Source organism: Lygodium microphyllum, chromosome 4, assembly GCF_053477565.2.
Source record: "Lygodium microphyllum isolate KBCC chromosome 4, Lygodium_microphyllum_v1.1.10, whole genome shotgun sequence".
Taxonomy (NCBI): domain Eukaryota; kingdom Viridiplantae; phylum Streptophyta; class Polypodiopsida; order Schizaeales; family Lygodiaceae; genus Lygodium; species Lygodium microphyllum.
In genome coordinates, this window is record NC_141138.1 from 67418516 (window position 1) to 67490604 (window position 72089).

Here is a 72089-nt window from a genome sequence, read left to right on the forward strand (position 1 = left end):
AATTTGAAGCATGGGGGTTTACCTCAATTTTTCTTTATTTATATGTTAAAGTGTGTGTTTTAGGACTGTTTCTACGAAAAATTATCATGAAATATCCCTAGATTTGCGCAAGCAATCTAAATTTGAACGGTAGGGGGTATAGGACTAAAATGGAAAGACATTTGATTAAGTTTATAGTTTCTTTGCATATCTTAGCATATAGGTTGTGGTTCTTATAAGTTTTAAGATGTTCAATAGCACAGGTTAGCCGTGTTGTTCCTGAACAATGCCACACGACGTTAGTAGAAAGAAATCATGAAAAGACTATTTTTGCACACTTTACATATGCAATCTAAATATGATATCAACAAAAGATAAAATTCATGGATGTATTGCAATCGTACATCCAAGTGACGGCTAATGTTGAGAGTGTAAAATTTCCCTTTACTATAGTATAGCTTGATATCTTGGAAAAATCGATTAAGTGAGGGATATATACAGTCTCCTAGATCATGATAGTTTATAAGTTTGTGTTCTATGTGTAAGACATTGCATCCTGGGGCCAATCTTAGGGGTATAGGAGAGCCGTAAAGGAGCCACAACATTCTAGAGAGGGAAGCTCTTTGTGAATGCAAATTGAGATGTTGATCACTTGTATGTTTGGGTACTCCCTCTATTGGAGTTGGAAAGGAAAACTATTGGACTGCAACTGCTACAAACACATTATTTATTTAGAGTAGTGTATAGCCATCCGACACTCTCTTGGCCACGAGGCCATGAGGGCAATTTGGTGAGCATACGGATAATGAGAATAATACCAAAAGTTTATCATTTGTACGTTGCCAAGAACCTAGCGCATTGCATAACCCAAATGCCATAACATGATATGCAAAGGTACCAAATACAATGATAAATGTCATTTTCAACTTGTCTTCCTTTGCAATAGCCATTTGGTTATATCCAGCAAAGTAGTCCATAAATGAATAGATATATCTACCTGCTAAAGTGATCTAGAATCTGGTCAATAAATGTTAGCGGATAGTAATATTTGACCATTTATTTATTGAGCTTCCTACCATTTGATTATTCTTCTTTTTCATGATAACTACCGGCGACACCATTCTGTGTGTTGTACACTGATGAAGCATTATGTCGATATGATAGCAGAATAGTATAGACAATTAGATGTAGATGTTAATTTCCTAAAGAAGTAGCAAAACTTGATAGAAAGTTGATGTCCTGAAGATGGTGGTCCATCAAGATTTAGTTATAAGTGGTGTGACGGTGAACACTTTTCAAGAAATTGCCCTAATGTCAAATGCAACATATGTGGAAAGTTTGGTCATCTAGCTAGTACTTGCTAGAGTAAGATTAGCTCCCTTTAGCAAGGGCAACCAGATCCAATAAATCATTATGCACAAGGAAATAACCTTTAGCACAATGAGGGACCAAAACAAATATTGCAAGGAGGAAAAGCTATCATAGAGAAGCTACCTAGTAGTAGTGGTGTCAGCCCTATCAAAGTTGTGTGTAGTAACACCACTGAGGCTTCCAATTTGTGAGTCATTACAAGAGGACAAAAGGTTAAAAAAGGTGATAGGGATAATGTAAAACCTGTTGAGATAAACCCCTAAACAAGATGATAAGGGGATGCAAGTCCTTAACCTTGATGTAGAAGTCAGTCCTATAAAAGCTATTGATGGCAAAGGTGACCCCGATAAGATACTGCCAAGGAAGAAGGTAAAAGCTAAGAAAGAGGCACCAAAGCCTATTCAGTGAACAAGAGAAAGAATGGTCTAGCGAGAGAAGAGAGCCATTGCCAATTATCATGAATTTGATTTAGTGATTCTTTGCAAGGTAAAACCTAATGTGAATCTTCTCTAATTGATCAAGTTATCTCCAAGAGTGCATAAATAGTTCCAGAATATTTTTTGCATTGGATGTATCATTGAGCCATTAGAAATAGCTTGAGTGGGAGATGATTTGTTCGAACATACTAAAAAGCATTGTCTTAGGATAGCAACATACATTGATGATATATTAGTGAAACATGCCATTGTGGACATGGGATCCTCCATTAACATTATGAGTTCAAAATTGATAGAAATGCTGGGACTAGAAATCCAAAAATATGCCTCCACAATTCTCCAAATGGCTGATGATAGTTTAAGGCAACTTGAGGGTTGCACTACTAAATTCCACGTGACTATTGCTAATGTGGAATGCATTGTGGAAAGAGTTACCATGTTTGCAGGGTGGCCAAGCTATCAAGTATTGTTAGGAAGGCCATGGATTTTGCAATCCACTGTCAAGTTGATATACTCGCTAGTTGTCTTTTGGCAGATGTGCTAAACATGTAATAATGGATGCATATCCTAAATGTTCTCAAAGTGATAGAGTGTCTTTATCTTTGTAAAAATTAGATACATCAAAGGATCTATCTGGTAGTGAGACTTCATCAAGTGACAAATCAAAAGAGGGGTCCACTACAAAGGATGTCTAACAAGTGACTCTAAATGAGCTGATAGAAGCTCAAGATAGAATAAGAGACGCATATGTGTTTGAGATGGACCTCGGTACATTGGATGATCCACGACCAATTCAATTAAGGTCTATGCTTAGTTTGGAAGAAATGAAGGACTACATGTCCTTGATCCAAGAATTTTGTGGCATTTTTGCTTGGTGAGTTGAGGGGTATTCCTTCTAGTCTGAATGTTCATACCATTCCCTTGAAGGAAGGTAGCTGCCTTGTGTGACAAAAAGTGAGGTGAATGCCTTTTGAGCTAAGGGACGGACTATTTGAGGAACTAGAAAAAAATGCATAAGACTAGCTTGATATTTCATGTACAACATACAGAATGGTGTCGCCGGTAGTTATCATGAAAAAGAAGAACAATCAAATGGTAGGAAGCTCAATAAATAGATGGTCAAAGATTACTATCCACTGACATTCATTGACTAGATTTTGGATCAGTTTAGCAGGTAGAGATATCTATTCATTTATGGACTACTTTGCTGGATATAACCAAATGACTATTGCAAAGGAAGACAAGTTGAAAATGACATTTATCATTGTATTTGGTACCTTTCCAAATCATGTTATGGCATTTGGGTTATGCAATGCACTAGGTTCTTAACAACATACAAATGATAAGACTTTTGGTGATATTTTTTCACAGAAGTTGAAAATCTTTATTAATGAATTGGGGGTAGCCACCACGAGGGTGAGATAGTATCTGATTATTTTAGGAAAATTTTTTGAGCATTGTAGATAGTTTTGCATTGCTCTTAATCCAAGAAAGTGTCTTTGGAGTGCCCTCTAGATTGCTATTAGGCCATGTGGCGGGACCTAAAATGGGCTAGACACTGGCTTTAAGGCACTAGTCGGAACTCTACTACACACCTTGAACCACCCCATACGGCCTCGTGGTGGCCAAGAGCATCTAAGGGATATACTCCTCTAACCTCTAATACAAGAGTTTTGCATTTATATGATTTGTAATCCAATGGATAATCCTTTCCCACACTCCTTTAGAGGGAGTCCCTAAACATATCGGTGTCATATACCACGTAAGCCAGATACAAAGGGAGTGCCCCTTGGTGGTTGATTGTCGCGGCCCCACCACGACTCTCCTACATATCGAGGATTGGTCTCAAGATACGTCGTGAACACATGAAGCACATTCAATACCTAATCCACTCTTTTAATTGATAGATCTAGGAGATAATGAATAATCCTCATTAAATATTCCCGAAGAACCAAACCACTAACCTTACAGCTTAGGGTACCTCACACTCAGCGTAGGTCATCACTCATAAAAACAATTGCCATGTATCTAGGATGATACCATATGGTGCATGCAATACAATTGTGTATGAGTACCATTCTCAAACAAGTTTATTCATTAATAATCAACATTGTGAAAATGGCAAAACATATCTTTTCATGTCTTTTTTCTAATCTGTGATTGATGCGTTGCTACTTAGGGCTGGTACTGAGCATTCTCGTGTATCATAAAACATCACAATTAAGTATACTTTAAGCACTCAACAACACCCTTCTCCCTACCGTTTAAAGTTATGTATTCGGTGATAGGTTTAAGGCGTATTTTTCATGTGTTTTTCTTTCACGAAAGCAATAAAAACCCACTTTAATATAGAGATAAGGATGAGTTGAGGCTAAACCTCATGCTTCAGCTCTACGCTACATCAAAAAATATAAATCTTATTTTTTCCTTTTTTTGGATGCAAAAAAACCTATTTTTGCATTTTTTTTTCTTATTTTTTACTATTTTTTATGGATAATTTATTATATTTACTGATTCAGATTGATTGATCTTATTGAGAATTATTTTCCTATCATATCTCAACCCTTAAGAACAACATATACATGGCAAAATCTCAAAACTACATAATTTTCCTTAAACTACAATGTTGTGGGTTTTGTGTGTTTACAAATAAATCATTAGAGAGCTGATTATTCTTATTTTTTGAACATTACTAATAAATCAGAGTATTGGAAATCAAATACAATCATTTCTAACCATTTTCAACCAAACTTTATCATAAAACAATGAATCTATGACTTACTCATGAAGTCACACCTTATGGCATACGTATCTCATAGAGACTCACTGACACTTCCAATAGCCGCTGACATTCTTTCCAACCATGATCTATGCCTCTTTGTGCTCTTATATCATCACATGATCAAAATCTCACATCTTAGTCCACCCCCTTTTCTCATACATTAATCCATGGAAACACACAACAAGAGGAGAGAGGAGAGAGGAGAGAGAAGAGAGGAGAGAGAAATACTAAAATCGGATCTCTTCATTAGTGCATCACTTTTTGAATTTTTTTTAAATGAATGGCAAAGAAATCCTTCATCTTGCTACCTTCCTCATTCCTCCTAGACTCCATCGATTAAAAATTTGATTAAAAGTGCAAATTCGGGGGCGCTGAAAAAAATGGCACTTCCCCCCCCAAATCACATAGCTATTTTATAATGCCAAACCTTGCAAGGATTAAATAGGGGGTCAAATGGATTCCTATCGACGAAGCAAGACTTGCGTTCTATTTTTGGCATCACTCTATCTAGGAAAACTCCAACTCATTGATCCGCATCTGTTTTATTTTTCATGAAAATTTGTTCTTTTATGCCCCGGCACCTTTTGCGCTTCAAAATGGGCTCTAAAATTTTCTCTCATTGGCGACCATAGGATAGGGCAACTCAGCCCATCGAATCCTACAGACTTATCTACACAAACAACAAGCATAAAAAGCATCAAGTTGCTACAGAACAAAACACACAACAAAGCACAAAAATGGATCTCACCCTACCCCCTTACAAAATCAAGACATGAAAATCCATAAGGGATAGGCCTAGCATTATCTTATAGAAATCCAGAGCGAGTCGCTAACCAACTGCTCCAACATAGACTGGGTAAACAGAACCAGCAAAGAGGTCTGCCTAGGTGGTGACCTGAACTACCTTCCTAACTTAAGACAACTAGACCAAGACCTCCTACTAGGTGAGGACTCCTATAGCCTGGTCATCATATATTTTCTTTTAACACATTTTTTTTTCAAGGTTTCCATACTCAATCGTGTAAAACGAAGGGAGGTGAGCGTAGAGTGACCCTAGGAGAATAGGCATTAGCCTCAAGTCCGAACTAACCTAAGAACCTTGGCAAGCTCTCGCATGGTGATACTTCAATCTTTTCTTGTTCCACTCACTTTTTATTTTTGCTCCAACTTTCCTTATTTCTTTATTTTGGCTAGATGCTAATTTAAGGAAGACAAGGCATCTGACTCGTCCCCATGAACTTGCCAGGCCTTTGCAAGGTGATAATCGGCCACTTCTAAGAGTTTTCTTTCTTTTCTTTTCTATTTTAGGGGTTAGAAACCCTTTTTACATACCTTTGTATTATTAGATTTCAAATATATTCAAAATTTTCTCTTCTACTTCGACAGGCTTCTCTAACTGCCTCACACTAGTAGGGACTCCTAGAACAGCTGCCTAGCAGGCAAGCAAAATAGGGTCACTAGGACTGCCTTCGAAAGACAGGTCTTCAATGCTTGACAATGTCATTACAAGAGGTAGACAACTACTCAAACCTCCCCCAAATATACTAAACTAACCCTAGGACTTTATGCCTTGATTGCCGATCCCCAACAAAAGAACAATTCTCCCCAATTACATAAACAAGTATAATAGAAAAGAAAAGTACTCGTAAAGAAAGAACATCACCCGGACTGGATCACAAGAAGCTTTCGCACAAAAAGAGGCTCCCTCTAGGTCCTTCATTAGACCTTTTTAATACAATCACTAAAATAGAAAACTATTAAATGTACCCACACCAAATAAACACACGGTCCTCTTGGCCTAACAAGATATAGCATTCCAAAACAAGTAAACTGGCCTAACGAGATATAGCATTCCAAAACAAGTAAATTGGCATAACGAGATATATCATATCAATATGGGCTATTCCCTTTTGTATGCTTTTGGCTGAACGAATGACCTCATTGGCCTCAAGTGTCTTATCATTCAAATAGACAAGTTGTTTGAGCTTCCCAAAGGCCTCTCCTACAGAGAGATCCGTGGATTTTGGCTCATTTGACCCTTCCCTGTTTGGATTTTTGAATGTGTCATTGTTACCACCCAAACTAGATAGGGCTTCAATCCTAGGCCCATTACATCGATGTATCCAGAGCGGTGCATATAGATGTATCATTATGGCCTTTGGTCTCATCCACTTGGGAATTGACCATGGTATATCCACTTGGAACTCTTTGCTTTTCATCTAACACAATAGCCACACTTTTAGGGATTTTGGACCTTCAAACCCATCTCCTTTTAACCTTTGCATGGGTCGATTGGAGGCCACCAGTCCTTCTATTTCTATGTTCTTTCATGATGACCGATCTATCTTAGCTCACTTGCCATCTATCATTTCCTCTAAATCAGATCCTCTTACTAGATTCAAGTCTAGGTGGATCTTTACCATTGTAAACCTTACGTTACCTATCACCTTAGCTCTCAATAGTTAAGATAGCCTCCACATGGTAGCATATATAAGCTATGTTTTGGGGCATCATCTCATTGCCTTAGACCATTGTGGGGTTGCTTAACCACCCTGCTTCCCCCATTAAGTCTACACCAATTTCCATCTAGCTAATGGCTTTGGAACATGGGATTGGTTGCACTAGGAGGCTAGGGTTCTTGGGCCTTAGGGTCTTTATAGATAATGCCAAGATCCCTAGTGTACTTGTCATTTGCACCTCCAACATGACTAACATTCAACAAATGTCACCAATCCTAATGAATTTCAAGGATGCAGGGAAAACTCCAATAGCTCTCCCAACACCTCTAAACATATCTCTCATAATCATCTACTTGAACCTTTGCCTCCTTCAGTGACTTAGGATTTCTCATCCTAACTTGTAACTATGTATTTATTTCCAAGCCATTGACAAAGAGTTCAACAAGCACATATTTTGATAATTATCTGACTTTCCTTGGCCAAAGCTTTAGAATGTCATCAAAGGCTCTCGTGTACTCTTTAACGACAGAGGTATATAACTCTTGCCAAATCTGTATAAGTTGTCCCAATACCTAAGTCATGGGAATTTTCTTCTCATATTCATCTAAAAATCTATCACATAATTCCTCAAATGATTTGATTGACCCTCTTGGGAGGCTCCAATACCATTTCCTAGCCTCTCCCTTTAGGGTACTCGAGAACACAAGCATCCAATGTAGATCATCAAACCCACTTTCAAGGCAAGTTAGGCCATATTATTTCAAGTGTAGTGTCGAATCCTCATCTAACAGCCCATGAAACACCAGGAGATCCCTATAAGGAGGAGGGCATTTAGTTCTCTTCTTTGGGATCAACATTGGGTCATCAAAATCTTTGTATTCCTCTTGACATAATACCAGTGTATTAGGGTCTCTAATCTCTTCCATTTCTAGCCCTAACAGTGTGGAAGAGTCACTAGTTCCTTGGACTTCCCTGTTTGCCAACTCACAAAGCGGTCTAGGGAGTCCTATGAATTTTAGCATATCATTCAGATCCTTTCTCAAAGGATCTTCCATACCTTGTCCATTCAAAGGCCATTCCATAATGGATTTATCTAGGGGCTTTTTCTCTTCATCTAAAGCACATTTATCAACATGATTTAGAGCTTACGGGTTAGGTCTTTTGGGAAATTGCTTTCCCTTAATAATTAAGACTTTCAATGTCCTTGTGAGGTCTAATATCTGAGTATGGTGACCCACCAGATGGGACGTTTCAGCCACAACTAAATTCCATTGTATGTCGGTACTTTTCCATGGTGTTATGGATTTAGCATGATCTTTGGTTGATGCCATGACTACCATGAGTTCCAACATGTTTGTTACATATCCTCTAGGTTGATGGATGGTTGCACACACTGGTTCTTGAATAGATACTGCACTGAGGCAAACCTTGTCCCATTCCATTATACTAGAGGATAGACTGCCAACTAGGTGCTTACTTTCCACATTACATAAATCATCTCTCATAGAGGATTCAATCTCTACATAATTAATTAGGTCCATTAGGAGATTTTGAATAGGGCAAACCAAGTGTTTGAGACCCTGGGCAAGTCCCATTTTACAAATACTTTAGCACACCCCTAATGGGTGAGATGATCAATTTTAAGTCCCTTTTCAGCCAAGGTTTGAGAACCACTATTTATTAGTGGCTCCTAGCAAACTACCATCTATCAGGACCTAAAACAGGCATGACACTAACTCTAAGGCACTAGTTGGGCCTCTACTGCACACCTCAAACCACCCCACATGGCCTCGTGGCCAGGATTGTCTAAGGGATATACTCCTCTAAACTCTAATACAGAAGTTTTGCATTTGTATGATTTGTAATCCAATGGATAATCCTTCCCCACACTCCTTAGAGGAAGTCCCTAAACATATCGGTGTCATATACCACGTAAGCACATACAAAGAAAGCACCCCTCGATTGATTATCGCAGCCCCACCACAGCTCTCCTACACCTTGGGGATTGGCCCCAAGATGCACCGTGAATACACGAAGCACATTTGATACATAATCCACTCTTTTAATTGATCAATAGACTAGGAGATAATGAATATTCCTCACTAAATATTCCCCAAGAACCGAACCACTAACCCTACAGCTTAGGATACCTCACACTCAATGTAAGTCACCGCTCATAAAAACAATTGCTATGCATCCAGGATGATACCATATGGTGTATGCAATGCAATTGTGTAACTACCGTTCTCAAACAAGTTTATTCATTAACAATCAGCATTGTGAAAGTGCAAAAACATATATTTTTATGTCTTTTTTCCAATCTGTGATTGTTGCCTTGCTTAGGGCTAGTACCAAGCTTTATTGTGCTACTTAACCCTCTTAATTTTGGAAAACAACGTACCCTATATGCCATGCATCATAAAACATCATAATTTAGAGTACTTTAAGCACTCAAAAATCCCCTTCTCCCTCAAAGAAGTTACTATATGTATATCCTCTACATCACGTGTGTTCAAGTCCTATTTATAAATATCCTTATCTGTGAATTTTTCCTGAATAAAACATAACCCTTCTCTATTCAATCAGTAAATAACCCATTTATATTACGCCCTTCTATATGTAAAAATTTTATAAACATGGTATTTAAAAAATACCTTAATTTGAACCTATGTAATGCACATATATATTCATGAGTAACTTACCCAAGCCTTCTCCCTATATTGTTTAAAGTTATGCATTTGGTGATAGGTTTAAGGTGTATTTTTAATGTGTTTTTCTTTCATGAATGCAATAAAAACCAACTTTTACATAGAGATAGGTTCAACTAAGGCTAAATCGTGTGCTTTAGCTCCACCATACATTCATAAACACAAATCTTATTTTTTACTATTTTTTGGATGTTAAAAATCTATTTTTTGCTATTTTCTTATCTTTTACTATTTATTTATGGATAATTATGGTATTTTTAAATTTAGATTGATTGATCTTGATAAGAATGATTTTCCTATCATATTTCAACCCATAGGAACTGCGTACGCACGACAAAACCCCAAAACCACATAATTTTCCTTAAACCTAATGTTGTGGATTTTGTGTGTTTACAAATAAATTATTAGGGACTCATTATTCTTGATTTTTTTGAATATTGCTAATAAATCAAAGCATTGGCAACCGAATACAATCATTTCTAACCATTTCCAACCAAAAATAATGAAATCTATGACTTACTCATGAAATCGCACCACGTTCATATCTTGTAATTGGAAGCCCGCTGACACTTTCCAATAGCCGTTGATGATCCTTCAAACCTTATTCTATGCTTCTTTGTGCTCCCACATCATTGCACAATCAAAATCTCTCATCTCAGCTCGCCCCCTTCTCTTATATATTAATCCATGGAAACACACAACAAGAGGAGAGAGGAGAGAGGAAAGAGAAAGACTAAAATCAGATCTCTTCATTCATTGCATCATTTTTTGATTTATTTTTTTCGATGGATGGCTAAGAAATCCTTCATCTTGGTGCCTTATTCATTTCTCTTGACTCCACCGGTCAAGAATTTGATTTAAAAATGCAAATTTGGGGTGTTGAAAAAACGGCACCCCCCTCCCCCCATGTTCATGACTATTCATATTTCCTTCATTACTAATCTTATTAAGCTTAACCACAATAACTAGTTCAAAAATTTTCATGTTCATACTTGGCATAAGTGGTTTTCCCTCGAATGGAGGCTCGAAAAAACTCAAATTTGTGAACAGATTGGACGGTTAGCTTTGTGACATCGAAATCTATGAACCTGCCCTCCATCATACACTTTTTGGCTCTCATATCACAACTGCTTTATAATTCCAAATCTTGTAGGGATTAAATGGGGGGTCAAATGGACTCCGATCAATGAACCAAGACTTTCATTGGGTTCCTGGCATTAAACTCCATCTCATCGATCTGCAACCATTTTATTTTGCATAAGAAATTGGTCTTTTATGCATCTCATGCACCTTTTGCGCTTCAAAACGACCTCTAAAATCCACTCTCATGTGGTTAGCTCGACAAATATTATGACCGATCTTGAAAAGATAAAGGTTATTGTCACTATGAGTCTGCCATGTACTCCTAAAGAAGTGCATAGCTTTCTATCATCAGTGAGATACCATCAAAGATTTATCAATGCACTAATAGAGAGGACATTGCCATTGATGAATCTATTATCCTTTAACTGTCTGTTTGTTTGGAGTGACCCATGTCAAGTATCCTTTGAGGATGTAAAACAGGAACTAGTGAAAGTGTCAAAGTCCTGAAACCACCCAAAAGAGATGAGGTCTTTTATATATTTTTAGCAGCCACAATGCATTGCATTAGCTACTGCTACTGTTTAGCCTATATTTCAGAGAAGTGGTATCATCCAATTGCATTTGCTAGCTATAAATTGGGGATATCTGAGATTAATTATACCAACATGGAGAAGTTTGCCTTGGGATGGTATTTGCAATAAAGAAATTTAGGCATGCATCCTCTATAAAAAGGTGGTATTCTATATGAAGGCAAAGAGGTTGAGGCTATTGATGAATAAGTTGCAACCGCCTAACCATCTAGCGAAATGGATGATCACCTTGCAAGAGTTTGACTATGAAATTAGGAGTAAGCCACCAAATTTGCAGGGCATTATTGAATGTATTGTGAGATTTGGGGAGCCGATGGTGGCTGAAGAAGGTAGTGACCTCAGTGGTCTATTCAAAATTGACATGGCCTCCATCCCATCCTAGTATGCCGCTATAGCGCACTATCTATCTACAAGAGAGACTCGAGCTGCTTTATCAAAGTTTGAAAAGACAAGAATTAGGCAATAAGCATTGAAAATTTCCTTGATTGTAGGAACACTATTCCAGCAAGGGATTGATGATGTTTATCGCCGATGTGTCCTACCTGATGAGGTCATGTTTATCTTGGAGGAGTGCCATGACTCTGCTTGTGGAGGGCACTTTGTTGGATAGTTGACTGCACAGAGAGCTTTGAGAGCTAGATATTAGTGGATGTCCATTTTCCAAGATGCTTTTGTGTATGTCAAGAGATGTGATACATGTCAAAGACATGACAATAGGGAGAACAAGAAGCACCCACTGACTTTTATCATGGCTATACCACCATTCGAGAAGTGGGGCATCGATTTCGTTGGACCTATACATCCTTCATCGATTATGAGCTGTTATATCGTTGTGGTGATAGGCTACTTTAAAAAGTGGTCTACAGCTCAAGCTACAATGGACAATGCCAAGGAACAACTAGTTTTATCGTGGAACAAATTGTCTGTCGTTTCGGTCCACTAAAAGAGTTAGTGTCTGATCGTGGAACACACTTTCTAAATAAGGTCATAGAAGCCTTGACGAAAGCTCTCACAATTAAACACAATAGAACTACCCCATATAATAACCAAGCAAATGGACAAGTAGTGAATACTAACAAACAGCTTGTGGGGATTTTATCCAATACAGTATCCGAGGGTAAGCGTGATTGGGATAAGAAACTTCATGTGGCTATCTAGGCTTAAAACATGACATTCAAGAGAGAAACATGCCACACCCCATTCAAGTTAGTATATGGGGAGGAGTGTGTCTTATCCTTGGAAATATAATTACCCACTGTGAGGTTTGCTCTAAATCATTCATTGGGTGAGGTAGAAGCATTGCAAGACAAGTTCACTTTCCTTGAGTATCTTGATGAAATACAATTGTAGGCTCCATTACATCAAGAGGTAGGGAAGAAGAGGATGAAAGCACTCCATGACCTTTGAGCTAAAGGATATAAATTTGTGAAGGGTTGTTGGTACAATATTATGATGCTCATTGCAAACTATTTCCTAGCAAGTTAGAACCCAAATGGGATGGACCATATAAGATTGTTCATATAGGAAAGAATGGTTATACATCCATCCCTTTTAGCAAATTTGCAAGGGGTAGAGTTTAAAAATAAAGAAAACTTTAATAAGTTAAATCCATGCTATGTATAGGGGGTGACATCGAACTTGGTACATTTGTAGGTCTTCCAGGATCTAGCTTAAACTACAGTAGAGGTGCCAAGGCATTCAGATGGGCATAATCATTCCTTATCTTGAACAATTGTATTTAGAGCAACGTTACCACCAAGGTCAAGTGATTTGGTGGAGTAAAGGTTATTATATTACTGAGTGGAAAGATGGATCTTTTACATGGGATATTAAGGTCTACTACCACCATTGTCGTAGAGTTCTTGTTAGCCTCCCTATTGAGTTTGATGAGGGAGGAGGAATTGTGTCTATTATACATCCTCTCTCTCAACTCGACTTTGACTATCATACGTACAAATAGGTGATTGGTATGGTGTGGCCTATCAATGAATAATGGGTCTATACTTTGCATTTTGGCAGAGCTTCTTGAGGACTTGCTAAACATGCGAGTGCTAGGGTGGTCATTAAAGATCCTTGATGTATAATTCTTATGAAAATGGGAGTTTATTTATGCACTATTTTCACTAATAATATGGCAGAATATAAGGCTTTAATCACAGGGTTGAATATAGCATGACATGGTGGTACCCACCATTTATTAGTGAAAGGCCACTCGCAACTAGTGGTCAATCAATTGAATGAAAACTATAGTGTGAGGGATCACATTTTGCGGATATACCATCGTGTAGCCTTGGATATGTTGCATATTGTTGAGACTTGCCACCTGATTCCCCGATAGTGGAATCTCTTTACCGATTCCTTGGCCAATTGTGCTTTTTTTAAAGACATTTTTTTCAACTATGGTCCTAAGAGGCTCTTACAATTGTCTTTAGAAATTAGCCCAGGACTGCTATGGGGATTTCTTATTGACACATCCTATTTTGGCCACTAATGGCTAGTTTGGGTTATGAGTTAGGTAGCAATTAAGCACCTTCCTATTTTGTCATGGACACATAGGATCGTTCAATGTCATATTCGTCAGACACCCCTTGCCATTTATGTAGGGGGTTTGGCCAATAGTTTGATGCACTTAGGTGAGGGCCTAAGCAACCCATATCCTTGGTCCAGTTTTGTGTTTCAATAGAGTTATGTGGGGACGAAGGGTTTGTTTTCAATAGTAAGTTGTTGAATGGTGTGGTTTTTGGTTTATTTCATTAGGCCAAGAGGACCATTTCTATTGAATTTAATGCTTGATTCTCATTAGGCCAAGAGGGTCATTTGATTGTCTAGTGCAAGTGCAGTTAATGGGTTTTATTTTAATGTTGCATCAAACAAATTTGATGGAGTACCCGGAGCGAGCCTCTTGTTGTGTAGAAGCTTCTTGTAGTCAAGTCCAGGACATATCCTTCCTTTATGAGTTCTTTTCCTTTACGTTGAATGGCTATGTGTATGTGGGAAATTTTCTTCTTTTGGGGACCAGTAGTCAAGGCATGAAGTCTCAAGGTTAGGTTAGGTGTCTCTAGGAGGTGTAAGTATTTTTTTGCCTCATGTAAAGACATTGTCGAGAACTCTAAGAGCTATTTTAGAGGGTTGTCTTAGTGACATTGTTTTGCTAGCTTGCTAGGCAGCTGTGTCTAGTAGTCCATATTAGTGTGAGGTAGTTACAGAAGCCTACTGAGATAAAAAGAAGAAAAATCATGAGTATGTTTGGAAAAAAAACCAAAAGTAAAAATAATAAATATACAGAGGTGTGTAAAAGGGGGTTCTAACCCCTAAACTAGAAAAGCAAAAGAAGAAAAAAATCAAAGAGCAAACAAATATTGCCTTGCGATAACTTGGTAGATTCTTGGGGAACGAGTATGCCTTGTCTTCCTGGGGATACATCTAGCCAAAAAAATAGATAAGAAAGGTTGGAGTGAAAATAAAAGTGAGTGAAAGAAAAAAGAATTTAGTGTCACCTTGCAAGGGCTTGGTAGGTTCTTGGGTACTGAGTCGAGACCTGAGGCAGATGCCTTGTTCCCCTTGGGTCACAATACACTCAACTCCCTCCTTTTTACATGCTCGAGTATCAAGTCTAGAAGCATAAAAAAGGGGTAAATTAAAAATATCTAAAAATGAAAGACCAAGCTATAGGATTCCTCACCTAGTAGGTGTTCCTGGTCCACTTATTCTAGGTCTGATACGTAGGTTTGACCACCACTTAGAATGACTCCTTTGACAATTCTTTTCAGCATATATGTGTTGGAGTAGTTGGTTAGCAACTAGCTCCAGATTTGTGTTAAGTTATAATTGGCCTATCCCTTGTGGATCTTCACACCTTGATTTGGTTAGGGGATACAATGAGAGCTATTCTTGTGCTTTGTTGAGTGGCAGCTTGATGCTCTTTATTATTGTTATTTATGCATATCAGTTTATGGATTTTCAATGGGTTGAGTTGCCCTATCTCGTGGTCACCAATGAGAGCTAGATTTTAAGGCCCATGAGTGCAAAAGTGAACTAGGAGGTATAAAAGAGCAAATTTTCATCGAAAATAAAACAAGCATATATCAAGAAGTGAGAGTTTTCCTAGATGCATTTCGGCAATAGGAACTCCAACGCAAGTATTCCTTTGTGGATCGGAGTTTTGACCCCCCATTTAATCTCTGCAAGGTTTCACATTATAAAGCAACTATTGGATTTGGGAGCCAAAAAGTGTGTGATGGAGGCCAAGCTAATAGATTTCAATGCCATGAAGCCAGAGGCTCGAGAGTTTGTTCGTGATTTGTTAGCTTGTTTGGCCCTCCATCTAGACTGGAGGCACTTCCAGGAAGTTGAACATGAAAAAACTAGACTGATCCACTTTTAATAAGCTAGAGTCTTAACAAAAAAACGTTTTTTCTTACGTTAAAGGAGAAGGGACACAATTTCTTTTGTGCCTCTCTCAAATCCATTGATTTCTTGATTTTGCAATTGTTAGATATCAGAGGAATTGTTTGGGGGTTGAGATAGAGAATTTATTTACTCTGTATTATTACTATACTACAGGCAAAATGGTGCACTTAATCAAAATCTCTAATTTCAGTCTTTCTCTCTCCTCTCTACACCTTGTTCCTATGGCTCAATCTATGTGAGAGGGGTAGGTTGAGGCGATGGATTTTGGATGCGTAATGATGCTAAAGTGTTATGAAGCATAAATCAAAGGTTGAGAATGCGTCAACAGCCATGGAATGCATTAATGCTCATTTTTGTCGTTTTATGATGAATCTTCTATGCATAATTTAGGAAGTAGTTTCAAATGATTGAATATTATTTCTAGTGCTTGAAAAATCCAATTCTCAGTTGGTTCTTGGTGTTTGCATAGTAAAAAATAAAATTTGAGAAAACCCACAATGCGAGAATTGCAAGATTTTGAAAAAATTAAGAGTTTATGTGTTTTCATGGTTCTTCTAGTGTTCACATAGAATCATATGAAGTGTAATGTTGTATCTTGGTTCATGCAAGCTCTACATGTCTGAAAATAAAAAAATAATTAATAAATAATAAGATAAATAAAAAATAAATTTTACATGGAGAAAAATAGATTTTATGTGTCATAAAATTACAAAAAAATAAATGTATTTTTGAGTGTATGGTGGGGCTACGACATGATTTTTAGCCTTAACCCATCCCCATTTTTATGTTCAAGTACATATTTATTGCTTTTTATATACAAGAAACACATAAAAATCCTCTTTACACCTACCAACAAATGCAAAACCATAAACAGTAGGGAGAAAGGGTTGTGGGGAGTTAAGAATCCATTGAAATATATTTTTATGCATATCTTGACATATAGGATCATTCATTTTAATTGTTTAAAAAAGGGCAACAACATGAATTTACTTTGATACTGCCTTAGCACAACGACATACTGCATTAGAGTGAAGTCATGAAAAGAATTGCTTGTGCGCAATCCACACTGTTTGATCTATAAGTTTACATGTTTGTGACTTAAGGGCATTCACCTTTGCATTGCATTACATATATATGGTACTAGAAAAACAAATCTTGGATGCATTGCACTTGATTGCTATAATCGTTGACCCGCGTTGAGCGTAAGGAGTTCCATACTGTAGGATAGTACATTCATTCCCTTTGGGATGTGATTTGGTAGGGATTGAATTATCTCCTAGAATGAATATAAAGAGAGGACTATGTTTTGCATGTGCTTTATGTTGAAATGACGCATTTGGGCTAATCCCTAGGGTATAGGAGAGCCATAGTGGGGCCACAACAATCGGCTAGGGGGTGCTCCTTGTATATGTGATATGAGATGCTAGACACTGATCTGTTTGGGAACTCCAATTGCTTGGAGTTGGGAAGGGATTCGTTGGACTATGAGAAAGTAGTATTTTTTACAAAGGCAGAGGGACTTAGAGGGTTGAGGAATAAGTTGCAGCCACCTAACCATTTAGCAAAGTAGTTAATCACTTTGCAGGAGCTTGATTATGAGATTAGGAATAAGCCACCGAAGCTATAGGGTATTGTAGAACATATTGTGGATTTCAATGAGCCAAAGGAAATTTTGGTTGAAGGAAGTGATATTGAAGGCCTCTTCAAGATCAATGTAGCTTCCATTCCTTCCTGGTATGCATCTATAACACATTATTTATCTAGGGGAGCATTTGGGGATGCTTTATCGAATTGAAAAAGAGAAAGATTAAGCACAAGAACTACACTTTTCAATTATAGTATGGGTGTTTTGTATCAGAGAGGAGTAGGTGACATTTATTGCCGTTGTGTAGTACCCGATGAGGTACCATTCGTTCTTAAGGAGTGCCATGATTCATCATGTAGGGGACATTTTGTTGGATGGCTTAGCACCACCCAAAAAGCTCTTCGTGTTGGATATTGGTGGCCATTTATTTTTCAGGATGCTTTTAGTCATGTTGAGCATTGTGATGTCTGTCAAAGACATGATGCAAGGGAGAATCGTAAGTGACCTCTAAACCCTATTTTGGTTACATTATCCTTTAAGAAATGGGGTATTGACTTTGTGGGACCAATATACCCTTCATCAACTATGTGAAAGCAATATATTATTGTAGCAACAGACTACTTTACAAAGTGGTCTGAAGCTCAAGCAACGGTGGAGGATAATGCTAAGGAGACGATTAGTTTCATCATGGAGCAAATTGTTTGCTATTTTGGTCCACTGAAGAAGATAGTACCTGATCGAGGGACACACTTCTTGAATAAGATTATGACTGAAGATTTGAAGATTAAGCACAATGAAACTACCCTGTATAGTCCTCAAGCCAATGGCCAAGTTGAGAGTACAAATAAACAGCTAGTGGGAATCTTATCCAAGATAGTATCGGAAAGTAAGCACAATTTTGATAAGAATTTGTATGTAGCAATGTGAGCTTACAACACGACATTCAAGAGAGCCACAGGTCACACCCCATTCAAGCTAGTGTATGGGGAAGAGTGTGTTTTTCCATTGCAAATAGAGCTTTCAACTGTGGGATTTGCTCTCAATTATTCATTGGGAGAAGTAGAAGTGTTACATGAAAGATATACTTCTCTGGCACATCTTAATGAAATTCCATTGCAGGCTTTACTATATCAAGAAGTAGAGAAGAAGAGGATGAAAGCCCTTCATGACCTTTGGGCTAAGAAATATAAATTTGTGAAAGGTCAATTGGTGCTATATTATGATGCTCATCGTGAGCTATTTCTTGGTAAATTGGAACCTAAATGGGATGGACCATACAAAATTGTACGTTTAGGAAAGAATGGCTCTACATCCCTTTTACCAGATTTTCAGGGGGTTGAGTTTAAGAATAAAGTTAATTTTAATAAGCTAAAGCCTTACTATGTGTAAGGGACGACCTTAATCTCAGTGCCTATGCAAGTCCTTCTTGATTTAGCTTTAACTTTCAGTAGGTGTGCCAAGACGATTGGATGGGACGAATCATTCCCTATCTTGAGCATCCATATCTAGAGCAACATTACCACCTAGGTCGAGTGATCTGGTGGAGTAAAGGTTATCAACTTATTGAGTGGCAAGACACGTCTTTCACATGGGAAATTATGATCTACTGCCACCATTGTCATAGAATTCTAACTAGCATTCCTATCAATTTTAGCAAGGAAGGAGAGATTAAACATGTTAGACATCCTCTCTCTCAACTTGAATTTGATTATCATAAGTAGTACGAGTGAGTTGATTAGTATGGTGTGGCCTATCGCCACTGAAGACTGGGTCTATACTTTGTATTTTGACAAAGCTTCTAGAAGAGGGCCTGCTAAACGTGTGAGCATTGGTGTGATAATCAAAGATCCCCAATGTCAATTTGTTATGAAGATGGGAGTGACCCTCTTTTACTAATAATATGGCAAAATACAAGGCCTTGATCATGGGGCTGAATGTAGCGTGATGTGGTGGTATCCACCAATTATTGGTGAAAGGTGACTCACAGTTAATAATCAATCAGCTAAATGGGACCTATAGTGTACAGGATCCTATCTTATGGATGTACCGTCGTACAGCCTTGGATATGTTGCACATTTTTTACATTGTGACTCGTCAGCTAGTTCCTCAATAGTGGAATCGCTAATTTGGATTCCCTAGCCAACTATGCTTTCATTGAATATGTATTTTTCAATTGTGGTCCAAGGGAGCCTTTACAATTACCTTCTAACATTGGCCTAGGACTACTTTGGGCGCATCTTGCTAACGCATCCTATTTTGGTCGCTGATGGTTAGTTTGGGTTATGAGTCAGGTAGCAATTGAGCACCTTCCTATTTTATCATGGATGCATCGGATTGTGTATCGTCATATTTGTCGGACACCCCTTGATATTTATGCAGGGGGTGGTGCGTAGATCGGTCGCAGTATGCTCACGTAGTGAATCCCGGAAGGTCCCCAAGAACAATGAACTCTACCTTTTTGCACAAAAAACAATGTAAAAGCATGAACGACAAGAGCAAGAGACCAATTGGGTTCAATCTCCCCCCATGCCTTGTGTGAGCGCTTCACAAAGCATGTATTTTATGTATATTTCCATCTTCATGCTCAATAATAGCCCAATTTACAAAAATATGACAAGCTTTTAGCTTTTGAGTTTGCTTTTTACAAAAATAGGAAATAAAGCTATTGGACGGTGCCCATGGAGTTTGGCACGCCCAACACAATGTCCCAAATAGAAATAACATATCCGTGCGCATAGGCGCATACAAAATAATAATAAATAATCGATGCCTCAATAGACATGACAAAATATAGGTGTGGAGCCTATCAAAATATAATCCATAGGTCGAATACTCGCTAGACTCCAATGCTTTCCTCCGCCACTGCTGCTATCTCTACACATCAACTGAAGCATTCACAATCGTTAGTAAAATAATACAATTAAACCGACAAAAGTGAATACCTAGCAGTCTTCAGCTACATAAATAAATCAACTGGTTAGAAATAAATCCTAATCTTAATTTATTACGAGTGCGCACTCTAAACTCATAAACGTTTATTAATTTAATATGTATTTTGCAGAATCACCCGCTATGGAATCACCCATGTACACACTAAATTAATGAAACGCCCGAAAAGGACATGCGTCCCCATCAACTTCTCGCACAAAGAGTCCACTTTGTGTATGAGCCCCGGTCATCTAAGTTTACGGAATCCATCGTAAAACCTCACGGAATCCACCGTGGCACGGAATCCACCGTGGAATATGCCTCCTAGCATCATACCCCCGGGGTGGGATAGCAATTGACCTCAATTGCTATTAGCTTAATGTGGAGCTAACAAAGTGGGGAAAGCATTTAAGTCTCTAGCGTGCATCCATTGTGCTTCCTCTACAGGATGGTTCTTAAATTTTACTAGATATCTAGAATACCTTCGACCAGTTCTTGTGGTCATATAGTCAGTGTCTATGATAGCTTCTGGTTCAAGTATTTCAGTCTCTTCCTCTAATAAAGGTGGGTTTTCATAAACGGGGTGGATAGGTAATTGGCCTCTAAATGGTCTCAATAAACTAATGTGAAATGTATTGTGAATTTTCCAATGAGATGGTAATTCTAACTTGAATGCATTATCATTAATTTTATGAATGATTCTAAATGGTCCATAGAATCTAGGAGCTAGTTTGACAACTGGATGTCTATGTACACTTTGCAGTCTACGTTTTTCTATTCTCAGCCAAACATAATCATCAACTTTGAAATTCATGGCTTGTCTTTTCTTGTTGGCTTGTTTGGTATATGATTGCTGGGCTTTAGCAATCATATCCTTAACCTCATCAAAAATACTATTATGCATACTAGCAATATCATCAGCACTCTAAATTTATTAGACAAAGATGCAACAGGTGTAGATAATCTATATCCATAAATGACTTCAAACTGTGCTTTCTTTGTAGATGTGTGCGGTGTATTGTTATATGCAAACTGTAATAAATGTAAATGAGTGTCCCATGTCTGAGGTTTAGAGATAGTATATGCACGTAAAAGATCTAGAATGGTGCTATTTGTGGCTTCTGTTTGTCCATTAGTTTCTGGATGAAATGCAGATGAGAAATCAATCTTTGTGCCTAGATTAGCAAACAGTGTAATCCAAAAATTGTTACAAAATCTAGAATCACGATCTGAAATAATCACTTTTGGCAATCCATGGTTAGTAAAAACAGTTTTCAAAAATAACTGTGCTGCTTGTGATGCTGTTAAAGTTTTCTTACATGGAATGAAATATGCTTGCTTACTAAATCTATCGACAACTATCCAAATCACGTCATGGTTAGATTTAGTATTTGGTAAACCAGTAATGAAATCCATAGAAATTTGTTCCCAAGGTTTAGATGGAATAGACAAAGGCATTAGTAATCCATACTGTTTACCATGATGTCTTTTAACTCTTTGACAAATCAAACATTCAGAAACGAAATTAGATACATCTGCATCCATATGCGGCCAATAAAAATCTTCAGTTAACATACGTAATGTAGATATGATACCTCTATGACCTTGATATGGGGAACAATGAATTTCATTCAAAACAAAAGATCAGAATGGAATAGTAACACACAGTCTCTTTTCATAAAACATAAATCCATCATTATATGACAATGAATCAACAGGAATGAAATTATTTTGAACTAATTTATGCCAATCAGAATGAAAAGTAATATACTCGTGATATGTATCTTTCATAGCAATCAAAGAATCAAAAGATATGACAGAAATATTATGAATTGCAGGTCTTCTACTCAATGCATCAGCAACTACATTTAGGATGAAAACTTTGAATAAAGGAAGCCCATTTGATATGACGGTCAGAGATTTGGGGTTGGCTAAGTAAATGTCTAATGCTTTGCTGGTCGGTCTTTATCATGAATTCTGAACCCATTAAGTAGTGTTTCCACTGTCTTAATGCTTGTACAACTGCTAATAGTTCTTTGTCATATGTGGAATATTTCAGCTCAGAGGGTTTCAGCTTACAACTAGAATATGCTATTGGATGATTGTCTTGCATTAGTACGGCTCCTATTCCTGATCCGCTAGCATCAGTCACAACTAGAAAGAATGGTCTATTAAAGTCAGGCAACTGTAAAACAGGGGCATTGGTTAATGCATGTTTCAGTAAGTCAAAGGATTTCTGTTGATTTTCAGTCCATTGATAAACAATTCCTTTCTTGAGAAGTTTTGTTAATGGTAAAGCAAGTAATGAAAAATTACGTACAAACTTCCTATAGAAACTAGCAAGACCAAGGAATGAGCATAACTCATGCACGTTTTTAGGAACAGGCCAATTCAATATTGCATCAATTTTCTTAGGATCAACTTTAATTCCTTCAGATGATACAATATGACCTAAATACTCAATTTCTATCTTAAAGAATTCACTCTTTTCAGGATTTGCAAACAGTTGATTTTCTTTCAATAATTGAAAAACTAATGACAAATGCTCATAATGCTCTTTCTCATTTTGACTAAACACCAAAATATCATCAAAGAAAACAATCACATAGTACTGATATTTCAAAAAGATACGATTCATCATTCTACTGAAGGTGGCAGGTGCATTAGTCAATCCGAATGGCATGACTAAGAATTCGTAATGGCCAAACTATGTTTTGAATGCAGTCTTAAATATGTCAGATTTATCTAACCTCACCTAATGATATCCAGACTTAAGGTCAATTTTACTAAATATAGAAGATCCTTGTAGTTTGTCCATAAGGTCATCAACTCTAGGTATAGGATACCTATTCTTTACAGTGATCTTATTTAAAGCTCGGTAGTCAATACACATACGATAGGTATTATTCTTTTTCTTGACTAAGAGTACAGGTGCACCGAATGGAGAACTGCTAGGTCGAATTAAACCTCTATTTAGTAATTCTTCAACTTGACTCTGGATTTATTTTTGCTCTATCTGATTGTGCCTATATGGTGCTTTACAAGGTGGTTGTGTGCCAGGGATCAAATCAATCTTATGGTCTTCTGGACGTGAAGGAGGTAAACCTGGTGGTAGGTCTTCTGCAAAACAGTCCTTAAAATATGCAAGAAATTCCTCATGCCTAGGGTGCATATGATTTTCCTTTGCTTGCAATTCATTCACCCAAATGAGATATGATTTACTACTCTTGCGTAATGCACGTTTTGCTTGAGTATGCAAAAGCAGTGGAAAAACATTAGATGCATGCATACCATATAATGTAATAGATTTTCCTTGAAAATTAATATTCATTGTGTGTGTGGAATAATCTATATTTGGGTTATGCTGGTGTCGCCAAGGCATTCCTAAAATAATGTCACTCGACTGTAATGGAACAACTAAGAAATTTCTTCTTTCAATATATGAACCAATTGGAATCTCTAAATCTTGCACTTCTTGTGTACCATTATACCTAGTACCTAAAAATCCAACTTTTATACGATAATGCGTAGGTACAGTCTGTAATTTCAATTCATTTACCAATTTTGCTGAAATAAAGTCATGAGTACTACCGTCATCATGCAAGATAGTCTTTTCCTTTCCATGCACCAAACATTTCATAGTCAATAATGAATGTGGAGTAGGCATACCTGGTAAAGTGTCGGAAGTAGTAGTAGTGTCGTCCTCATCTTCAGTGAAATCAGGCATATCCTCATGCTCATCTTCGTCCATGGCTCCAAGATAGTTGATATGTGCTGGTGGCTTCTTTGAATGACAATTTGCTGCAAGATGTCCAGGCTGGTGGCATTTATAGCATACTATTGGCTTGGCTTTGGTTACATTATTTGCAATGGCTGGAAGTCTGGGTACATTTGGATGTGCTTGTGGAATAGGCTTAGGATTTGGATTGACATTGGATGGTAATGCAGGTGGTTTAGCCCAATTCTTGCGGAAAGATGGTGAAGAGAAACGACCTGGATTAAACCTTCTAAAATTGGAATTGAATTGTTTAGATCCATAATTACCATTGGCTTGGAATTGCTGTGGTCGTCTGTCTCTCCCGCGTAGCTTATCTTCAGTGTCGTGAGCTAGTGAGATGGCGTCTTCAAGGGTAGCAGGCTTGAACATGTTCACTTCAGCGTAGTAATATCCAAGAAGTCCAGACATATACTTCTGCTTATGTGTCGTCTCTGGTACGTCTTCAAGCATGCGTAGCTGTAGAAGTGCATTCCAAAAACGCTCTGTATACTGAGGTATAGGCTCACGATCCCGTTGTTGAAGTAGATCCCATTGCTTGATAGCCTTCTCATGAAATTGCGGTGGAAGGAAATTCTGCATAAACTTCTTCTTGAAATCTTCCCAAGTACCAGGACATTCTATGCTCTTGCGTACTACAGTCCACCAAAGTGATGCTCTGTCTACCAAATGATTAGTAACACACTTGATTTTATCTTTTTCTGGATAGGTTTCCTCATGGAAATAGTCATCAAACTGGCTAATGAATGATAAAACAGTCTTTCCTTCTCGTATGCCATTGAAAGTGCGAAATTTGAAACTTCGTTTACTTATCTTTGATTCCTTGTGAATGATTTGAGCTTCAAGAGTGGCGTCGATGGTACATCGAATTAAATCTTCAGCTTGAGGTTCTTCTTTGTCGGTAGACGCTCTTTGTAATTTTGTCAATTGTACTTGCAATGCTTGCCTAGCCCTTCGTTCTTCTTCCAATTGCATCATGATTAGATCTAGCTTTTGTTCCATGGTAGGCTCAGGTAGGTCGTCTTCAGCCATAGGATCATCCATATGTGGTGTCGTCATCCTGTAAGACTCAAAAGACCTTTCTCACTCAAAATTAGGTTAGCGGGATGAGCGTAGCTCAAATTCGGGGTTACAAGGCTATGTGTTTTTTGGGTATTTCTTTCTCAATTTTCAGAAAATCTGCGATTTTTCCTTCTTCGTCTGCTAAAAATACTTTAGCGAACCTGCGTATGGGTAGAATACTTTGCCACGAACAACTTTGGAGTTCGGAGGTTCTGCGCAGGAACAGCCCTTCTAGGAGTTTTGAGCACAAGTCAGTTCTGACTCCAGTTGACTAGTCTGACTTGCAGAGTTGCAGACTTAGCCGACTTGCAGAGTTGCAGACTTAGCCGACTTAGTGAACTTGCAGGACTTGATTACAGTCGACTTGCAGAACTTGATTTCGGAAGTGCAGGACCCGGAGTTTGTGATTTGCTTGCCTTGTCTGACTTGAGTAGTTTAGCTTGGCTTAAGGAAATAAGAAGCTTTAGTGCTTCTGATCAACGGCGTGTTGGAGGACAAGAGGATGTCCACGGCACAAATTTCGACCGTGAGAACAGCCCGCCGTCCTCAAGAATTGATTCGTTTTTTATGAGGCTTTAATCAATGAGCTAAAGCTTTTGAAATTTTAAAGGTGAAGCTTATTTAGCTATGAAAGATATAAGCTTATCTCTGGTTTTTTGACGACTTGATGAAGGAGATGAATGCGTGGTCCTCCGCCTGTACAGCCTGGTCCTTCGTGATCTGAGAGTAGAAACAGGGGTTCTTGATCGCCAGAAGTCTGCCTGTATCGACGGTTTGCGACGAGAGTGACTGTAGAGCCCGATCGTTCCAGGAGCTCCGCCTTCGCACGAGATGAGTAGCGATTGGAAGCTCTTGATCTCAGCTCCGCTCTGATACCACTGGTGCACAGATCGGTCATAGTATGCTCACGTAGTGAATCCCGGAAGGTCCCCAAGAACAATGAACTCTACCTTTTTGCACAAAAAACAATGTAAAAGCATGAATGACAAGAGCAAGAGACCAATTGGGTTCAATCTCCCCCCATGCCTTGTGTGAGCGCTTCACAAAGCATGTATTTTATGTATATTTCCATCTTCATGCTCAATAATAGCCCAATTTACAAAAATATGACAAGCTTTTAGCTTTTGAGTTTGCTTTTTACAAAAATAGGAAATAAAGCTATTGGATGGTACCCATGGAGTCTGGCACGCCCAACACAATGTCCCAAATAGAAATAACATATCCGTGCGCATATGTGCATACAAAATAATAATAAATAATCGATGCCTCAATAGACATGACAAAATATAGGCGTGGCGCCTATCAAAATATGATCCATAGGTCAAATACTCGAATGCTTTCCTCCGCCACTGCTGCTATCTCTACACATCAACTGAAGAATTCACAATCGTTAGTAAAATAATACAATTAAACCGACAAAAGTGAATACCTAGCAGTCTTCAGCTACATAAATAAATCAACTGGTTAGAAATAAATCCTAACCTTAATTTATTACGAGTGCGCACTCTAAACTCATAAACGTTTATTAATTTAATATGTATTTTGCGGAATCACCCGCTATGGAATCACCCATGTACACACTAAATTAATGAAACGCCCGAAAAGGACAGGCGTCCCCATCAACTTCTCGCACAAAGAATCCACTTTGTGTATGAGCCCCGGTCATCTAAGTTTACGGAATCCACCGTAAAACCTCACAGAATCCACCGTGGAATATGCCTCCTGGCATCAGGGGGTTAGCAAATAACTTGATGCACTTAGTGTAGGGCCTAAGGAGCCCTTATCCCTAGTTGGCTTTGTGATATCATAGAGTTATATTAGGACCAAGGGGTTGTTTTAGCAGTACGTTGTTAAACGGTAGTAAAGTGGATTATCTCATAAGGCCAAGAGGGCCGTTTCTATAGGGCTCTAATGTTATATTCCTTAAGGCCAAGAGGGCCATGTGTTTGTTTGGTGTGGGTGCATTTAATGGTTTTTTAGTGACTGCATCAGATAGGTTTGATGAAGTGCCTAGAGGGAGCCTTTGCTGCACGAGAGCTTCTTGTGGTCATTCCAGGTGGTGTCCTCACCTTTCCGAGTTTTTCCCTTAAGCTGATACTGTTATATGTGTATGTGGGGGTTTATTTTCTTTTCAAGGATTGGCAATCAAGGCATGAAGTCCAAGGGTTAGGTTAGGAATATCTAGGGGAGATTTGAGCAGTTTTCTACCTCTTATTAAGACATTGTCAGGCATTAAAGGACTGTTTTAGAAGGCAATCCTAGTGACCCTGTTCTCCTAGCTTGCTAGGCAATTGCTCTAGGAGTCCCTGCGCTAGTGTGAGGTAGCTAGAGAAGCTTGCCAAAGTATAAAGAAGAGGAGAATCTGACTATACTTGAAAAATAAACAATACAGAGGTGTGTAAAAAGGGGTTCGAACCCCCTTAAAAAGAAAAGAAAAGGAAAGATATCCTAAAAGCAATTGATTATCACCTTGTAAAGGCCTAGTAGATTCTTGGGGATGATTCAATGCCTTGTCTTCCTAGGGGTAGTAGCTAGTCAAAATAAAGAAATAAGGAAGGTTGGAGCAAAAATAAAAGTGAGTAGAAAAGAAAAGGGTTAAGTGTCACCTCATGAGAGCTTGGTAGGTTATTGGGTGGCGAGACTTGAGGCCAATGCCCTGCTCTCCTTAGGTCACTCTACACTCAGGTCCCTCCTTTTTACATGCTCGAGTATGGAAGCTTTGAAAGAAAAATGTGTTAAAAGACAATATATGATGACAAGGCTATAGGAGTCCTCGCTTAGTAGGAGGTCCTAGTCTAGTTGTCCTAAGTTAGGTAGGTAGTTTAGGACACCACTAGAATGACCTCTTTGATGGTTCTTTTAGCCAACCCATGTTGGAGCAGTTGCTTCTTGTCAAATTATGTTGGGCCTATCCCTTGTGGATTTTCATGCCTTGTTCTTATCAGAGGGGAGGGTGAGAGTTGTTCTTGTGCTTTGATGAGTATATTTTTTTGGTAGGTAATTTAGGCCACCACTAGAATGGCCTCTTTGATGGTTCTTTTAGCTAGTTTGTGTTAGAGCTATTGGTTCTTGTCAGATTATGCTGGGCCTATCCCTTGTGGATTTTCATGCCTTGATCTTATCAGGGGGTAGGGTGAGAGTTGTTCTTGTGCTTTGATGAATATATTTTTTGCGGCAGCTTGATGCTTTTTCTGGTTGTTATTTGTATTGATTAGTTCATGAGATTCGACAAGCTAAGTCACCCTATCCCATGGTGGTCACCAATGAGAGCATATTTTTAAGGCCATTTTTGAAGCGAAAAAGAGATCAACAGGCCATAAAAGACCAAATTTTCATGCAAAATGAAATAGTTGTGGAACAATGAGCTAAAGTTTTCCTAGATAAAGTCCAATGCTAGGAACCCAATGCAAGTCTCGGTTTGGTTGATCGGAGTCCCTTGTTTAACCCCACATTTAATCCCCACAAGGTTGGGTGTTATGAAGTAGTTATGTGATCCGGGAACCAAAAAGTGCATGACGGTGGCCAAATTTATAGATTTCAATGTCATGAAGCCAAACTCTAGATAGATCTCGATTCCAAGCTTGTTTGCCCCTCCAAAAATGAAAAAACCAATTAGATTGAAGTGTGAACACAAAATTATGAATTGGTTTTTTTAAAACCAAAAGCTTAAAGCTTAAATAAGCTTTAGGATAAGAAATACATGATTTGCACAATGTGGGGGACCCATTTTTTTGACACCCCCTTTCATGATTTAAAAATGATTTTTCCTTATCAGCACCCTGTCAAGAATCCTCTGAGCAATAAGATGCATCAGTTCTTTGCCCTCCATCGCAACAAATGGTATTGGAATTGATGCATTCTACAAAAAGATCTTATTTTAATAATTCTCTCTCCTCTCTCCTCTTGTGTTTTGTTCTCATGGATCAATATAAAAAAGAGGATGGTGGGCTGAGATGGATGTTTTTAATCGTGTGATGATGTAGGAGTGGAAAGAGATGTGAATCCAGGTTGGATGGATCGTCAGCGGGAAGAGCGTCAACGGGCCTCCAAGTTCGAAAAACCTATGTCATAACGTGCAATTTTATGAAAAAAATATAGATTTTATCGTTTCATGATCAATTGTTGTTTGAAATGGTTAGTAATGATTGTATTTGATTGCCCATACTCTGATTGATCAATCATGTTGAAGGAATCATAAAAAATCAATCATATAATAATTCTATGCTAAACATGCAAAACCCGAGACTAGGTGGTTTAAGGAAAAATATACAACTTTTAGATTTTTGGTGTGCATTTACTATTCCTATGGATTGAAACATGTTAACAAAATCATTTTTCATAAGAGCAATCAATCTAAACTAGAAAATAAATAATTATGAGTAATTTTTTATAAATAAATAAAAATAAATAAAATAAAATTTTTTAGGTTTTTCACATAAGAAAAAAGAATATTTATGTTTGTGAATGTATGATAGAGATGAAGCATGAGTTTTTATCACTTTCAATAAAGAAAAATATATAAAAAAACCATGTCTTACACCTATCGACACATGCAAAATTTTAAACAGTAGGGAGTAGGGGGTTATTGAGTGGATAAAGTACGTTAAATTCTGATGTTTCATGATGCATATCATATAAGGTTCGTTGTTGTTTAAAATTAAAAAGAGTCTAGCAACACAAGAAAGTTTGGTACTAGCCCTAAGCAACGAAGCACCATCCTAGTAAAAGAAAATCATGAAAAGAATTGTATTCACACTTTCACATTGCTGCTTTTTTAATGAATAATTTTTTTTGAGTACAATGGTCATATACACACTTGCATTGATGCACCATATGGTATCATATCCTGGATGCATAGCACCAGTTTGTATAAGTGATGATTGATGTTGAGAGTGTAAGGTATCCCAAGCCACTGTAGGGTTAGATATTTGGTTCCTTGGGAGTTATTCGGTGAGGTTTATATATTATCTTCTCGGGATCATTTAATCGAAAGAGTGGATTTTGTTTCGAATGTGTTTTATGTTCACGGTGCATCTTGGGGCCAATCCCCGAGGTGTAGGAGATCCATAGTGGAGCCGTAGTGATCAATCGAGGGTGTGCCCTTTGTGCGTATCTATGTGATATATAACATCGACATGTTTAGGGACTCCCTTTGAGGAGTAGGAAAATAATTATTTTTTGGACTAAAAAATCGTACAAATGCAAAGTTCTTAGAGATGCTCCTAGCCGTGAGGCCGTGTAGGGTGGTTTTAGGTGAGTAGTAGAGGCCCAAATAGTGCCTTAGAGCCAGTGTTAGGCACATTTTAGGTCTCGACAACTATCTAATTAGATAGGTCTACATGTCTACACTTAGCACATCAATGGTCAATATGATCCTCATGTTGCCAATGACTTACCACTTATTATATTTGGTTAGTTGCACCTACATATAGCTAGCATACGATTATAGTGCTAATTGATTAGTATAGTTAGTTATGCACTATTTGACATAGTAGACCACTTTTCTTTATATTGTATCTTATGTATACTTTGTGTATATGGTATTGTGAGAAGAAGGGAAAAAACTAGCAAGAAAATATTTTGGCCTCTGTCTCTCTTCTTCTATTCTTGAGTGAGCTTCTTGTATGTATTGTATGTGTTCAATGCAATAGCTCAAGCAAGTCCCCCTAGCATGTAATTAATGACATGGTATTAGTGTGATACCATTGATAGAGGTTGGTTTTGGATGTCTAAGTGAAGGAGAAAGATCAAGGTTTCAAGTATGCAAGAAAGTAGTAAGAAGCTCTTCCATCCTCTCACTCTTTCCCTTGGATAGTGTCTATGGATACAATGGAAGTAAGGTGGAGCCAAAATCTCATATTGTTTTGTGAGATTTGGTGAAGGAGGTGAAGGAGAAAGAGCAAGGTTTCAAGTATGCAAAACAATGGTAAAAAACTCTCCCATCCTCTCACTCTTTCCCTTGCATAGTCCCTATGGAGAGAATGGAAGTAAGATGGAGCCAAAATCTCATATTGTTGTGAGGTTTGGTGTGAAAGTAGAATTGTGTATATTTTACAAATGAGCCCTTTAGGATAATCCAATAATTTTTGGCCATTTGAGACCATTTCATGCTTCATTTTGGCTTCACAAAATTATGGGTATCAGTTTTATGGCATATTGTAATTTTAGCTAGTGTGTTGGTCGTTCTCAAGTGCACAAGTCACAAATTTCAATCTATAAGTTTTGAGGTTTTTATAATAAGGAAACAAACACAAGGTTTATTTGCTAATAGATTGTAAGTTATATAAATTATTGAGTAGTTAGTGAAAAAGGCTGGAAATCCTATTATTGAGATGCTAAACAAGAATAGCTACCGATCATGGAATCTCCATGTAACAAACTTTCTTATTAGAAAAGACCTTTATGAGTGTGTTTCAAGTGAAGAAAAGGAACCAAAGCTACATGACTATAGAAGAATTAAAGGCATGAAAAGAATGGAATACAAAAGATGAAAAGGTAATGTATTGGTTGTTTGTAGTCATTGATAACACTATGCTGGGCTATTAAAAAAAAATTACATGCAACTTAGAGGATGTTTGAAAACATGTTTTCAATAAATATCGAGGCATGAAAGACTCAACTCACGTAAATTGAAGCAAAGAAATTATGTATCACCTTCAAGGCAGAATGATGACAAAAATAAGTATATGTTTGTCATGTAGCATATGATAAAGACTATTGTAATGAGGGGGGCATGTGATGATGTATGGTATATTGATTTACATACATCAAATCATAAGACTAGTCATGCTTAATGGTTTGGAGAAATGCACGATTTATAGATTCTAGATTATGTAGACATGTATGATTGTTCATGCTTTAAATTGAATAAAAATCAACATGAGATAATAATGAGATAGTAGTATATGTCTTAATGAATATATTTCTTCTTGCATATCCTAATTTAACATGTGAAAGTTTGTTATGAAGAAGGAAGACCAGATCATGGAGGTGAACAAAGAAACAATTGGGATAGAAGAGCAACCTAAGATCAAGGCTTCACATCAATATCAATGTCAATGATAGCATGGTTGACTACATTCAAAATGCAATGAGTGCAAAGAGACATCAGACATCCTAGCAAAGATATTGGAGAAGCACCATCAAAGGAATGCATATGAAGTCCAAGTTAAATAAAACAAATAAAAAGTCAAATAAAACTATGCATAATTGCTTTGTTGAAGATTAAAGACATTGAGGATGAATCAATTACATTGAGTGAGGATATCAAAGATAAAGAGATCTCACAAGTTATTCTCAAAAGTGTGGAGAGAGTATAAGCACTTTGTTACTTCCATTCTTGCGAGGGAAATTTTTTCTTCACTTAAAGATCTCAAAACTCTTCTCATTCAAGAAGAAAAAAATGTTTAAGGACACACACCACCTACAATAAACAAGAATCAACCCTTGCAATGATAAGAGAAGGAAGAACGACTAGAAGAGAAAGATATAGGAGATGAAGAGAAACTTGCTTACTAAAATATACTAGCCCTTACTTTAACCTAGGGAGGGTAGTTTGATAGTCTTTTAAGGACCAATCCTAGTCACTACCATCCGTGCTAACTTTGAGTATGTAGACTTAGATGACTATGCATTCCCTATGTCTACCTCACATACAAAACATCGCAAACTCATCCCATGAGGATAGACTTGCACGTTCCTAAGGCACAACTATGTTCTCTAGTAGCAATCTACTATCAAACTTGAAACAAATGTATTTTGTGAATCATCTAAGATTGAAGTAGATAAGCATTGCACTTGATTTAATGAGAGTGAAAAATAAGGGAAAGTTAAGCATCAAACCCTCTTCCCATAAGGCATAGTCTCACACCGGCCCCTTAAAACGATGTTCTACTAGTTCTAGGAATCACTCAGAGAAAGGTCATGCTTGCCGATCCTTATTTTACTTGGAAAAAGCCACTTGACTAACTAGATCCACTGAAGTGTAGGGTTATTATGTCAGAAAATCGTCCACCTACTTCCCATGGTGTCGAAGCGTATTTTGGTATTTTAAATATGCAATGCTATCGATGATATTGAGTAATCCATTTGAAAACAACTATTTTTAAAACTGGGCTATCACCCTTACCATGTTCATCACAAATCTTCCAATGCTAAAGCACATTAGACTCGTATAGGTTTCCAACCTTATTTTAGATCTTTGAGACAAAGATTACAAATTCAAACCAAAGCCCCATTAGTTCTCACTCGCTATAAGAGTGAATCTTCTATATAGAAGACAACATGTATATTAGTTTTCCTACTTGTGAACACACCTTATTTCTTATTTCTTTAAATTTATGAAAATAAACCAAGTATTTCAATGCATATGAACATATTTTAGTTTATGTTCATGTGAACATACCTTATTTTTAATTTTTCATCCAAGGAAATAAACCAAGTATTTATAATGTGTGTAAACGTACTTTGACACTAGACTTGTATTAAAAAAGCCACTCTCGTAGCAATTTGCCCCTATAAAACAATATATTTCTCATCAATGAGAAAAGTAAGAAGAAACGGTTTTGGGTAGATGTGATCAACATATGATAATAGTTGAAAAAAATAGAAAGGGTCAAAACAAACTAGAAAGTGTACTTGTAGTATTTCTAATCAAAATAGTGTCAATTTTTTTACAATTAAGCTTAATCTTTCATGAAATATTCTTTAATATATATGTATAGTATGTGTTCCCATTAAGAGATTTGAAATTAGATAAAAAATGTCAACTTTTTTAAGAGCTCAAAATAACATTGTTGAGAGTGTTATTTTGATCAATTTTTTGCCATTTTGGAAATTAATTTTTTATTAAAAAAATTTACTCAAAACTTGTTAAAAATATTTTACTTTATCATCTTAAATTTTTGGTAAAGTCCCATCCAAATTTAGTATCATATGCACAAGTTACTTTGAATATAACAAAATAAAACATGAGCCACTAAAGTGGCTTGCAACCAGTTTTGTGACAAATTACAAGACTCGTGTTAATAAAATACTTTTTAAAAAAATTAAAACAAAGAGAACATGAAGCTTCAGTAATTTCATTATTTAACCTAATTTATGCAAGTAAATAAATAATATAAATATAAATAATATTTTAAAGAAAAATATAGAGTTTAATTTAACACAAGAAAATATTGAAATTATGATTTAATAATTTGATAAATCAATTAATTTAGGTGTTAGCTAAGATTTTTTTACAAATTTATAATAATTTAAGTAAGTATAAAAATTAACTAACTTTATTTACAAAATTAACAGTTCTAATTATACCTAATTCATTTTAAGTTTAATCAAGTTTTTTTAATTTTAATTTTATCATAATTCTCTTAAATGTTTTTATAGTATTTTGAATATAGTTCTAATTTTTAAATATAAAAATATTATTAAAATAAAATAAATATTATTTGATTAATTTAAAAATATTTTCTTAAATTTATTAAAATTTTATTTTCAAATGAAAAATATGAATATTATTAAGTTTGACATAATTTTTATATTAATTTGGATATTATTTTAGCTATTTTTCAATAATAAAGAATAAAATACTATATATTAACAGTCAAAATTTGGGCATGATGGTTGCTTGAAGGTCTTGCTATGTCAACACATTTGCGAAGGGCTGTCTTGGATAGAAAGGATGAGAAAGAGAAAGGTTTTTCAAGTAGGGAAACGGTTCACAAACTATTGCTAGCTCATTCATGTAGCATTTCCTCATCTCTAACTCGTGATTATCACTTCCTCTCACCCTCATGAATTGACTCATCTTCATATGTTAAAAATGAGAAAAGAGACCCTCCTTCGAATAGTTTTTTTCTTTTTTTGTAGAGTGAAGGGAAGGGGAAGAAGGAAGGGTGTTACCTTTTTATGAGGTTTAAGCAAGATGAAACTATTTTCATTGTTTTACTAAAGGGTTTCTTTTGTTTTTTATTAAAAAATAAAAATTTAAATTACTTTATTGTAATTTTTATACATATTCTTCTCTTTTATATGAAGTTAGTGGGGGGGAGGGGATCGATACATCTTCTACATGGGGGTGACCACACAAGTAGCCCCCTTCTCTCTCCCCTTTAGCCTTCTTATTAAGGCTAATAACCTTAGCCACTTTTTTTCAATATTTTTTTATCTTTTTATCCTTTTTTTTCTTCTTTTCTTTTTCTTTTTCTTTGTGTGTGTGTGCAATTTTTTTTCAATTATGAAATCAATTTTTCAATGAATTTTTTTTTCAAAAGCTTTTGTGAAAAATTCAAGATAATGTCGAGACTATTTTAAGAAAAATATGTTTATTAAAAATTTAAAAAATATCAATAAATTAGATTGATTTTTAGTAGTTATTATAAATTTTATTTAAAATTAAATATATTTTTGAAATTTTTAATTATAATTAGAGAAATATTTTAATCAATAAAATATTTCAAAAATTTAGTTTTGGATTTATAAAAAGTTTAAAGTAAATCCCAAAAAATCTAAAATAATTTAGTTTAATCTACAAAAATCTGAATCAATATGTTAATTCATTTTTTTCTAAATATGTATTAATTTGTCCATTTAGAGTAGAAAGGAATGACAAATAAGCTAAATCTAACTTTGGAAATTTTGAGCATGTTACATTCTCTTCCTCTTGGAGAAATCCAAGCACCTCATCTCGAAAGAAACTTGGGGTGTTCCTTTTTTAGGATGGATTTCTCAATCTAAGTTACATATTCCTCTAGGAAGTCTTCCATTGCATGAGATATTCCCGTAAGGTACAATTTCTTAAGGGCTTTTTCTTAATTTCTAGGATCTTTTTAGGTTGGCTTGAAGGATTCTTTGGGTTGGTATTACAATTTGCTCATATTCAAGGATGTGTTATGGATTGGAAACATAGGATTTGAGTAGACTTATGTGGAATACATTGTGGATCTTTAAATGAGGAGGTAAGGCAAGTTTGTATACATGAGTCCCAATGCATTTTATAATTTTGTAAGGCCCACAATACCTAAGACTAAGCTTCTTGAATTTTCCAAGAGTGAGAGCTTTTCTTGGGTTGAAACTCTTAGGAAAACTATGCCATCTCCATAAATGTTCAAATCCTCATTGGATCAATATAGACCTTTTGCCAATCTTGTGCTCTTTTATATCTTGTTGGATTGCCTTGACCTGCTCTTACATATTGTTCCCTTCTTGTACATCTTCTTGGTCTTCTTGCTCATCTTCTTGTTGATCATGTTGTTCATTATCCAAATCTTGTTGTTCAGCTTGCTTATTGTTCTCTTCTTCATCATCAGCACTTGGAAAAGAACTCATCATTACATCTGGGTAATCATGAGGTATGAACTGATTGGGGTATGGGGTACCATGGTAGTTATGAACTTGCTGCTAATCAAAGCTAGAAGAGTACTGATAAGCATGACCATAAGAATTGGGCTGCTTATTGTCATATCCATAAGAATTGGGCTGCTGAATTAACGAATATTCACATGTATAATCATGACTATGTTGCTGAAAAGGTGGATGCTCATAAGCATAAGCATGTTGCCCATAATAGCCATTCTGCTGCCAAGGTTCAATGGAATGATACTCATTAGCATATACATGTTGGCCATAAGCATAAGCATTTGATTCAAGTCTTGTTCTTTTTTCTATGTCCACCTTCATAAGAGCAATATACCGATCAACTAAAACTCCAAGTTTGTCAATATTAGTCTGTGTTTGAAGCCAACCTTGTTCACTAGAGCTAGAGCTATTTATCTCCGTTGCAATTGTAATAAAGTTGCTTTCAGAATATTCCTGTTTGATGAGCATCAGCAAAGCTGCATAACTTCTCTACTTCTGTTTGTGTCTTCTGGTTCATCTCTTCGTTGGAATCATTGAAGCCATTAGCATGTCTTTTCTAAAAGTGTTTGTTATTGAGCAATGTCAAGCAGTCATTTGGTATCACAATCAATGTATCTACTGACTTTTGAAGCCATTCAATGGCCTCTAATGCCTGCACAGCCCTACGACGTTCCTCAAAACTGAATAGATATGTAACCACCCAACCAGTTAGATTGCCTGCATCTTTAGACATACGAGCAACTATTGGAGCTGAACCAGAGCTAGTGCAAACTGCATTCTTTTCAGTTACTTTAGCATTACCAAGCCTTTTGTTACTTCAGAATCCTGAGCTACACATACTTGCTACTGCAAAAAAATGTTACAGCTCAAATAGTATGTCAGGAGACAAAATTGCTCTTGAAATGTTTTTCCAAATTTGAAAGTAGATATCAAAGAGTCCACTCAGCTCTTCTGAAATATCCAGCTTGCTTCCAGAAGTATCCAACTTGCTTCCAACATCTGGGGTAAATAATTTGTAATGCTTGGAAAACTTAGTATAACTGTCCTTATGACATCAACTGCTCCAGGTGCACAAAGTATAGGAAATACATCTCTTCATTTTATTGATGTAAAGCGTGTTACATCTCCCATTCTCTGACCATTTCTGAGTTATTGATGAGACTCCTAATGCCTTTAGATGCTTGGGTCAGATGGTGATTGGCTTTGTTTCCACAAGAGAGCTAAAACATGTTGATCAGAATTCTACTGGTTCAACGGAGACTATAGATCACTGAAGCGTAGTCAAGCTGTACTGAAAAAAAATACAACTTCAGATCAGCCAGGTTACATGGAATCAATAGTAAATGGTAAACTAATTTCTAATGGAGGCCTTTCAAGACTTTATGCCAGAGTCTTGTTCTTTATCTTTGTGATCATCACCAACAAATCAATCATCATTATCATCTCTATCATCTAGAGTAGTAGTAGTAACTAGACATCATTATAATCATCTTCATGATCTTCATCATCATTAATTGATTGCACTTAATATGGACAACTTTTTTGCTGATCTCTTGGGTATTAGATAGTTCAAAGTGATATTCTCTGTAGCCTTCAAGCATATCAGTATCCTAGGCCTCATCAGACTGAGGATCTAGGGTGGCATCTATTCCTGTAACCCCCTTTTTTTTTGTGATGTGAGCCGGCAACTATTGTTAGCTTCTCAACTGAACCTCTGACCCTCGGCATTCAGAGAGATAAATCCTCAACCCATTTTGATAAACTTCTACAATGTGATCCTCAGCTAAAGGAGTAGTCTGTTTTTCCTCCTTGTGACTTCTGTTTGTCTTCCTTGCAATGTCTGCCTCAGAATTGGTCAGTCTAAAGATGGAGTCATGCCATTGTATATCAAAAGCTAGGTTTTCTAGTCCTGCCTTCAGCTAGAAGAGCCCGATTTAACTGATACCAACTTGGATGATTTTGATCTGATGTCATTAGCAAACTACCTAGGCCTTAAAGTTCTCAAGGTCAGGTTCTGATATTTTCATGAAGTAAGAAATCTTTAACTTTAGCTCTACAACTCCGCGTGCTTCTATGGAAATAAGCGGGCTTCAAGGGTGCAGACTGGAATGCCAATTGTTGTTGTTGAACCTTGTAGATGCTTCATAGAGGTGAGAAAGGCAACAACAATAATTGGATTGCTAATAAAGAGGATGAAGTGTTACGCTCGAGACGATGTTGATGCAGAAGAATGGACTGACGAAAATATGACAACTCTCTTAGAGGATGTAGATGCTCTGGAAGCATCATCATTAGAGCTTGCACACCATTGTGATTCTCAAAACAAACACATCAATTGCTCAGATCCAGATGTGCTCTTTGTCATCATAGCCTATAACTTGGAGCATTTCCCAAACCTCAATTTCTTTGCCTATCAAAAAGATTTCAGGAGATTTACTCCCAGCTACACCAGTCTTGCAATCACAGTGTTATCAGTTCTTTGGGATGGCACTCTGGGAAGAATGCTAAACCACTTTACCATAATCGAAAGATCTTTTTTTCTTCGTGAAAGAACACATGAATCCCGAAGTGCAAATCTATGAGTTCCAAAGCAAAGGAGAGGAAGTTGAAGCAGTTGTCTCATCTAGTAAATGCAATCATTGCATAGTCCACCAAGATCCTTTCGACCACTGTAGATAAGCTTCAGGCTGACTTTGATGAAACCTTCACACTATCAACAAAGGAAGATGCTGAAAATATGGTCGAGGATTTATAGAATACTATTGTTTCAAGGCTTTTACTAGGTGTAACTCAGGCGTCTGACATTGCTTTCAGGCCCTCAGATTCAAGCAAAATGTCCTCCTTCATCATCGGAGAGAGAACTTCCACAATTCTTGAAAATCTTGCCATGAAGAAGCAATGGAACACTGTGCCGTATAACCTTGGAAAGCTTGTCGGCAAGAAGAAATGGAGCACTGTGCTAGATCTTGAGAGGAAATTTGCCAGGTGTGTAAACCCTAGAAGACTGTTCTTGGCCAAGATGGAACCTAAAGCTGTGGATCTGGTCTCCAAGACTTTTGCAATACTCTCCAAACTTGAAGCTGTGGATCTAGTCTCCAGGACTGTTGCAATACTCTCCAAACCTTTGATTTACAGCACAATTATGGATTTGTAAGATTTGGTGATGATTCTGAAAGGTCGAGAGTAATGATAGAAATGAATGGTGTACTGTTCAAGTAGGCCAATGTGTATCAGTGTACTGCAACTCCACGTAAAGCATTTGGCTTCTTCCATTTTTGCCTCTAGCTTCTGAAAAATCTTCACTACTACTTGTTGTCTTTAGGGTTTCAAGAAGAACAAAATACTTGTAAAGAGAGGTTGTTGAAAACACCATAGATGCTGGAAGGAATCCTTGAAGAAGAAGAAAAAGAAGAAAAGTTTGCTCTCTAAAGCCTCTTCAAAGCCTTCAATAATGGTGCTCCACTTGTTAAGAATGAAGAGTAAAGAAAGTTTCCAGCATGAAATGCCTGTAAAAACCTCATGGCTGAAAGCTAGGAGAAGATCTTTGTTGCAAACTCCATGAAAGCTTGGCAAAAGCTTGGAGAAAGAGGAGAGGAAGACCTCTTTTGAAAAGTAACCACAGTTTAACCCCAAACTAAGCCCGATTAACTCTTCTTTACCCTAATTACCTCCCATTTTGCATAAATTTTGATGACAACCTGTCATTTAAGCCATCCTATGCCATATCTGACCTTGGATATCTCCAGATGTAGTCTCTTACTAACTGTAGATGATCTGCAGTACTCCACTAGTCACTGTCTTGTACAATTTTTGTCTGAAATTGATTTTGATAGAGGAAAATAGGACTGAAAATAGAAGAAAAGAATGGATCGAAGACTAATGCTCTGACACCACTTGTCAGAGAGAGAGAACTAGGGAGAGAGAAAGAGGAGAGAGAAGACTGTAGAAGAGAGAGAAAGACTGCATGAAGAGAGAGAAGAAGAGTGACGAGGAGAGAGAAAGACTAGATTTAGAGAGAGAAATTTAGGAAAGAGAGAGAAGCCATAGAAGCTGTGAGCAAGATGGGAGAGAAATACTGTAATTGTATTAATGTGTCAAAAAGAGAACATAAAATTACATGTCCTCTCCTTTTATACTAATGTCAGTGTGACATGGCAATACACACTAAATTCCTCATTCCTAGCTTCTTACAAAAAGTCAATGGGCTATGCCCAAATACAAATATTAAATTATGAAATATTTAATTGAGCGCCTATGTGCATACAAAATAATAAATGTTTTGTCAAGTGCTTTAATAAATAAGCGTGCTTAAATAAATATTGGCGCCACACCTTTAGTGATAAGGCACACACCCATAAAAAATACTAAATCTTCTAGGCTTTGGATTCACGTCATCGCCCGGTGCTACCCAATGCCATTACCGCCTACTCTACACATCAACTGAAGCATTCACAATTGTTAGAAAATAATAAAATAAAACCCAACAAAAGTGAATACTTAGCAGTCTTCAGCTACAAAATAATTAAATAGGTTGAAACTTTGTCATGACCTTAATTTAATTTGAGTGCGCACTCTAAACTCATAAACGTCTATTAATTTAATATGTATTTTGCGGAATCACCCGCTATGAAGTTACCCATGTGTACATTAAATTAATCTGATGCCCGAAAAGGATAGATGACCCCGTCAACTTCTTACACAAGGAATCCACCTCGTGTACAAGCTCCGACAAATAAATATAATCATGGATTATACAGTGGAATATACCTCCTGGCATCATACCCTCGGGGAGGGATAACAATTGTCCTCAATTGCTATTAGCTCAATGTAGAGCAAGTAGTGAGGGGTAAGCACTTAGGTCGTGGGCATGCATCCATTGGGCTTCTTCAACAGGATGATTTTTAAACTTAACCAAATATTTAGAATATCTACGGCTAGTTCCAATGGTCATAAAGTCAATGCCTAGAATAGTTTTAGGTTCAAGAATTTGGTGCACAGATCGGATGCTGTACGCTCGCGTAGTGAATGCCGGAAGCTCCCCAAGAACAAAAGAACTCTACTTTTTGCACAAAACTCAAGGTAAAAAGCATGCACGACATGAACAAGAGACCAATTGGGTGCAATCTCCCCCCATGCCTTGTGTGAGTGCTCCACAAAGCATGCATTTTATGTATTAATCATCTTCAAACTCAAATAATAGCCCAAATTACAAAATAGCAAGCTTTTGGCTTTTGAGTTTGCTTTAGCACAAAATAGAAATAAAGCTAATGGGCGGTGCCCAAAGAGTCAGGCGCACCCAATACAATGTCCAAGTACAAATAACATAATCGTGCTCCCATGCGCATACAAAATAATAAATAAATATCCAACGCCTCAATAAATAAGCGCGACAAAATATAGGCGCTATGCTTAAGGTATGCGCCCATCAAAATATAAGTGATAACTCGAATACTCGCTATCCTCCAATGCTTTCCTCCGCCACTGCTGCTATCTCTACACATCAACTGAAGCATTCACAATCGTTAGTAAAATAATACAATTAAACCGACAAAAGTGAATACCTAGTAGTCTTCAGCTACATAAATAAATCAACTGGTTAGAAATCAATCCTAACCTTAATTTATTACGAGTGCGCACTCTAAACTCATAAACGTTTATTAATTTAATATGCATTTTGTGGAATCACTTGCTATGGAATCACCCATGTACACACTAAATTAATGAAACGCCCGAAAAGGATAAGCGTCCCCATCAACTTCTCGCACAAAGAATCCACTTTGTGTATGAGACCCGGTCATCAAAGTTTACGGAATCCACCGTAAAACCTCACAGAATCCACCGTGTCACGTAATCCACCGTGAAATATGCCTCCTGGCATCATACCCCCGGGGTGGGATAGCAATTGACCTCAATTGCTATTAGCTCAATGTGGAGCTAGCAGAGTGGGGAAAGCATTTAAGTCTCTAGCATGCATCCATTGGGCTTCTTCTACAAGAGGGTTCTTAAATTTGACTAGATATCTAGAATATCTTCGGCCAGTTCTAGTGGTCATAAAGTCAGTATCTATGATAGCTTCAGGTTCAAGTATTTCAGTCTCTTCCTCTAAGAAAGGCGGGTTTTCATAAACAGGGTGTACATGTAATTGGCCTCTAAAGGGTCTTAATAAACTAATATGAAATGTGTTGTGAATTTTCCAATGAGGTGGTAATTCTAACTTGAATGCATTGTCATTAATTTTGTGAATAATCTTAAATGGTCCATAGAATCTAGGTGCTAATTTCACAACTGGGTGTCTATCTACACTTTGTAATCTACGTTTTTCTATTCTCAACCAAATATAGTCATCAACTTTGAAATTCATTGCTTGTCTTTTCTTATTGGCTTGTTTGGTATATGATTGCTGGGCTTTGGTAATCATGTCTTTAACCTCATCAAAAATAGTAGCGTGCATAGTAGCAATATCATCAGCACTCTGAATTCTATTTGATAAAGATGCAACAGGTGTAGACAATCTATAACCATAAATCACTTTAAACGGTGCTTTCTTTGTAGATGTGTGTGGTGTCTTGTTATATGCAAACTGTAATAAATGCAAATGTGTGTCCCATGTCTGTGGTTTAGAAATAGTGTAAGCACGTAAAAGATCTAGAATAGTACTATTAGTGGCTTCTGTTTGTCCATTAGTTTCCGGATGAAATGCAGATGAGAAATCAATTTTTGTGCCTAGGTTAGCAAACAAAGTAATCCAAAAGTTGTTACAAAATCTAGAATCACGATCAGAAATAATAACTTTTGGTAATCCATGATTAGAAAACAGTTTTCAAAAACAATTGTGCTGCTTGAGATGCCGTTAAAGTTTTCTTACATGGAATGAAATATGCTTGTTTACTAAACCTGTCTACTACAGTCCAAATCATATCATGGTTAGCTTTAGTATTAGGTAAACCAGTAATAAAATCCATAGAAATTTGTTCCCATGGTCTTGATGGAATAGATAAAGGCATAAGTAATCCATATTGTTTACCATGATGTCTCTTAATTCTTTGACAAATTAAACATTCAGAAACAAAGTTAGATACATCAGTGTCCATATGTGGCCAATAAAAATCTTCACTTAATGTACGTAAAGTAGATATGATACCTCTATGACCTTGATATGGAGGACAATGAATCTCATTCAAAACAAAAGATCTAAATGGAACTGTAACACATAATCTCTTTTCATAAAACATGAATCCATCATTATAAGATAGTGAATCAATAGGAATCCAGTTATTTCCAACTAATTTATTCCAATCAGCATGAAAAGTAATGTCTCGATGATAAGTATCTTTCATAGGAGTTAAAGAATCAAATGATATAACAGAAATATTATGAATGGTGGGTCTTCTACTTAATGCATCAGTGACTACATTTTCTTTACCTGGTTGATATTGGATAATCAGATGAAAACTCTGAATAAAGGCTACCCATTTGATATGTCGGTCAAATATTTGGGTTGGCTAAGTAAATGTCTAATACTTTGTTGGTTAGTCTTAATCATAAACTCAGAACCCATTAAGTAGTGTTTCCATTGTCTCAAAGCTTGTACTACAGCTAATAATTCTTTATTATATGTGGAATATTTAAGTTCAGAGGGTTTCAGTTTACAACTAGAATAGGCTATGGGATGATTATCTTGCATAAGTACGGCTCCTATTCCAGATCCGCTAGCATCAGTAACTACTAGAAAGAATGGTCTATTAAAATCAGGTAGTTGTAAAACAGGAGCATGGGTTAATGCATGTTTCAATAAGTCAAAGGATTTCTGTTGATTATCAGACCAATGATAAACAATACCTTTCTTCAAAATTTTAGTCAAAGGCAAAGCAAGTAATGAAAAATTACGCACAAACTTCCTGTAAAAACTAGCAATACCTAGGAAAGATCATAAATCATACACATTTTTAGGTATAGGCCAGTTCAATACTGCTTCTATTTTCTTAGGGTCAACCTTAATACCATCTGATGATACAATATGACCTAAATATTCAATTTCTATTTTAAAGAACTCACTCTTTTCGGGATTAGCATACAATTGATTATCTTTCAATAACTTGAAAACCAAGGACAAATGTTCATAATGTTCTTTCTCATTTTGACTAAACACCAAAATATCATCAAAAAATATAATAACACAATGCTGATATTTCAAAAATATACGATTCATCATTCTACTAAATGTAGCAGGTGCATTAGTCAATCCGAAAGGCATCAGTAAAAATTCATAATGACCAAATTGTGTTCTAAATGCAGTCTTGAATATGTCAGACTTATCTAATCTCACCTGATGATAACCAGATTTAAGGTCTATTTTACTAAATATGGCAGAACCTTGCAGTTTATCCATAAGGTCATCAACTCTAGGAATTGGATATCTATTCTTTACAGTGATCTTATTTAAAGCACGATAGTCAATGCACATACGATAAGTATTATTTTTCTTCTTTACTAACAAAACAGGTGCACCAAATGGAGAACTACTAGGTCTAATCAATCCTCTATTTAGTAATTCCTCAACTTGATTTTGAATTTCTTTTTGCTCTATCTGGTTATGCCTATATGGTGCTTTGCAAGGTGGTTGTGTACCAGGAATCAAATCTATTTTGTGGTCTTCTGGACATGAAGGAGGTAAACCAGGTGGTAGATCTTCTGCAAAATAGTCTTTAAAGTGTGCAAGAAATTCTTTATGCGTAGAGTGCATATGTTTTTCTTTAACTTGCAGTTCATTCACCCAAATGAAATAAGATTTGCTAATTTTGCGTAATGCACGTTTAGCTTGAGTATGAGAAAGCAGTGGAAAAGCATTAGATGCATGCATACCATACAATGTAATATGTTTTCCTTGAAATTGAATATTAATTGAATGTGTGGAATAATCTATATCAGGGTTATGCTGATGATGCCAAGGCATACCTAAAATAATATCACTGGACTGTAATGGTACAATTAGAAAATTCCTTCTTTCAGTGGATTCACCAATTTGAATTTCTAAGTCATGCACCTCTTGTGTTCCATTATACCTTGTGCCTAAAAATGCTGCTTTAATGCGATAATGCGTAGGTACAGTCTGTAATTTCAATTCTTTTACTAGCTTTGCAGAAATAAAATCATGAGTACTACCATCATCATGCAAAATAATCTTTTTTTTTTCATGCACTAAATATTTCATTGTCAATAAAGAATGTGGAGTTGGCATACTTGGTAAAGTATCCGAAGGAGTAATAATGTCGTCTTCATCTTCCATGAAATCATGCATTTCTTCATGTTCTTCATCTTCCATTGCTCCAAGGTAGTTGATATGGACAGGTGGCTTCTTCGATTGGCAATTGGCTGCTAGATGTCCAGGTTGGTGGCATTTGTAACACACTATAGGTTTGGCTTTAGATACATTGTTTGCAATGGCAGGAAGTCTAGGAATATTAGGATTTGGCTGTGGAATTGGCTTAGGGTTGTGATTGGTATTGGATGGTAAAGTAGGTGGTTTTGCCCAAGTCTTATGGAAAGATGATGAAGAAAAATGACCTTGATTAAATCTTCTAAAATTTGAATTGAATTGCTTGGATCCATAGTTACCATTGGTTTGAAATTGCTGTGGATGCTTGTCCTTCCTCGAAGCTTGTCTTCAGTGTCATGAGCTAAAGAAATTGCGAACATATTGACTTCAGCATAGTAATGCCCAAGTAATCCAGACATATACTTGCGCTTGTGTGTCGCTTCAGGTACGTCTTTAAGCATGTGTAACTGGAGTAATGCATTCCAAAAGCACTCGGTGTACTGAGGAATAGGCTCATGATCTCGTTGCTGAAGAAGGTCCCATTGCTTTATGGCTTTTTCATGGAATTGTGGAGGAAGGAAATTCTGCATAAACTTCTTCTTGAAATTCTCCCAGGTAGTGGGACAATCTATACTCTTATGAACCACGGTCCACCAAAGAGATGCTCTATCCACTAAATGATTAGTGACACACGTGATTTTATCTTTTTCTGCGTATGTTTCCTCATGAAAGTAATCATCAAACTGACTGATGAATGCAAGAACAGTTTTTCCATCTCGAGTGCCATTGAAAGTACAGAATTTGAAATTTCTTTTACTTATCTTTGTTCTTTGCGGATGGATTGAGCTTCGAGAGTCGCGTCGATGGTACGTCAGATAAGATCTTCAGATTGTGGTTCCTCTTTGTCAGTAGTCGATCTTTGTAAATTAGCCAATTGAACTTGCAATGCTTGCCGGGCTCGTCGTTCTTCATCCAACTGCATCATAATTAAATCCAGCTTTTGCTCCATCGTAGGTTCAGGAAGATCGCCTTCAGCCATTAAATCATCCATCTGTGGTTCCGTCATCCTGCAAAACTTCAAAACACCTCACACTCTCAAAATCCAATTAGCGGGATGAGCGTAGCTCAAGATCGGGTGTACAAGGCTTATATATTTTTGTGTGTGGCTTTCATAATCTTCGTCTTTGGCTATTGTGGGATTTGTAATCTTTGAAAAATCTGCGTTTTGACCTTCTACGTGTGCTGAAACTGGTTTAGCAAGCCTGTGTATGCGAACAATACCTTCCAAAGAACAACTTTGCAGTTCAGAGTTTCTGCGCAGGAACAGTCCTTCTAGGAGTTTTGGACAGAAGTCAGTTCTGACTTCATGTGACTTGTCTGACTTGTAGAGTTGCAGACTTATGTGACTTGTAGAGTACCAGAACTTACAGAACTTGAGTGATTTAGAAGACTTGCAGAATTTAGACTTGGAGAACTTGGGAGATTTTGTGTGACTTGACTTAGTGTAGTAGGCTTGAGTGTTAGGCAGCAACAACGTCGATTTTTAGAGGGGGGGCGTTTTTCAACTGGCGAAAATCACGCGGACCTCCTCTTGATGCGCCGATTTAGAATTATGAAGCTTTAAAGCTTCTTTAAGCTTTATAAGCTTTGTATTAAGCTTTTAAGCTTATGAAGTTTTGAAGACTTATCTCTGTGTAACCACGACTTGTATGAGAGGATGTAGGAGTGGTCCTCTGCTGTTGTAGGCCGGTCCTTTGCGATCTGAGGATGGAAACAGAGGTTCTTGAGTGCCAGGAATCCACCTGTATCGACCGTTTGCGATGAGATTGACCGTAGAGCTTGATCGTTCCAGGAGCTCGGCCTTTGCACAAGATGGGTAGCGATTGGAAGCTCTCGATCTCAGCTTCGCTCTAATACCACTGGTGCGTAGATCGGATGTTGTACGCTCGCGTAGTGAACACCGGAAGGTCCCCAAGAACAAAAGAACTCTACTTTTTGCACAAAACTCAAGGTAAAAAGCATGCACGACATGAACAAGAGACCAATTGGGTGCAATCTCCCCCCATGCCTTGTGTGAGTGCTCCACAAAGCATGCATTTTATGTATTAATCATCTTCAAGCTCAAATAATAGCCCAAATTACAAAATAGCAAGCTTTTGGCTTTTGAGTTTGCTTTAGCAAAAAATAGAAATAAAGCTAATGGGCGGTGCCCAAAGAGTCAGGCGTACCCAATACAATGTCCAAGTACAAATAACATAATCGTGCGCCCATGCGCATACAAAATAATAAATAAATATCCAATGCCTCAATAAATAGGCGTGACAAAATATAGGTGCCATGCCTAAGGTATGCACCCATCAAAATATAAGTAATAACTCGAATACTCTCTATCCTCCAATGCTTTCCTCCGCCACTGCTGCTATCTCTACACATCAACTGAAGCATTCACAATCGTTAGTAAAATAATACAATTAAACCGACAAAAGTGAATACCTAGCAGTCTTCAGCTACATAAATAAATCAACTGGTTAGAAATCAATCCTAACCTTAATTTATTACGAGTACGCACTCTAAACTCATAAACGTTTATTAATTTAATATGCATTTTGCGGAATCACTCGCTATGGAATCACCCATATACACACTAAATTAATGAAACGCCTAGAAAGGATAAGCATCCCCATCAACTTCTCGCACAAAGAATCCACTTTGTGTATGAGACCCGGTCATCAAAGTTTACGGAATCCACCGTAAAACCTCACGGAATCCATCGTTGCACAGAATCCACCGTGAAATATGCCTCCTGGCATCAGAATTTCAATTTCTTCTTCTAACAAAGGAGGATTTTCATAGACAGGGTGGATAGGTAGTTGGCCTCTAAAAGGTCGCGACAAACTGATATGAAAAGTATTATGGATCTTCCAATGTTTGGGAAGTTCTAATTTAAATGCATATTTAAATGCATTATCATTGATCTTGTGAATTATTTTGAAAGGTCCATAAAACCTAGGTGCCAATTTAACAACAAGGTGTTTCTCAACACTTTGCAATCTTCTCTTTTCAACATGTAACTATACATAATCATCAATATTGAAACTCATGGCTTGTCATTTCTTATTAACTTGTTTAGTGTATGATTGTTTGCTAGGCTTTCGCAATTATGTCTTTAACTTGAGCAAAAACAGTAGCATGCATATTGGCAATATCATCAGCAGCTTTAACTTTATTCGACAAAGATGTAACAGGTGTAGGAAATCTATGTCCATAAATTATTTCAAAGGTGCTTTATGAGTAGTTGTATGTGGTGTATTATTATGTGAAAATTGAAGTAGATGCAAATGTGTGTCCCATGTTTGTGATTTTGAAATTGTGTATGCACACAGTGTATTGTGGGATGGATTCATGATCTCTTTGTTGTAGGAGATCCCACTGTTTAATGGCTTTCTCATGAAATTGAGATGGAAGGAAATTTTGCAAAAATATCTTTTGAAAGGATTCCCAAGTAGAGGGACAATCAACACTCTTGTGGACAACAATCCACCATAATGATACTCTGTCTGCTAGATGGTTAGTGACGCATTTAAGTTCATATTTTTCAGCATACAGCTCTTCATGAAAATAGTCATCAAACTGACTAATGAAAGTAATAATAATTTTGCCATCACATTGCCCATTAAAAGTGCAGAATTTAAAATTTTTTTTACTTGGCCTCTTTCCAAAGAGCATGTGCATCGAGTGTCGCATCAATAGTACGTCAAATAACATCTTTAGGTTGCTCTCCGTCTTGATCGACAGTGGATTGTTGAAGTATAGCCAATTGTGCATGCAAGTTTTGATGTACTCTTCGCTCTTCTTGAAGTTGCATCGATCAGATCCAAATTCTGCTCCATAGTCAGCTCTGGCAAATTGTCTATATAATGATCCGACTTTGGGATTTGATGAAGATTTGTCACTCATCTTCTAGTCACGTGTGAAGAAGCTCACCATGAACTTGCTTTGTTTATTAGTATGTCTTTGCTTTCTATGATCTTTCTTTTCTCGAGTACGCCAATTGAAAACGGTCTTTTTCCAAGTGAAATAGTCTTCTGCATAGACTGCACCTGACAGCCTTCTTGTTGTGAATCCGCTCAGCCAAGATGCAGGTGGGAACAAGGGCTTGCTGGAACTTCAAAACTGGTTCAGGAGTACCACGATATGAACACCCACTAGGTAAGAGTTTGATAGTTGAACTTCAAGCTTTAGTTAAGCTTAATAACTTAAATATTTAAACAAAAAGCTTGAGTAATTCGTGGGATCATCGACCAGACGGTGACACATTCTTGATGGAATCAACGGCCGTGAGTACATGCTTTTGCCATAATTTGTGAAGTTTTGGAGAGCTTAGCTCTTAAGCTCTCTAAGATTTAGCATTAAGCTTAGCTTTGCATTAATCATGAATTGCTTTATCTCTAAGAAAAAGCAACTTCAAGAGGAGACTTGTCGAGTGGTCCTCTACCTCATGGAAGAGTTCCTTCATGATCATAGGGTACAATAGGGGGTTCTTTACTACCAAGAACATGCATGTGTTGTTAGCTCATCATGAGATAGCTTGTAGAGCCCATTCATTCTAGGAGCTTCACCTTCGCTCAAGCTGGGAAGCAATTGGAAGCTCTTGATCTCAGCTTCGCTCGGATACCACTAATGCATATATTGGATGATGTATGCGTGCGTAGTGAATGCCGAAAGGTCTCCAAGAACAAAAAACTCTACAAAACCTTTATAAAAGCAAAAGAGAATTTGCATGGCATGAGTCAAAAAGACAAATTGGGTGTAATCTCCTCCCATGCCTCGTGTGAGCGCTTCACAAGGCATGTATTTATAGATTTATTTATCTTTAAGCCCAAAAATAGCCCACTTTACAAATAGCATGCTTTTGTTTTTGCGTTTGATTCTGCCTAATTATAGAGTAAGGCATTTGAGCGTTCAAATACAAATATCAAATAATGAAATATTTAACCAAGCACCTATGTGCATACAAAATAATAAATATTTTGTCAAGCACTTTAATAAATAAGCATGCTTAAATAAATATTGGCGCCACACCTTTAGTGATAAGGCACATGCCCATAAAAAATAGTAATTCTTTTAGGTATTTGGATTTACATCATCACCCGGTGCTACCCAACACCACCGCCGCCGCCTACTCTACACATCAGTTGAAGCATTCACAATTGTTAGAAAATAATAAAATGAAATCCAACAAAAGTGAATACCTAGGCGTCTTCAACTACAAAATAATTAAATAGGTTGAAACTCTATCGTCTTGACCTTAATTTAATTCGACGGCGTACTCTAAACTCATAAATGTCTATTAATTTAATATGTGATTTAGAAAATCACCCGCTATGGAATCACCCATGTGCACATTAAACTAATTTGACACTCGAAAAGGACAGGCATTGTCAAAGGGTTTGCAGTTCATGGTATAAAACATGGAGTTCTTATGATTGCAGATGAACTTCATTAGGATTCACATGAGAAACTTTCATACATAATTTAGTCCTTATTCCCCTACATTTGTCTTAGATGCCATTTCATCTCATAAGTTCCTTTGTAACTTGGCATGCAATTTTTAGTTTGTAACATGTAAATTGACAAAAATAAAGTCTATGAGGACCTTCAACTTCATCAACAGGTGGTAATTGACAGTTTATAGGTTATGTCACATTGGTTCATGAGGTGTATTTTCTTGGAAATCAAGAAGAGTGCCCAAAGTCCACTTGGTTTGTATGGGACATGAAGTAACGGTTGTAAGAGACTTGTGTGACTTGTAAGTGACCTATATGGTCCACTTTTTTTGTGGAAGAAGGAGAGGAGTGCGGCCTACATTTTTCTGCACATTTTTTGGGCTTGCACACCTGTGGAAGATGGAGGGAGAGTTGAAGACTATGGTGAATGCTCCAAAGCATGCAAACACAAAGCAAACTGAAGACAAAGAGGAGATACAAACAAAGAAGGTGAGAACCCTTTTTGACAATCCATTTGGTATCATGAAAATGAGTTGTATGATAGTCCATAAAAGGGAAAAACAGATATAAAGTATTCAGCCTGCTCTTATGAGTGTCTTCCATTTTCTTACCATATTCAAGGACCATTGAATCCCTTCTTGTGCCCAAGTACTTGAGTGACTTTGGGGCAAGTCAAGTGGTGATTTTTGCCAATGTATAGGCTGAATAGGCTCTCCCAAAAACTGTCATAAATAGGGTAGCCATTAAAACTCATTCATTTAAAAGGATTTCTTGAAATCTAATCACTTCCTTGTGTAGACAATGCTCCCAAAAGAATAGGGCATTGGTTGAGATTGTAATGAGAGACTTTCCCATGAGTTTGTATACATTTATGAGTCAAGTTTGAGAGTTGGAAATTACTGTTTTAATGTAGGGCTGAAGTACATGTGTGGTTCTATTGAAGCATTTTTATCATCCTTTGAACTCTATGTCAGTTGTAATGAGTTTTATCTCTTTATACTTTGTATCTTGTAGTCTCAATTCATGTATCTTCATGACATGGAGGGAATTAGAGCTTGAATTTTTTGTAGGAAATGGAACAAAATTTGAAATACATTTATGCATAAACCTCATGGTTATTGATGTAATCGGATCCAAGTTTATTATGGTAAACTTGTATGACACGGCTATGTAAGATATTGGTTACTCTCTATCTCATCTACTCTCTCCATAACCCGAGAATCCATCAAACCCCAATCTTTTTCCTCTCTCTCCTTTGAATCTCTCACTCCTCTTCTGCTCTAAACCTTGGTGGTAGACCTTCGACCCCCAACACGACGACAGTGGTGAATGCGACGTGAAGATCAGTTGTAGAAGAGAAAGCACAATGGGAGAATCATCAAGTTCGGGAGAAGATGCCTTGCAACAGTTGGTTCATATAATGCAAGAGAACCAACAACAACAATTGCAATTTCAGTAGATGCAACAGTAGCAACAACGGAGGCAAGATGAAGAGCGGAATGATGCTGCTACCATTAAAGCTTTGGAAGCAATTGGGCAGGAGCTCTCAAGAAATTTAATAGGCAAAATGTGTCCTCTTTTATCCGCTTCTATACTGACAAGATGGTCTTCTTTGGGGTCCCTCATCATGCTTGGAGCCGATACTTTGCCCGTTTGGCCGTGCATGGCCTCCAAGACCAGATTCATGGTCTTTTCTAGAAAGATGCGCGATGGTCTGCATTCAAGAAGGCTCTTCAAGTAGAATTCTTTCTTGAAGATTCTAGCCTCATGACAAAGAAAATCTTCACCGAATGGGTTGAAAGTCCCAATAAGGGACTAGCTGCCATTGTTGTTCACCGCGAATTCGAAAGCAAATTTTCTCAGCTAGATCCTGATGATCAGTAGAGTATGGAAAGCCAGAAGATTGAATTGTTTTTGAAGGCTGCGGATCCTCTTCTTCAAGAGAAGCTGACTGATCGGCTTGAAGATCTTGACTTTGAGAAGGGATTGAAGACTACTTGGGGTGATGTAACTGAAGCAGTTAATATGATTTCTTCGAGAGAGTGGATGCGCCTAAGGTGGGGTTCTATCTCTGCACCATCTGAGTCCATAAAAGAGCCTGTTCCTGTATCTCGACCTCCTGTTTCTATGGCCAAGCAACCAAGAAATCCTGTTGTTCCACCTCCAAAGAAGGATGTCATGGACGAGCTGATCAAGAGCATGTGGGATCTCCATCTTAATCTAACGGAGATTAATTCCAAGGTGGAAAGGCTTGATGTGAAAGTGGAAGAAAAAGGATGGATAGCTACCCAAAGACCCATATGAGAAGGCTTCAAAAGACGATGTATCTGCGTGATAGCCTACAACATGATAAGAGGGATTGTAGTGCATTCCGTGAAGCTCAGGTGCAAAATTAGTCTTTTGGAAGGATGGTAAAATTAATGCGACCGAAACTGGGCTTCCTCTTGAGCCAAATTTTGGTAACGGTGGCATGAAGAAAAGACTGGAGGATTTGGCAACAAGAATAGCCTATGCAACTATTGATGCAACTACCTATGGGTTGCAAATTGAGCCAACCAATGAGATTGTTAAAGCATGTAAAGCTGATGTAAAATCTAAAGTGTGGGTGCAGGCCTTAGATGGCATGGAGCGAGGCAAGGCATCCAAAGATGATTTGACTACTGCCAGTCAATGCATCCGAGGAAGAACCAGATGGACCGAGCCGGTTGATTCATTTTCAGCTTTCACTCGGTTGGTTGAAATCAATAATCAAGAAGCTGTGGGTAGAAGAAAAGAGAAGAAGAGGAGAAGATGTTGCTAGTCCCTCCTCTTCAGGGCCAACCAAACATGTGACAAGAAGTAAACCGGATCAGCAGAAGGCTGCTAAAAATCCACCACCACTGCTAGAGCATGATATGGAAGATGCCCCACAAGCAAAGAAGACAAAAGGCAAACATCTTGGCTACAAGCTGCAGTCTGACATAGAAACTGCGACGGATCTCAAGCGGATCCTAGAAGAAAGGATTCTTGGAAGCAAAATTAAATTTACATTGGGTGAAATTCTCAGCATTACAAAACGAGGATTTCATGATGTAATAATTGATGTAATTAAACACAAAAGACAATATGTTGGTGAAGAAACTAATGAATCTGTGCATGCTTTTTTGCAAGCTCTTCATGTGTATTTGCAGGATGAAGAGAAGCTGAATACTCAAGGGATTCGATTGGAGGCAATCAAAGAATTGATTGCAGCCATAGAAGCCAAAGATGAAGACATCTATGAAGCAGAAATTGAAAAAACTATTGCAGAGAATGTTATGGTGGGGTCTTCTCAATCCAAAGAGCAGCCCATGCATAAGAAAGAAGATCATCTTCACAACATGCAAGAAGAGATTGATGCTCATTTTATTCCAAGTAGTCACTATTCCCGTACCCATTGGGCAAGGGCGACTACCGAAACCGTTGTCAAGATTGGAGAAAGAGAGACTCCAACCATGGTTCAGAGATCAATGTCATGTCAAGAAGTCTCTATGAGAATGGTGAATGGCCCATAGATGTGGACCTAGGATGGTGCATGAGAGCAGCCAATAATTCTTCTGGCGATCTCTATGCAGCATGTCCTTATGTACGGGTTACTATTGGTGATGTAAAAGATGAATTCCATTTCCTTGTTCAAGATTCTTGTAGCTATCCTATCATTCTTAGTCAACCTTTTATTTCTGAGTCTTGTTTGGAGACGAAGTCCCTTGATGATGGTTCATCCTATGCTCGGATAAGAAGTAAGGTTAATGACAAAGCTATCCAATTTCTGACTGTTTGTGTAAATCATCACATGAATAGAGATCGATTGAGAGATCATCCTGTGTCTCCTAATGCTTGAGAATTTAAGGGTTTTTGGGCTGCACTGTTGTAAGTGGAGGCTATGGCAATGCTTCATGTAATAAAAATTTGCCTCTACATGTAAAGGGGGCTATGTCAGCTAAAGCAAGTTGATGTTTTGGCTGAAAATGAAGAAATTTCAGGACTATTTTATGGGCTGATTTATAATGATACATTGGTTGAAATACATGTAGTTGTTCATGCAAAAAATCAGGCTGAAAATCAGTCCATATAGGTATGCACATTGGATATTTATGAAATAATTCAAGAATTTGTTGATCATGAAGCTTTTGGACAGCCAAACAGGAATGAGGCAAGAGTAGAAACAAAGTACAAGACAATTGACAAGAAGGTCAAGCCGGTGGCAACTCCACTACCTCCTGAAAGTGACGGACTGACTGAAAGGGCATCCAAATAGCCAAGTCTTCGTGACCCCAAAGATATTGGTCACCAATTTACAGCTGAAAGCTTACGAGAGCTAAAAATTGGTGAAGACTCTTTTCTCTTGCCAGCTGAAAAGTAATATTTTATACAGATATTAAAGAAACATGGAAAAGCTTTTTCATTTCAGCATCATGAAATTGGCTGTGTGGATCCAAGTGTTGTGGCACCAATGGTGATTTTCACGGTCCCACACATCCCTTGGAATCTTAAGCCAATTCCCGTACCCATTGGGCAAGGGCGACTACCGAAACCGTTGTCAAGATTGGAGAAAGAGAGACTCCATGCATTGCCCTTATAGACCATGGTTCAGAGATCAATGTCATGTCAAGAAGTCTATATGAGAATGGTGAATGGCCCATAGATGTGGACCTAGGATGGTGCATGAGAGCAGCCAATAATTCTTCTGGCGATCTCTATGTGGCATGTCCTTATGTACGGGTTACTATTGATGATGTAAAAGATGAATTTCATTTCTTTGTTCAAGATTCTTGTAGCTATCCTATCATTCTTGGTCAACCTTTTATTTCTGAGTCTTGTTTGGAGACGAAGTCCCTTGATGATGGTTCATCCTATGCTCGGATAAGAAGTAAGGTTAATGACAAAGCTATCCAATTTCTGACTGTTTGTGTAAATTATCACATGAATAGAGATCGATTGAGAGATCATCCTGTGCCTCCTAATGCCCGAGAATTGAAGGGTTTTTGGGCTGCACTGTTGTAAGTGGAGGCTATGGCAATGCTTCATGTAATAAAAATTTTCCTCCACATGTAAAGGGGGCTATGTCAGCTAAAGCAAGTTGATGTTTTGGCTGAAAATGAAGAAATTTCAGGACTATTTTATGGGCTGATTTATAATGATACATTGGTTGAAATACATGTAGTTGTTCATGCAAAAAATCAGGCTGAAAATCAGTCCATATAGGTATGCACATTGGATATTTATGACATAATTCAAGAATTTGTTGATCATGAAGGTTTTGGATAGCCAAACAGGGATGAGGCAAGAGTAGAAACAAAGTACAAGACAATTGACAAGAAGGTCAAGCCGGTGGCAACTCCACTACCTCTTGAAAGTGAGGGACTGGCTGAAAGGGCATCCAAATAGCCAAGTCTTCGTGACCCCAAAGATATTGGTCACCAATTTACAGCTGAAAGCTTACGAGAGCTAAAAATTGGTGAAGACTCTTTTCTCTTGCCAGCTGAAAAGTAATATTTTATACAGATATTAAAGAAACATGGAAAAGCTTTTTCATTTCAGCATCATGAAATTGGCTGTGTGGATCCAAGTGTTGTGGCACCAATGGTGATTTTCACGGTCCCACACATCCCTTGGAATCTTAAGCCAATTCCCGTACCCATTGGGCAAGGGCGACTACCGAAACCGTTGTCAAGATTGGAGAAAGAGAGACTCCATGCATTGCCCTTATAGACCATGGTTCAGAGATCAATGTCATGTCAAGAAGTCTCTATGAGAATGGTGAATGGCCCATAGATGTGGACCTAGGATGGTGCATGAGAGCAGCCAATAATTCTTCTGGCGATCTCTATGTGGCATGTCCTTATGTACGGGTTACTATTGATGATGTAAAAGATGAATTTCATTTCTTTGTTCAAGATTCTTGTAGCTATCCTATCATTCTTGGTCAACCTTTTATTTCCGAGTCTTGTTTGGAGACGAAGTCCCTTGATGATGGTTCATCCTATGCTCGGATAAGAAGTAAGGTTAATGACAAAGCTATCCAATTTCTGACTGTTTGTGTAAATTATCACATGAATAGAGATCGATTGAGAGATCATCCTGTGCCTCCTAATGCCCGAGAATTTAAGGGTTTTTGGGCTGCACTGTTGTAAGTGGAGGCTATGGCAATGCTTCATGTAATAAAAATTTTCCTCCACATGTAAAGGGGGCTATGTCAGCTAAAGCAAGTTGATGTTTTGGCTGAAAATGAAGAAATTTCAGGACTATTTTATGGGCTGATTTATAATGATACATTGGTTGAAATACATGTAGTTGTTCATGCAAAAAATCAGGCTGAAAATCAGTCCATATAGGTATGCACATTGGATATTTATGACATAATTCAAGAATTTGTTGATCATGAAGGTTTTGGATAGCCAAACAGGGATGAGGCAAGAGTAGAAACAAAGTACAAGACAATTGACAAGAAGGTCAAGCCGGTGGCAACTCCACTACCTCTTGAAAGTGAGGGACTGGCTGAAAGGGCATCCAAATAGCCAAGTCTTCGTGACCCCAAAGATATTGGTCACCAATTTACAGCTGAAAGCTTACGAGAGCTAAAAATTGGTGAAGACTCTTTTCTCTTGCCAGCTGAAAAGTAATATTTTATACAGATATTAAAGAAACATGGAAAAGCTTTTTCATTTCAGCATCATGAAATTGGCTGTGTGGATCCAAGTGTTGTGGCACCAATGGTGATTTTCACGGTCCCACACATCCCTTGGAATCTTAAGCCAATTCCCGTACCCATTGGGCAAGGGCGACTACCGAAACCGTTGTCAAGATTGGAGAAAGAGAGACTCCATGCATTGCCCTTATAGACCATGGTTCAGAGATCAATGTCATGTCAAGAAGTCTCTATGAGAATGGTGAATGGCCCATAGATGTGGACCTAGGATGGTGCATGAGAGCAGCCAATAATTCTTCTGGCGATCTCTATGTGGCATGTCCTTATGTACGGGTTACTATTGATGATGTAAAAGATGAATTTCATTTCTTTGTTCAAGATTCTTGTAGCTATCCTATCATTCTTGGTCAACCTTTTATTTCTGAGTCTTGTTTGGAGACGAAGTCCCTTGATGATGGTTCATCCTATGCTCGGATAAGAAGTAAGGTTAATGACAAAGCTATCCAATTTCTGACTGTTTGTGTAAATTATCACATGAATAGAGATCGATTGAGAGATCATCCTGTGCCTCCTAATGCCCGAGAATTTAAGGGTTTTTGGGCTGCACTGTTGTAAGTGGAGGCTATGGCAATGCTTCATGTAATAAAAATTTTCCTCCACATGTAAAGGGGGCTATGTCAGCTAAAGCAAGTTGATGTTTTGCCTGAAAATGAAGAAATTTCAGGACTATTTTATGGGCTGATTTATAATGATACATTGGTTGAAATACATGTAGTTGTTCATGCAAAAAATCAGGCTGAAAATCAGTCCATATAGGTATGCACATTGGATATTTATGACATAATTCAAGAATTTGTTGATCATGAAGGTTTTGGACAGCCAAACAGGGATGAGGCAAGAGTAGAAACAAAGTACAAGACAATTGACAAGAAGGTCAAGCCGGTGGCAACTCCACTACCTCTTGAAAGTGAGGGACTGGCTGAAAGGGCATCCAAATAGCCAAGTCTTCGTGACCCCAAAGATATTGGTCACCAATTTACAACTGAAAGCTTACGAGAGCTAAAAATTGGTGAAGACTCTTTTCTCTTGCCAGCTGAAAAGTAATATTTTATACAGATATTAAAGAAACATGGAAAAGCTTTTTCATTTCAGCATCATGAAATTGGCTGTGTGGATCCAAGTGTTGTGGCACCAATGGTGATTTTCACGGTCCCACACATCCCTTGGAATCTTAAGCCAATTCCCGTACCCATTGGGCAAGGGCGACTACCGAAACCGTTGTCAAGATTGGAGAAAGAGAGACTCCATGCATTGCCCTTATAGACCATGGTTTAGAGATCAATGTCATGTCAAGAAGTCTCTATGAGAATGGTGAATGGCCCATAGATGTGGACCTAGGATGGTGCATGAGAGCAGCCAATAATTCTTCTGGCGATCTCCACATGTAAAGGGGGCTATGTCATCTAAAGCAAGTTGATGTTTTGGCTGAAAATGAAGAAATTTCAAGACTATTTTATGGGCTGATTTATAATGATACATTGGTTGAAATACATGTAGTTGTTCATGCAAAAAATCAGGCTGAAAATCAGTCCATATAGGTATGCACATTGGATATTTATGACATAATTCAAGAATTTGTTGATCATGAAGGTTTTGGACAGCCAAACAGGGATGAGGCAAGAGTAGAAACAAAGTACAAGACAATTGACAAGAAGGTCAAGCCGGTGGTACTCCACTACCTCCTGAAAGTGAGGGACTGGCTGAAAGGGCATCCAAATAGCCAAGTCTTCGTGACCCCAAAGATATTGGTCACCAATTTACAGCTGAAAGCTTACGAGAGCTAAAAATTGGTGAAGACTCTTTTCTCTTGCCAGCTGAAAAGTAATATTTTATACAGATATTAAAGAAACATGGAAAAGCTTTTTCATTTCAGCATCATGAAATTGGCTGTGTGGATCCAAGTGTTGTGGCACCAATGGTGATTTTCACGGTCCCACACATCCCTTGGAATCTTAAGCCAATTCCCGTACCCATTGGGCAAGGGCGACTACCGAAACCGTTGTCAAGATTGGAGAAAGAGAGACTCCATGCATTGCCCTTATAGACCATGGTTCAGAGATCAATGTCATGTCAAGAAGTCTCTATGAGAATGGTGAATGGCCCATAGATGTGGACCTAGGATGGTGCATGAGAGCAGCCAATAATTCTTCTGGCGATCTCCACATGTAAAGGGGGCTATGTCATCTAAAGCAAGTTGATGTTTTGGCTGAAAATGAAGAAATTTCAAGACTATTTTATGGGCTGATTTATAATGATACATTGGTTGAAATACATGTAGTTGTTCATGCAAAAAATCAGGCTGAAAATCAGTCCATATAGGTATGCACATTGGATATTTATGACATAATTCAAGAATTTGTTGATCATGAAGGTTTTGGACAGCCAAACAGGGATGAGGCAAGAGTAGAAACAAAGTACAAGACAATTGACAAGAAGGTCAAGCCGGTGGCACTCCACTACCTCCTGAAAGTGAGGGACTGGCTGAAAGGGCATCCAAATAGCCAAGTCTTCGTGACCCCAAAGATATTGGTCACCAATTTACAGCTGAAAGCTTACGAGAGCTAAAAATTAGTGAAGACTCTTTTCTCTTGCCAGCTGAAAAGTAATATTTTATACAGATATTAAAGAAACATGGAAAAGCTTTTTCATTTCAGCATCATGAAATTGGCTGTGTGGATCCAAGTGTTGTGGCACCAATGGTGATTTTCACAGTCCCACACATCCCTTGGAATCTTAAGCCAATTCCCGTACCCATTGGGCAAGGGCGACTACCGAAACCGTTGTCAAGATTGGAGAAAGAGAGACTCCATGCATTGCCCTTATAGACCATGGTTCAGAGATCAATGTCATGTCAAGAAGTCTCTATGAGAATGGTGAATGGCCCATAGATGTGGACCTAGGATGGTGCATGAGAGCAGCCAATAATTCTTCTGGCGATCTCTATGTGGCATGTCCTTATGTACGGGTTACTATTGATGATGTAAAAGATGAATTTCATTTCTTTGTTGAAGATTCTTGTAGCTATCCTATCATTCTTGGTCAACCTTTTATTTCTGAGTCTTGTTTGGAGACGAAGTCCCTTGATGATGGTTCATCCTATGCTCGGATAAGAAGTAAGGTTAATGACAAAGCTATCCAATTTCTGACTGTTTGTGTAAATTATCACATGAATAGAGATCGATTGAGAGATCATCCTGTGCCTCCTAATGCCCGAGAATTTAAGGGTTTTGGGGCTGCACTGTTGTAAGTGGAGGCTATGGCAATGCTTCATGTAATAAAAATTTTCCTCCACATGTAAAGGGGGCTATGTCAGCTAAAGCAAGTTGATGTTTTGGCTGAAAATGAAGAAATTTCAGGACTATTTTATGGGCTGATTTATAATGATACATTGGTTGAAATACATGTAGTTGTTCATGCAAAAAATCAGGCTGAAAATCAGTCCATATAGGTATGCACATTGGATATTTATGACATAATTCAAGAATTTGTTGATCATGAAGGTTTTGGACAGCCAAACAGGGATGAGGCAAGAGTAGAAACAAAGTACAAGACAATTGACAAGAAGGTCAAGCCGGTGGCAACTCCACTACCTCCTGAAAGTGAGGGACTGGCTGAAAGGGCATCCAAATAGCCAAGTCTTCGTGACCCCAAAGATATTGGTCACCAATTTACAGCTGAAAGCTTACGAGAGCTAAAAATTGGTGAAGACTCTTTTCTCTTGCCAGCTGAAAAGTAATATTTTATACAGATATTAAAGAAACATGGAAAAGCTTTTTCATTTCAGCATCATGAAATTGGCTGTGTGGATCCAAGTGTTGTGGCACCAATGGTGATTTTCACGGTCCCACACATCCCTTGGAATCTTAAGCCAATTCCGATACCAAGGGCCCATTTTCCTAAGTTACTGGAGATTTTAAATGAAAAGATAAAGATGCGAATATTGGAGCCATCTTCAGCTCGGTATTCTAACCGATGGTTTACCGTGCCTAAGAAGAATGGATCTTTGCGATTCATTCAAGATTTATAGCCTGTCAATAAAGTCACTATTAGAAATGTTGGTTCGGGTCCAATTGTTGATGAATTGCTAAGGCTTTTGCAGGTAGAGAAATTTATTCCATGGGTGATTTATATTCGGGCTATGACCAATTTCAGCTTACTTTGTAAAGCCGAGACATTACCACAATGAAAACGCCTCTTGGTTTAGTCCTCATGTGTACTCTACCCCAAGGAGCTACAAATTCAGTGGCTCACATGATGAATGCCATACACAAAGTATTGAGAGATTATATTCCCCAACTTACTCTTCCTTTCCTTGATGATGTACCCATCAAAGGATGTGAAATTCATGAGAAGAATGAAGAGCTCAATGAGCTTGGATGCCGCAAGTTTGTTTCCGATCATATTAATGATTGTGCTCAAATCTTGTCTAAACTAGAAGAAGTCTATCTTACTCTTTCAGGAGCTAAATCTATTTTTGGAGTTGAAGAAGTTCTTGTGGTTGGGCATATGTGTGGCCCATATGGCCAAAAGCCTTCTCCAATCAAGATGGATGCTATGAGAAAAATGCAAGATATATGCACAAATGTTTCAGAGGTGAGAAGATTTCTTGGAGTGTGTGTTTTCTATCTTATTTAAATCCCACAATTCGCTCATGTTGCTGAAAATATTTATCAACTATTAAGAAAATGCCAAAGGTTTATGTGGGAAAAAGAGCATACTCAAGCTGTTTGAAAAATTGAAGATATTGCTGATTTCAGTCCCCACCTTGAAGAGGGCTGATTACTCTAATGGAAAGCGTATCATACTCACGGTAGACACAAGTGGTATTGGGATAGGATGGGTTGTTGGTCAAGATGATCTTGAGGGCAACAGGTATGCAATCCGCTTCAAAGAAAAGGTTCTTAATTAATGTCAAAGAAGGTATGCTCAAATTAAAAGAGAACTTTGGGGAGTTGTAACTGCATTGATGTGTGATCGGGAGTACTTCATGGGTGCACATGTAGTAGTTGAAACAGATTGTCTTCCACTCTTGGGCATGATTGCCAACTGTTCCACTCCCGACATAGCTATGCTAAGATGGATAGCCTATATTAAATCCTTATATCCTAATTTGAAACATATTGCAGAAATGGATAATCTAGTTGCCGACATGCTTTCACGTGCCAAATATAAAGATGAAGAAGAGATGATGGATGAGGAAGTAACAGAGTCTATATTTGCTGAAAATGATGCTGTAATTGCATATTCAAACCAGAAAACAGCATGTACAGCTATTCTTAATGATGGTACAACTATCATAAATGTAGGTACATCAATAATTACAGCAAGTACAGCAAGTACTGCTGCTGTAACAGATTTACAGCAGCAAAGAATAAAGAAAAAACCATGGAAAGACGGTGGGCAGCTGAAAGATAGCATGCTCAATGCTTTGTTTTAGTTTATTCTCATTTTATGGAAGAATATTATGCAGATGATTAGCTAAAAATTGGCCAATACTTGAGCACTATGATGAAGAAGGAAGATTGGACTAATGAAGAGTTCAAGAGAATCAGGAGAAAGGCTTATGGCTTCTTTCTCAAAGACGGCTACCTTTGGAGGCATGTGAAGAAGAAAAGAGGAGCGCCTGTTCGTGTCTTAAGAGACAAGAAGACTCAAAGACAAGTCATGCAAGAATTTCATGAAAGTCTATTGGCTGGCCATAGAGGCATATGGGGCACTTTTGCCAAAATAAAAAAGAAATTTTGGTGGCAAAACGTGTATAAAGACATTGAGCATTTTGTTGATACTTGTCATGTTTGTCAAATGTACTCTATGGTTAAGCATTGAGATGGGCTTCAACCTACCTTTCCTTTATCTATTCATTACAGATGGGTTATTGATTTAGTACCCATGCCTACAGGAATTTGAAACATGAGATATCTAGTGCTTGCTAGAGAAGATCTCACAAATCAGGTGGAAGGAAAAGCCTTGACAACAAAGAACACTCAAGCTGTTTGTAGATTTTTACTTGAAGTAGTGTTTTGCAAGTATGGCTGTGTTGCCAAAGTAATTGTTGATAGAGGAGAATTGGATGCCGATGAGGTTCGCCATTTCTTTGCTCAATTGGGAATCAAGCTATCTCTTACATTAGCCTACAATCCTGAAGGCAATGGTAAGAGTGAAAGAGGTCATCAACCGATTCTCAAGGCAAAGTGTTGCAGAGAGAAGATGAGAGAATGGCCTAAAATGCTTCCATTCACATTATGGGCTGATAGAACTACCCATAGTACAGTGATAGGTTATATGCCAACTGAACTAATGTATGGGCAGCCACCTATTATGCCTATTGAGGAGTCTCTTATCACATGGAGTATTTTGCCTTGGGATGAAGGCATAAATAGAGAAGAGCTGCTGATTTTGCGCATAAGGCAGCTTGAAAGAAGGCCAGAGGATGTCAAGTCAGCCATTGAAAGGCTGAAGGTAGCAAGGTTGAAGAATAAGAAGAGGTTTGACAAGTGTCATCGACATCGTCCAAGAGCTATCCAAGAGAATGATTGGGTACTTGTCTATGACAGCAGCCTGGACAATCAGTATAGTGCTCATAGGAAGCTAGCCAAGCCATGGTTTGGACCATATGTGGTGAAGGTAGTACATGATAATGCTACTTACACTTTGGCTGAAATGGATGGGACCATGATCAAGATACCAATAGCCGGCAAACGTATCAAGCTCTTCAAACAAAGAGACTCTTCTACTTATGAGCTTGATGACTTGGATGTGAGCCATCTACTTGAAGATAAAGAAGAAGAAGAAGAAGACTTAGAGGATGAAGATGAAGATATGTCAGCACAAGAACCTCCTTAACCTGCAATTTCATGAAGTGGCACATGCCGAAGGATGTGCAGGTTAGGAGGGGGTGAATGCCAAAGGGTTTGCAATTCATGGTATAAAACATGGAGTCCTTATGATTGCAGATGAACTTCATTAGGATTGACATGAGAAACTTTCATACATAATTTAGTCCTTATTCCCCTACATTTGTCTTAGATGCCATTTAATCTCATAAGTTCCTCTGTAACTTGGCATGCAATTTTCAGTTTGTATCATGTAAATTGACAAAAATAAAGTCTATGAGGACCTTCAACTTCATCAACAAGTGGTAATTGATAGTTTATAGGTTATGTCACATTGGTTCATGATGTGTACTTGCTTGGAAATCAAGAAGAGTGCCCAAAGTCCACTTGGTTTGTATGGGACATAAAGTAATGGTTGTAAGAGACTTGTGTGACTTGTAAGTGACCTATATGGTCCACTTTTTGTGTGGAAGAAGGAGAAGAGTGCACCCCACATTTTTTTGTGCATTTTTTGGGCCTGCACACCTGTGGAAGATGGAGGGAGAGTTGAAGACTATGGTGAATGCTCCAAAGCATGCAAACACAGAGCAAACTGAAGATAAAGAGGAGATACAAACAAAGAAGGTGAGAATCCTTTTTGCCCATCCATTTGGTATCACAAATATGAGTTGTATGATAGTCCACAAAAGGAAAAAACAAAGATAAAGTATTCAGCCTGCTCTTATGAGTGTCTTCTTCCATTCTCTTGCCATATTCATGGACCATTGAAGCCCCTCTTGTGCCCAAGTACTTGAGTGACTTTGGGGCAAGTCAAGAGGTGATTTTTGCCAATGTATAGGCTGAATAGGCTCTCCCAAAAACTGTCAAAAACAGGGTAGCCATTAAAACTCATTCATTTGAAAGGATTTCATGAAATCTAATCACTTCCTTGTGTAGACAATGCTCCTGAACGAATAGGGCATTGGTTGAGATTGTAATGAGAGACTTTCCCATGAGTTTATATACATTTATGAGTCAAGTTTGAGGGTTGGAAATTACTGTTTTAATGCAGGGCTAAAGTACATTTGTGGTTCTATTGAAGCATTTTTATCATCCTTTGGACTCTATGTCAGTTGTAATGAGTTCTATCTCTCTATACCTTGTATTTTGTAGTCTCAATTCATGTATCTTCATGAAATGGAGGGAATTAGAGCTTGAATTTTTTGTAGGAAATGGAACAAAATCTGAAATAGATTTATGCATAAACCTCATGGTTATTGATGTAATCGAATCCAAGTTTATTATGGTAAACTTATATGACACAGCTATGTAAGATATTGGTTACTCTCTATCTCATCTACTCTCTCCATAACTTGAGAATCCATCAAACCCCAATCTTTTTCCTCTCTCTCCTTTGAATCTCTCACTCCTCTTCTGCTCTAAACCTCGGTGATAGACCTTCGACCCCCAACACGATGACAGCGTCCTCGTCAACTTCTTGCACAAGGAATCCACAACGTGTAGGAGCCCCAGCAAATAAATATAATCATGGAATCTACTGTGGAATATGCCTCTTGGCATCACAATGAACAGAATATAACCAGCCAATTTGAAGATTTTGCCTAGAGTGTATATGGAGATCCTATTCCTTTGCTTCCAAGTCTAGACGTATCAATGGCTAGAAACTTAGAGATTTACTCGGTTCAAAGTTGGAGTATTTGGAACCTACACTCTTTGTAATGTCCAATGCTTTGATGTCTCCCCATCTCTATGCAAATGTGTCTGCTTCTCATCCAATTTGGTGCCCCACTTTCCCAACAATAGCAAGATGGCCATTCTTTGCCATTGAGAGCATGCAATGTTTTTGAACAAAGTATGATTGCCCCACAATAGCAGTGAACTTGAGGTTAGCATTGAAATGTAGAAATCCTAGTTTCCTTTTGTAGTAGAGATAATTATGAAGAACACATCCAACTTATCCTCCAAACTATCTAGGTCAAGATAAAATAATAATTCCCACAATCATGCCATACAATGTGAGTGCTTCTACAAAAATAAAAATTAAGTATCATCCCAACAAAGAGTTTTGGTTGCTGCACATTTTCTCTAGCACCAACATCCCCAAAAATAGTTGCAATCCCCAAATAGCTCGAATATTGGCTCCTGCACTTGTTGACACTATTGAAGAAGTAGCCCTTTCTCATGATAGAGTTTACTTCAAGCTCATTGAGCTAGCCTTAATTTCCAAGTTCCTTGTAGGCTTGCTTGACACAATGATTTAGCTTGAGAAGGAGAGGTGCTTGAGGATGAGAGGTGCAACTTGGTTGGGACTTCACCAACCTCTCACAAGGTATTCAAGGGGAGTATTGTTTTCTCTCTCAAATCTAAGATTAGGTCTTTGGATAGCAATTGTAGACTTGCAATTAAAGTCCGTCCAATATTGACATTTGAGATTTCAAAAGACTCCACACAAGTGCCATGTCTATGAAATTATAATGGGTTTCAAGGAGTGGTAGCACTACTTCTCTTGTTGTAACAAATAATCCATGCTCCCCCCTCATTTGTATGATGTAGATTGGTGCAGGACACCCCTTTCCAACAATCCCAAAGCATGTTGACTTCTAGCTTCTTCTCTCAAGACCCTCTAAGGCTACTTTCAGCATGATCTTATTTCCTCAAGACTCCTTGAATTAAGATCTCTTGTCTCCTTTTGCAGCAGCACCTCTTGAGGATAGCAAGGAAAATGAAGATAGTGCAAGCACGCTAACAATGTCGTGTTGTCTCATGCTCTTGTTGACCTATAGCACTTGATGATGGTCATTAAAATGCTCCAAGATAGTGATGCCAGGAGGCATATTCCATGGTGGATTCCATGCCACAGTGGATTCCGTGAGGTTTTGTGGTGGATTCCGTAAAATTTTATTACCGGGGCTCATACACAAAGTGGATTCTTTGTGCGAGAAGTCGATGGGGACACCTATCCTTTTTGGGCGTTTTGTTAATTTTGTGTGTACATGGGTGATTCCATAGCGTGTGATTCCACAAAATACATATTTAAATTAATAAACGTTTATGAGTTTAGAGTGCGCACTCGTGATAAATTAAGGTTAGGATTGATTTCTAACCAATTTATTTGTGTAACTGAAGACTGCTAGGTATTCACTTTTGTCGGTTTAGTTGTATTATTCTAACAATTGTGAATGCTTCAGTTGATGTGTAGAGCGAATAGCGCTGGCATTGGGAAGCATTGGAGGATAGCGTGTATTCAAATTATCGTTAAATTTTGATGGGCGCGTATCTTAGGCATGGCGCCTACATTTTGACATGCTTATTTATCAAAGTGTTTGATATTTATTTATTATTTTTGTATGCACATGGGCACACGATTTAAATACTTGTATTGGACATTGTATTTGGGTACCGCGTGACTTCTTGGGTGCCCATTAGCTTTAATTCTTTATTGGCACAAAAGCAAACTCAAAAGCCAAAGCGTGCTATTTTGTAATTTGGGCTATTATTTGAGCTTGAAGATGAATAATATATGAAATACATGCTTTGTGGAGCGCTCACACAAGGCATGGGGGAGATTGCACCCAATTGGTCTCTTGTTCATGTCGTACAAGCTTTCTTCATTGATTTGTGTGCAAAAAGTAGAATTCTTTTGTTGGGGACCTTCTAACGCTCACTACGCGCGCATACGGCGACCAATCTGTGCACCAGTGGTATCAGAGCGAAGCTGAGATGGAGAGCTTCCAATTGCTTACCATCTTGCGCGAAGGCGGAGCTCCTGGAATGATTGAGCTCTACAGTCAGTTTCGTCACGAATGGTTGATACCAGTGTGTTCTTGGCAGTCAAGAACCTCCTTCTGCACCCTTTGATCGCGAGAGACCAGCCTCTGTAGAGGCGGAGGACCACGTGGATATCTCCTTCATCAAGTCGTGAGTATACAGATAAGCCTCCATAGCTTCATATCTTCAAAGCTTTAAAATCTTATTAAGCTTAATAGTAAGCTTATTTAAAAAGCTTATTCAATGAATTCGTCAAACGGCGGCAACGGCATGTCCTGGATGGCATCAAAACGACCGAGTACATACTGACGTCCATGAAAATCAGCTTGGTGACTTAAGCTTTTAAGTCCTCTAAGATTTCCAAGTTACCCAAGCTCACTTAATCCTGCAAGTCACCAAATTCACAAGGTCACTAAAGACTTACTCAACAACTATCATAGAGACAGTTCACATGCAAAAGCACACGAACTAGTCTATTGCTCTCTGGTAGACCCTGTTTACACTTGCAGATTTGCTGAACCAGTTACAGCAAACGCAGAAGTTCATGCACAGTTTCTACGCAACACTATTCTCTTGGAAGATGGTTGTGACAATGAATTCCGCATACGTAAAGGAGAAAGATTACAAAAGCCAAACAAAATACACAAGCCTTGTATACCCGCCTTTGAGCTACGCTCATCCCGCTAATAAGATTTTGAGAGTGTAAGGTCTTTTGGATTTTGCAGGATGACTGAACAAAACATGGACGATCTTATGGCTGAAGGTGATTTACCCAAACCAACGATGGAGCAAAAGTTGGATTTGATTATGATGCAACTTGAAGAAGAACGAAGAGCCCGACAAGCTTTGCAAGTTCAATTGGCCAATTTGCAACGATCTACCACCGACCAAGATGGACCGCAACCCGAAGATCTTATATGACGTACCATCGATGCAACACTTGAAGCCCAATCCATTCGCAAAGAAAAAAAGATAAGTAAAAGAAACTTCAAATTTCGTACTTTCAATGGATCACACGATGGAAAGAATGTACTTGCTTTTATCAGTCAATTTGATGATTACTTTCATGAAGAAACATATGCTGAGAAAGACAATATTAAATGTGTCACTAACCACTTAGTTGATCGAGCATCCTTATGGTGGACTATGGTCCGCAAGAGCGTTGATTGTCCCACTACCTCGGAGACTTTCCAAAAGAAATTTTTGCAGAATTTCCTTCCTCCTCAATTCCATGAAAAAGCCATCAAGCAATGGGATCTTCTACAACAAAGGGATTGCAAACCTATTTCCCAATACACTGAACATTTCTAGAATGCTCTACTGCAACTACGCATGCTTGAAGATGTACCTGAAGCAACTCATAAACGCAAGTTTATGTTTGGCCTACTTGGACATTTCTATGCGGAAGTCAATATGTTCAAGCCAACAACCCTTGAAGATGCAATTTCCTTGGCTCATGACACTGAAGACAAGATTCGAGGACGAGACAAGCGACCACAACAATTTCCAACTAATGGTAACTATGGTTCAAAACAATTCAATTCAAATTTTCAAAGATTCAATCAAAGTCGTTTTCTTCCATCTTCATTCTGTAAATCTTGGACACGACCACCTGCCTTGCCATCAAACACCAATCCAAACCCTAAGCCATCCTCACAGTCAAATCCCAACATTCCTAAACTTCCTGCCATTACCAATAATGTATCTAAAGCAAAACCCATTGTTTGTTACAAATGCTATCAACCTGGACATCTAGTAGCCAATTGTCAATCGAAAAAGCCACCTGTCCATATAAATTATCTTGGCGCAATAGAAGAAGACGAACATGAGGAAATGCCAAACTTTACGGAAGATGATGACGACATTGGTATTACTTCGGATACTTTGCCAGGTATGCCAACTCCCCATTCTTTATTAACAATAAAATTGGTGAATATACTGAACGAAGAAATTTCCTAGTTGTACCTTTGCAGTCTAGTGACATTATCTTAGGAATGCCTTGGCGTCATCAATACAATCCTGACATAGATTATTCTACGCATTCAATTAAAATTTATTTTCAAGGAAAACAAATCATATTGCATGATATGCACGCTTTCAATAATTTTCCACTGCTTACTCATACTCAGGCTAAACATGCATTACGTAAAAGTAGCAAATCTTATTTAATATGGGTGAATGAAATTCAAGCTCAAGAAAACCAAATGCATCCTAGGCATACACAATTTCTTGCCCAATTTTAAGATTGTTTTGCTGCTGATTTACCACCTGGATTACCACCTTCACATCCTGCAAGATAGATTTAATTCCTGGAACACAACCACCATGTAAAGCACCATATAGACATAGCCAAATTGAACAGAAAAAAATTCAAAATCAAATAGAGGAATTACTTAATAGAGGATTAATTAGACCTAGTAGTTCTCCATTTCGTGCACCTGTTTTATTAGTGAAGAAGAAAAATAATACTTATCGCATGTGCATTGATTATCGTGCCCTAAATAAAATTATTGTTAAGAATAGATATCCAATTCCTAGGGTAGATGATCTTATGGATAAGCTACAAGGATCTGCCATATTTAGCAAGATAGATCTTAAATCTGGTTATCATCAAGTAAGATTGGACAAATCTGATATATTCAAAACTGCATTTAGAACACAATTTGGACACTATGAATTTCTAGTTATGCCTTTTGGTTTAACTAATGCACCAGCCACATTTAGTCATATGATGAATCACATATTTTTGAAACATCAGTATTGTGTCATAGTCTTCTTTGATGACATATTAGTATTTAGTAAAAATGAAAATGAGCATTATGAACATTTGTCTTTAGTTTTTAAGTTGTTAAAAGACAATCAATTATATGCTAATCCGGAAAAGAGAGAATTCTTCCAAACAGAAATTGAATATCTAGGATATATTATTTCATCAGAAGGTATTAAAGTCGACCCTAAAAAGATAGAAGCAATTTTAAATTGGCCCATACCCAAAAATGTGCATGAATTACGTTCTTTTCTAGGTCTTGCTAGTTTTTACAGAAAGTTTGTGAGGAATTTTTCATTACTTGCATTACCTTTGACAAAACTTTTAAAGAAGGGTATTGTGTATAACTGGTCTGACAATCAACAAAAATCCTTTGATTTATTGAAACATGCTTTAACTCATGCTCCTGTATTATAATTACCTGATTTCAATAGACCATTCTTCTTAGTAGTTACTGACGCTAGTGGATCTGGAATAGGAGCCGCCCTTATGCAAGATTCTCATCCCATAGCCTACTCTAGCTGTAAACTCAAACCATCTGAACTTAAATATTCTACCTACGATAAAGAATTGCTAGCTGTAGCACAAGCCTTACGTCAATGGAAACATTATTTAATGGGATCTGAATTTATGATCAAAACTGATCA